The sequence below is a fragment of the Lottia gigantea genome (assembly GCF_000327385.1).
Source record: "Lottia gigantea unplaced genomic scaffold LOTGIsca_3, whole genome shotgun sequence".
In the NCBI taxonomy this organism is placed as follows: domain Eukaryota; kingdom Metazoa; phylum Mollusca; class Gastropoda; family Lottiidae; genus Lottia; species Lottia gigantea.
This window is the reverse complement of record NW_008708986.1, coordinates 5,017,013-5,089,101: the sequence shown is the minus strand read 5'-3', so window position 1 is coordinate 5,089,101 and position 72,089 is coordinate 5,017,013. Positions and strand designations below refer to the sequence as shown.

Genomic DNA, 72,089 nt, shown 5'->3' with positions numbered 1-72,089 from the left:
TTGCTGAAACGATATAGAATACATGAACTCTATTGTTAAATGTAGACACGCTGAGATGGACATAGGGATGTTCGGTGTTTAATTCCGACAGTGGCTTGGTCGACAAAGTTTTCCTTTTCAATGGTACATTTCTGGAAAGTTGACATAATATATCTCTTTCATAGTGTTTTATTTCTTCATTAGTCAAACCAGAGAAAAAAAAACATATCACTCCATCCATTTACTAAATCTACACTATCAATTACACTATTTTCGCGACTGAATTACATATTCTTTCTTGTCCAATTGGGACTTAAAAGGATTAAATTTGGATTCTTTAACAATACCTTGTTTTTTTAAAAAAAAATTATTTACTTACTCGTTGAAATCAGTCCGAAGAGTGCAACTAGGAATACAAAAGACAAGTCCATGGTAACATATACTGCGATCAAAACTCCAACTAACAGCAATCATATCGACTGTCATTAAAAGCTTTATAGCAGGAGACATTTAAATTTCATTACTTCCGACAACAGACAAATATCTATTGTAGGAAGCAACAGCCTTATTACCTAAACCTTCAATTGAAATCCATAAAATATATTTAACTCTGCAGGAGAAAGTTTATAGATACATAACAAATTATAATAATGTCAGATAAGACGCGATGGCAGTGATCAATCTTTTATTTATCCAGTGTTAGAATATGTGCCAATTACTTGCTCAATACATATTATACAATATACAATATAATAATGCTTTGGCTATACTGATATGATAATGAATTAATTATGCTGATATGATAATGAATTAATTATGCTGATATGATAATGAATTAATTATGCTGATATGATAATGCATTGATAATACTGATACGATAATGCACCTAAAAACTGATATTATAACGTATTAACTATGCTGATAGAATAATGCGTTTCTGTTTTCAATTCGCACAATCTAGGATGTAAAATATTCATATATATATGACAGCTATATACACGTTTAAGAAAAGTTTGTTTTAATTCGTGGTGCTATCAGATCGAAATGACCGGGTGGTGAATTTTCTGAATCGATTACAACTTCTCTTCTCATCCTGATTCAGTATCTGTAAAATGCAGAAGAAGTCAAAGTCAAAGAAAATGGACAAAATTAAAAGAAATCATGCTGGACTTTCAGATTGTTGGTGTATAATTTTTTCGAAAAGCTTTTCGCCATTTTGTGGAAACTTCATCAATATTTATTGGTTGTTCACTGATGATATTCGGAAAAAACAAATAATAGAAGAAATAAATTCATAATAAAATAAATTCTTGTTCACAGGAGTTATGAAACTTTTTTTGTGTGACCTGCTCGAGTATCAACCTACCAGTGTATTCTGACCGCTTCATCCACCTTCTTCTCTAATATTTCTATAAATGATAATGAGTTACTGGTACTGAGTCGGAAAGGTTTTGGTGAGATGATCTTTAAATGGATAAAATGAAGTGCCTTGTACAATAAGGGGGAAACGGCTCTAACTTCTGAAGGGTTTTGATAATGGCAGGATCTGTAAAAGAATGAATTGTAAGAAATATTAATTTGATTGCACTTTAACTACAGCTGATGTTGAGGTTTGGGTTTTCTTGTACAGAGAGTGCAGTTTTAACTTTTCATAAGCTGAATCAGGTGGTTATTCTGCTTCCCACTCCAATATATAAAATAAAATTCATTTAAATGTTTCATTCATTCATTTGTTTCCATTGTTCCTAAAGAATGATAATATTCAAAATACCAAAAATATATCTGATTACTCTCAAATAAAACACAGTATAATTATAAACTATGATATTAAATGAATTGAAATTATAACTTGAGTCCCTTGCTTGGAAGTATTGATCAGAGGTAGAGAGTAAACAAGAGGATAAATATGAGAATTGGATGATGATGATGATGATGGTAATCACTAACTCCACGACAAGTAGGAGGTGGGCGAATGATGCTGAGAGTGGTTACGGTAGATGATGAATGATGATGATTATTCGGATGGTGATTACTGAAAGTATCAAAATAGATTACATACCTGTGCTGAGTTCATCACTGGTGATGTTGGTGATAACTCTGAACGGGCTGTTCAGGTCATCACCCGCTTCCTCCAAGTGGTTATATATTGAGATAAGATATGAAAATGATGAGTTAGAATCCAGGTGAAATGATGGATCGAAAAAGGAGGATGAAATTAAATAGTGGGCCTTTTCCAACATGGAAGAAGCTATCCTGACTTTCTGTAAAGCTCGAACAATGGCGATATCTGAAATAATATATTTCCCTGTTATAAGCAAATAAACAGAATAAAAAGACACTGCTTGGACTCTGCCGATTTTGCTCATTGGAAAACAATTTCGAATCTACGCTTTTATCTCGATCGGCGTTTGAAAGTACTGTGACCTAGAAAACCTCGTCTTCACTCATAATCTCATTGGACCAAGCTGTAAATGATGATACTGGAAAGATCGGTGCAAAGAGTTTGGCTAAGAACCAGCTGGTAGTAAGGATAAAGTAGTTATCCTTGTAACATATAGTTGTTTCTTCCTTGTTTTTTGTTTTCCTACATTTTGAGACTAAATTATTGGATCGTTTAGCGAACTATTCTGGGCAGTCAAATAAAAACCTTGGCTAAACCTTACCAAGTGACAAAGAAACAGGTAGTAAATTTCCCGCGTCTCTTGTCGCCAGTAAATTTTCTCAGTTTTTTGTCGCCATTTTACCTGAAATAAATATTAAAATAGGATCTTGAATACGTCGATTTATTCTGCTTTATAAAATGTATATAATAAAAATGCAAGTAAATAACAATTCCATTGATATCGCCACAGCATATAATTTTAATTTTGTAAATTGATGTTTTTCACGTTACGTTGCAATAAACTTATTTTAACGTACATGTATGATAACCTACTGGAGAAACCTAACAAGTATACCATTAAACTGGTCGGTTAGTCATTAAAATTTGGTTTTTTTTTAACTTATGATATGAAATGTTGATTTTAGGTTCATGTGATCAGCTTATAATTTATATTATTTTACTTACTTAAGAACAGAATCAAGCTTGAATTTTTCTTCACAAATACAGAGATTTATCTTTTACGTTTTATTTTCTTGTATCCAAACAAGAAATGATCACAGGAGGTGACAATCGACATGACATCATTTCAACAATAACATTGGTTTAGTCAATAATCGAATGGTACCAACCCCACTGTGGTAGAATTAGTATTGACAAATCAGAATGGAAAAAGCATCTAGGCGTGTGAAAGCTACGCGCTACCTAAAGATACCTCGACAGTTGGAAATCCATATAAAATTAGGCTGATAAAACTGTCCTTGCAAAATCTCGTGCTTTACACACTGCAATGCGTTTCATGTCTTATTTAGCCCAAAAAGGTGTCGAAAAGTTAGACGTAAAACGCTATTCATTTCTTCTGATTTAAAAGCTAGTAAAAGTTGAAGGTTCAATAGTAATAAGCCTAAAGAAAAGCAACAGCCAATGCAGCTGTTGTGGTGAAAATGGCAGTTGGGAAGGCCCTCAGTATTACAGCTTGTAGCAATTGAAGGGCCAGCAATAAAAAAAACTAAAGCCAATGTTGTATCTTACAGCAATTGAAAGGTCGTGGCTAATTTTGAATACCTTATAATGTGCAATAAAATTTATTTTCACTGTTAAAATAATGCTCAATTTTCCATTCCCATTTTCAGTTGGACAACTAGAACTTGTTCTCATGTCTGCATTTCGGGATAAGTTCGCAACGGTTGTTTAAAGAAGTTTTCTTTAGGGCATAAATGATGGAAAGCTAATCGGCTTGGTTTTATTTGTGTAAGCTTTAACTCTGCTATTAATAGACCAAGATATTTTGTTATTATTATTGTTAGTGGTGTAGAATTTTTATGAGATTTTATTATAGTTACAACTAGGCATATAACTATAACTTACCTTTACTGTAGTTTTGAATTTTTATGTATTTTGATAGAAGGTTTAAGATTTTATGTTGTTCCAGGTTATAACCAAATGACATGCCGGTTTATTTTCATTAACACACAAACCCACTCCAGCATCGTTCTATCAGTAATTAAATTTCTGACATATTACATGACATGTTTTGATATTAAACGACTGCATATGATTGTAAAAACTTTGCTTACCCGTGTGTTAAGTTAGTCCCAGATATAGACAATAATTTGTTTTTTAGAGCGACAGTTTCGAGTTACGACGATAATTAAAATGTCATGCGAGTAGGTCAATTTAAATATAAAAATGTCATGGAAGTAGGTCATCTCTAGAGAGAAAAACAAAATATTCATATTCATATAACGATTCTCTCTCCTTATATTCGAGTTTCCTGACAATACAGAATAGACTTAAGGTTGAATTATTTGCATTGAGGGGGTGGTAGTGGGGGAGGGGGGGGGGCAGTATAGTATCATCACTGCTACTAAACACCATTGCCCCTCCGGATATATAACATAACCCCCACCATCCGAACAATCAAGTCAGGCTACGGGCCTGCATTCATAACGAAAGTGAAATGTATGGATATTGCAAACTTTCAATATACACCGGGAATATGTTCATTTCCTTGTACCAGTCCAGAGAAATTGTCATTCAAAAATCCCAATATTGTTGAGAAAAAAAACTGAAGAATTATTTTGAAAATTATTTCATTTATTCATAAAACTATAGAATCCATTTAATCATTCGTTTTATTGGCAGAGCATTCTAGTACAGGCTACTGCAGTCTTGTCACCTTGTCCGGAACACCAACAAGTATTACAGTCTTCAGCATCTTTAAATGTATCACCGATATCATAAAATTTACCATTAAACCAACATTTACCAGGTAGATATGGGACGGATGCTGAAATATTATTAGGTAATGAAATATGAAATTTTTAATGACGATCAAAACATTAAAAACAAACGACATACGAGCTACGAGGAAAAGTGAGAATGAATGCAGTCTTTGGGTCGAGTTACGAGTAGGCAGGTTACAGCTGTTCGTTATAAGTTGTAATATAAATTTCAAGAGACTTTGTACTGTTAATTGAATTTTTTACACAAAAACACACAGGCTTCATACTATATTGAGGGGTAAACTGTTACGCAGAATGGTAAGTCCAAGCTCCTAGCTAAAAATATTTTCACTTACTTCTTTTGGCTAATGGAGAACATGCCATCCTAGTACAACCAACGATACCATCACTACAAAAACATCCGTTACAATCATCCATGAAAGTGTCACCATCTTCATACGTGTTGCCATTATATTCACAACCTTCTGAAATTTTCGAATGACCGTATATAAGGAAAAATCTTGCATGTTTCTAATAGCTAAATTGAAAGTTAAATGCTTCAAATTGTTAGAATTTTAACATGACACATAGATAAATGTACTAATTGTTTTACTTGGTTTCGGTGGACAAGCCTTTCTGGTACAACCAGCTTCGCCATCTCGACAAACACAATTGTTACAATTATCCATAAAGCTTTCACCATCTTCATACGTCTGGCCTTTATATTCACATGTTCCTGACAGAAAATGAAAAACAAATATTAATTAATAATAATGATACAATAATAAAATATTTTCACTGTTAAAATAGTGCTCAATACATTAATTGTAGAAATGAAATGAAATGAATGGAGTTTAACGTCCTACTATTCTGCACCATGTGGGCTAATGAAGACGGGCAACGACATGCAGGGTGCAATAAAAGAAATTTTGCCAGGCCAGCGACGTTAGTCCACTCTTTTTCGATTTCCAACTGTCGAGGGATCTTTAACGTGCACAGCCTGTAGCACACGGGGCCTCGGTTTACTGTCCCATCCGAACGACTAGACGCTTTATCCATGTCAGCCCCTCTTACCTACATCAATGACAGGGGGAAACCGGGTTGAAAAATTCGAAGGTATCGCATCGACCTATGCCGGGATTGAACCCTGGACCTTCAGGTTCACGAGCAAGTGTCTAATTCACTGAGGCTCCAATTAATTGTAGAGTGATATAGAAAAGACTCAGTAATATATCGAGAATGGGGGGAAGAAGCAGGACACGGTACACCACGAAAGTACACTGCTAAAATCTTGTTGAAAACGCCTAATAAATGATTAGGAGTGGACATATTATTAACTGAAATCAAAGTATTAGTCAGTTTTAATACATGGTGTAAATGAAAGGGCAAGAAAGTCATAACTGTTATTATGTATCATATTATGTACGACATGGATTGATATTAGTTATAAATTGTTACACTTACTTGGAAGACAGGCCATCAGAGTACATGCACTTAGGCCATTTTCTCCACAAACACATGAATTGCAATCGTCCGTAAACTGTTCTCCTGGTTGATACATTGCCCCATTAATATAACATCCTTGAAGTTGAATTGGCGGGGAAGCTGAAATAGATACATATCTTGAAATAACTTTTTTGATTATATAAAATTGATGCTGGAACTATACTAAAGCACGCAAACTGTCAAATATTTAGGGCTAAGTAATCTCAAAGTCTTCTGCAATAATCACCTACATGGTTAGCGCATACGGTTGGGAATACATGATTCTATGATTTGCTAAACATGGTTGAAAAGTCATACAAATATTTTAACCTGTGGTTTGGGAGTGGGAAGGGACACGTGAGCGACGTTATTGTCCGAGTGTTATTTCAGAAACACAAGATAAAATTTAGATGCTTCTTTGTGACACGACAAAAGAGAAATGGCATTTGTAACATTGCCCAGTTCAAGGGAAGTAACTTTGTTTGAATTTCTAACGTGTTTATTTAAAAGTAGATTAAGAAAGTTAATATGAAAAAGTAACTGAATCGGTCACTGAGTTCATCTGAAATGATGGAAGACGTAGATTTTTTTCATCGTGAAGTCGTCCATATAGTTTTCAATAAAATAAATACGATACATCCTATATTATTTGACGTGGATGTAAATTTCAGCTACCAGATAGGTGAACACAAACAAAAAATAACTTACTTGTCGAAACAATTCCACACAAAGCAGCCACGAACATTACCATAAACGAAATCATTTTGTTACTGTAATGTTCCATATATCGTTTGAGGTAGTTTATATACTTTAAATGGCGATTTTAATCATCTTAATTTCTTCCGGACAACACAAATAAAACACAGCTGGAACCGGGTATATTGAAATATAATTGAAGAGTAGGTGTGTTTGGGCAATACTGGGATTATTTGATAAGTTATCTGATGTACCTATTCTCCGGAAGATGTGTAGCAAATTTTCGACCCTTATAATTTCTAGTGATTCAAATATGAATGTCCAAATTTCTAACAAATCAATTCTGTACATCGGATATTGAGACTAAGAAAATAGGGTTGGTGGATATGTGTTGGGTTATTTGTAATATAATCACTGAATAAAGAGGGGAGGGGGTAGGTGGGTGAGTTTACGATACGTTAACTGCCTCCCTCAAATACACTAGTAGGTCAAAACTCAAATGGGACGATCAGGTAGTACTGTGTAAATAATAAACGCGATGAAAGTTTGATAAGTTTGGAATTTAGGCCTAGATTACAGTTTGTTCAAAAGACTTTGAGTTGGTACTCGTGTATTTATATAATCTAATGTAATTGGCTTTAAGAAATCTAATGATAAACAATCATGAAGGTTAAAATGAATTAATTTTATTTCTTCTGAAGAAGTTATACATTTTTATTACATTCTGTAGTCATTCTGAAAAGATTTTATGTGATGCTAAAGTTTCAATGTTGAAATATAGTTCACTGTTGTATGAATGGACATATTAAGTAATCTGAGCTGTTGTAGATGCTCAATCTTGCAAAAGAATAGCTGTTTGCATTGAATATATGTCGGAGGAAATATAATTTTTGTGGAATAATTAGAATTTAAATATCGGAAGGTTAGAGAGAGATCCACATGGAGAATGCGAACGGTTGTGTTTAAAGTTTCGAAATCCATATTGCATTCAATTAGAGGGCGTAGAATTATTAAGGTGTCGACTGATGATCAAGGAGTTCAAAGAGGTAATATGAAGACACACATTATGTCAATTACATTATAATATAGTAAATCATTGAAAATAGAATGATTCCAAGACTTTAAAATGGTAGAGCAATTTTTTTAGCTCATAAAATATATCATTATGCTCGGAAATTATTCCAAAGTGTTTTTGACAATTTTGATCGCACGTGGAGTTCACATTATATGATTGTTTGGCTTCTACATTATTATACCATTTTTCTAGAATTGATGTCTTTATAGAAGATTGGTCTAAATTTGGATTTGGATGGATTCTACCACAGTTTAAATTGATTAAGAGATATGTAGACTAAACTAAGCTCTGTCCTGTTAAGAATGTTATATTTTATTTAAAATTTGCAGAAATTATTAATGATAAGTCCATTGAATTATTGCGCGAAATATTAATTTATTTGGGCTTCATGATCAGCGTGCAGTGGTTGGGGTATACCTGGTCGACTTATTGCAGTGAGCCGTTTAAAGATGCTTCAAAAACGTCATTTTTTCATCGTTCTTTGTGTTTCATATGGTAGATAGTAGTTTGCTGTAATACCAGTAATGTGTTTTGATAATTGTGGATATGGCTAATGTTTCCCTGGATAATGTGTTTATGCAGAAGAATTTTATTTATTCATGTTGATCATTTAATGTATATTTTTGTTTATTTTTGGTGTTATAGAAAGAAAATAGCTCAATGTACGACAGTGTATTCAATCAGCGAATGCGACTGTGTTTTTTCTTAAAACCCAGAATAACCAATTTAAATAAGTTTGCGATCTTTTTTTTAAGGAACAGATCAATCAGCTCATCAGCATTCATCACCATTAAGCTCAAACAATTTAGTCGATTCTCACACATCACGCTGCTAGTAGGACACTTCATTAGTTTAATCTTGAAAAAGATCGCTCTGCAGATGCATTCAACACCATTATGCTCAAATATATCCTCAGAGTTACCTCTACATTAGGATACTCAGCTTGTAATTTTTATGCTTTTATTAGCTGCTTCTTTCAGTTTCTAGGGCTCAGACCGTTTTTAAGAACTTTCTCCCATCCGTCCTTCTGTTTTTGAGCCATGATTACTTTACGCTGTTAAGTATAATTATTTTTGTGTATATTATTTATCAGTTACAGAGTAGGCCCTATAAATCAATTGCATATAATTTGTTAAAAATGTGTAGCTGTAGGCCTCACAAAAAGTTGATAGCGTAAATATGACAATTAAGTTAACAATAAAAACTTCCGAAGCCGAAAGTCGGGACAGTTTAAATTTATTTATTACGCCATTACGGACAGTTACTCAATAAAATGTGTGTGACTGGACTAAGCATACGGCCGCGGGTCGGTAGGCCCTATCTGCGAAGCGAAGTTTAATATAAAGCAAAGACAAATATCGTCCTCTGGTAACGAAGCTTGTGTCTTGACGACTACTGACACAAAAGGCAACAGAGTAGCATCGTCTGTTATTAATCTAGTAGGGAATATGAATATCGAACGGTATTTCAATAAAAAGTCAACTAGTAAACAAGACAAAATAAATTACACGATGATGTGCAAGCGGTAGGTTGGTAGGTAAAAAGTCGATACGATAAGAGTAAAGGTAGCTACGTTTCGGGATTAATTCCTTTATTAAGCAAAACAAAACAAAAATGGGTGGGAAAGGTTCTCTACGAAGAACAGCAACTGACAAGAAATGACACATCCATCGAGGTAAGGTGAAGAAATAAATTTTTTCAAGGGAGATAATAAACTAAATAATTATATAGGTCACAGAAACATTAAAGAATGGCAAAGAAATGGCTGAAAGAGGAAGAATAGACAAATTTAAATATGAGAACTGTTTGTTCATCCCTGCAGGTGCTCAGGTTGCGAGATCTTAAAATAATGTAAACAAGGAAGGTTAGTATGTTTTAGGTGAAGAAATTTCTCATCGACTGGGCCGAATTTTCGATGGGCCTGCGGAAATTTAGGAACTGTTCAATAATTTTGACTGTTTGTTTGTAATTTGCCATGGGCCGAATTTTCCATGGGCCGAAAGACAGCTGCCTAGTTATAGGTTAATCCGCGCTACCGCGTTGTATAAAATTTTACCTGTAGGTTTACAAGCACAAAATCTTGGAGAACTTCTAGTTTGTGGACGATTCGAAAAAAAGAATAGGAGTTTCAACCCTTGATACACTGAAATTTAAAGTTAAATATGGCACGTGATGTAGATAGACGTCACAGTTTTTATACTATTTTTATAAAATTTGATGTGTAGGTTTTTACATCTTGGAAAAGTTCTAATTTGGGGACGATTCGGCAAAGAAAATAGAAGTTTCAGCCCTGATACACTGAAATTGTGTTAACTGTGGCTTGTGAACGCGAAAGAATTTCGAACTGTATTTTAATGAAAAGTCGACTAGTTAAGAAGGAAAAATTACACGATAACGTGCAAACGGTAGGTAAAAAGTCGATACAATAAGAGTAAAGGTAGCTACGTTTCGGGACTGATCCCTTCACTGAGCGAAACAAAGGTAAAATAGGTGAGAAAGGTTCTATCTCTACGAAGAACAGCACTAATCTGACAACAAAAATGACACCTTCATCGAGGTGATCTGAACAAATAAATTTTTTCAAGGGAGATAATAAACTAAATAATTATATAGGTCACAGAAACATTAAAGAATGGCAAATAAATGGCTGAAAGAGGAAGAGAAGACAAATTTAAATATGAGAACTGTTTGTTCATTCCTTCAGGTGCTCAGGTTGTGAGAACTTTATAATAATGTCAATAAGGAAGTTTAGTAGGCCTATGTTTTAGGTGAGAAATTTTTTCGTTTTCTTAACTTTTAAGTAGCCTACGAGGAGAGCTGTCTATTTTTGGCCATTTTATTTTCTGATCATAATGTTATCTCCATCATCTATTAGCTACCTTGCTGGAGGTTTTAAAGCCGATTGAAAAAATGATCACCGTGAAACAGCATTTCAGCCAGGAAGCTCTTACCACTAAAATAACAAAAACTCATTTCATATCGTTTATTACTAAAATGAGTCGTCCTCATAATAAATACATTATTGATTTACATCATTTAACTCAACGCATGCCATCAATGTACAGGAAACACCATATTCGCCATTCTCGAAAACTGAACATCCACAATCATTACAGTCGTCGCTATCTTTGAAAGTTGCACCATTGTCATAAAATTGACCATTGTAATAACACTTTCCCTCAATATAAGGTTCCGATGCTGTAAAAAGAAAATAGAAAAGAAATACATCAGCAGAGGATTAGACTTAGTTCTGTGGATCACTGAACATAGTTTATTTTGACACAAATTACCAATATCAAGAGGGAACGGAAGGACTGGTAATTTGAACAGACGTCAAAGATACACCTGAAGTCGAGAATTTGAAACTCTGGTTATTTGATCATGTACTCAGCATTCATATAGTCTAACTGTTGATTGAGTGAATGGTACAAAAAGATATACAAATTAAGCTTACTTCTTCTTTCTCTTTTTAAGCAACCCATTTTAGTACAGCCTGCGTGTCCATCTTCACCACATACGCATCTGTTACATTCCTTCATAAAACTTTCACCAACCTTGTAATATTTGCCATTGCTGTAACATGCCGTTAGACCTGGAAAATCAAGTCTTACCGTATGTGATAGTCCGAACAATATATTGCTCCAAATTTAAATTCATACGACACTAGCAACTAATCTATGACAAATTCAAAATAAAAAATTCTACATGATGATTTGTAATATTGGTTATATGAGAGCACATGATTTTGAAGTGAGTCTTGAATATAATTATGTAAATAGTTTGCAGAAGTACAAGAAATATACGAAAATCGCATAATTCCTTCAAAAATATCTCAAACTAGGAATTTCTTTTTCTGGCAGTGTCTCAAGATAAGACGACTCGTCTTTTAAAACTTTTAAACGCGGATAATTCTGGACACACATAGATTTGAAGGCTCAAATATTTCGACGGTGAGCTGTGAACACTATAACTGATTGGCTTAGCTAAAAAAAAATCCGTTTCTGAGACTAAGGTACGATTGGTAAAAAAATGGCGCATCTACCCCTTCAAGACTCCAAGCTCGTGAAACACTGAAGAAATGCACATTAAATGCTTTGATTGTAATAGCTATAATCTGTTCTTTGATATTTTTAAGTAACAATGAACAGAATTGACTAACCATTTAAACGAAAAATATAAATCTTTGAACTACTTACTAGAGTAGACAGATCCACAAAGAACAGCGACCAAAATAACAGATAAGCAATGCATATTGTTTCGTTAAACTTCAATCCTTAGCTAATGCTGGTTAAATTTAAATCAAGGGTCCTATTTATACCCTTTATCAATCCTATCCACGTAGCAATCTATATTTTTCAATATATAATATAACTGAATTGAATTTTATTGGTTCCGATACTTACAATCATGTAACAGTCTAGATGATATTTAATGGCAATTAAAACACTATCTGATTTGAAACTTGAACTTGTAATTCCGGCCTATAAAGCTTTATTGTTCCGGGGCCGTTTACAAACCAATATTTTGTTTGACGCCAGAATCATTAAATTATAAATTATTTTTTGTTTTAAATAGGATAATGATCGTATGCACCAAATAAAATAACACGAATTAAATTCTATTATGCCCTAATAACATTTACCTCTACATTCGATTTTATATTTGGGTTTGATTGCGGAATGATGAACCAACCAATTCTATTCGTGAACCATTGTAGAAAACTCCCTTTGTCGGTTTCGGATCTTTCCACATAAACGATTATTTAAACGAATAATATATGCATTTGGCGCCTTTAACTATTTAATCCCTTTTAAGAGACATGACAAAAATAGCCTAGACCCCTTAGCATAGACTTTGGAGGAGGAATACAAATCGAGGTTTAAAATTGAATGGGCAATCGTTTTTATACTACAGTGAAACCAGTAAGTCAATGCTTGTTAATGGACGATTTAACTATTCTCAGTCTGTAGTTATCACCATTTCACTCATTTATATATTGCTATAATATTTATTATATAAATAACAATTGTAATTGTATACTTTGGTATATTTTTTTGGGGGGGGGGGGGCCTTGGGATGGGTTCCTACGATAGTTGAGCCACTACCACCAGGCTAAAATTTCAGATCGTTAGCTAATTAGCCTCTCTAAAATGACATTCAATCACTGATTATTTATCGGAAATCTGTTGATAATTGTCGTTACTGATTATTCATAATCCATTAAAACAATTTAGCTTGAATTTTTTTGAATTAAATAAGCAATCGGTTTGGAACCAAAACACGGCGGTTGCTCAACTAGATGAGTGGAGGCCCGTGGACTAAAGTGGGTTTTGGCCTCTTTCCCTTGAAATTTGTTTTTAACATATGCTCTGCATTCTTAGATAACCCCTCCTACACCTGGGATTCAATTTACTGCTTAAGACTTGAAGATTTTATGGTTAAATTGGGATGTCATGCTGGTAAATGGGTTCATGTGTTAAAAGGGAGTGTGTCCTGATTAAAAATAAGACCACAATCATGTATCTCAATAAACACAATCATGGGGAATTAGTTTTGCTTAACTTGCACTTTTGTCTTTTCAGTTTCACACCGGAAGTTTGTCATGGACACGGAAATGGTCATCACATCTTTAATGCCAGGGTTGAACATCTGGAAGGCATTTGGCAATGAATCCATTCTAACATATATCTTAGTGTTTTCCGTCTTTGCTACCATAGATCCTAACCGCCAAGAGCTCGGGAGTAAACCGATGGCTATCGGTCTGGCAGCCGCTTTGTGCCATTTTGCATGGGTAAATCTTGGATTTGCTGATACTTTTGATCCTTTGGGATCCAATTCATCTGCATGAGTAGGAACGTTAGCGAGTGGTTAAAGGGTCCCGAGTAAGTCTCCTCTCCATGGTCATCATTACAAACTCATGATCCAGATGTGATCTACTTTGATTTGCACTGGTAGGCTAGTAGACAAACAAAGGCCACGGGTAAAAATGTATTATTTTCCGCCTTTACTTGGTTATTATTACAGATGGTGGTCCTCGTAGTCCTCTTTCCCCATAAGATTGAAATAGAACTACATAATACAATAAACATCTTTATCTACAAACATATTTACATACAGACCGTATTTACTAAAAAAAAAAGGATATTTATAATCATAGACTTTAAATATTAAAACTACCGTTGTTTTTAAATATTAAAGCTACCATGAAGTTTAAAGAGGAAGGGGGAGAAGGGATGGAAGTTAATATCGTAGCTTTTAAAACTACCATTCCCTCTCCCTCTTCCTTGCACTTCATGGAAGCTTTGAAAACTACTATCTTCTATCCATCTTTCCCTTTCTTGCACTTCATGGAAGCTTCCAGTCTGAGTAAGAAAGAGGAAGAAGAATACGGGGTGGTAGTTATTAAAGCGGTCATGACGTGTAAGAAAGAGGGAAAGGGATGGTCGTTATAAAGCTATCATGAAGTGAGAGAAAGAGAAATATGTGATTGTAGCTATTAAAGCTATCATTAAGTGTTAAAAAGGGGCAGAAGGAGAAGGAAAGGAGAAGGTAGTTATAAGAGCTAATATAAAGTATAAGAAAGAGGAAAAGGTGATAGTAGCTATAAAAACTACCATATAGTGTAAAAAAAAGAGGAAGAGGGGATGGTAGTTATTTTGTCTACAATAAAGTGTAAGGAAGAGGTAGAGAAGAGGAGATGGTTGTTATAAAAGCTACCACGAAGTATAAAAAAAGAGGAAGAGGAAGTGGTTATTATTTTATCTACCATGTAGTGTAAGAAAGAGGAAGAGGCGGAGAGGAGATGGTAGTTATTAAAGCTACAATGAAGTGTAATAAGGAGGAAGAGGGGGAGAGGAGGCGGTAGTTATTAAAGCTACAATGAAGTGTAAGAAAGAGGAGGAGGAGAGGAGATGGTAGTTATTAAAGCTACAATGTAGTGTAAGAAAGAGGAAGAGGGGATGGTTGTTATTTTATCTACCATGTAGTGTAAGAAAGAGGAAGAGGAAGAGAGGAGATGGTAGATATTAAAGCAACAATGAAGTGTAAGAAAGATGATGAGGAAGAGGAGAGGAAATGGTAGTTATAAGAGCTACCATGAAGTTGAAGAAAGAAGAAGAGGAATGTATTTTTAGGGGTTAGACTTCCAATCAGGTTCAATGAATCAGTTGTGTTGAATCCAGTAAAGTTATTTTAGTTCATCAATCCGAATATACAAAGGAACAATTTTGTGCATTACACGTATAAAACGGATATAACTTTCAAAATTATGGTCGAACCTTGTACTACTTTCAGGTATTAAAAGCAACCACTAATAATGAAAATTTTATTAAGTCACAAATATATGTCATATTTTTAATTTAAACGAATTTTCCTTTAGTACCATCTGAAATACTTACTTCATCAGGTTCTGCAATGAGTTCCCGGTACACTAAATCCATTTCTTCATCTTGGGTTCGGCAGCATCCAATCCAGCTTGTAGTGCAGCTGCAGCCAAACCAGCTTGAGGTGCATCAGCAGATCCAGCTTGTGGTGCAGCAGGCTGAGCAGGGACTTTGGGCTCGGAAGGCTGTGAAGTGCTAGCTTCGGGAACTGGAGACTGTGCTGATGCCAGTAATATTTGGAGTTGTGGGGACGCCCTGACAGAAGAGTCAATAGTGAGTATTTTACCATTGTTAAGCATATTCACGAGATTATAAGTCTCTGGAGACTACATCATTTGATCAAACATTTGTTGATGCTCCGATTCTTCTGGCTTTTTATCTTCTGCTGAATCATTCCGGGGTCTTGATGGCCCTTGCTCCTAAGGACGAAAAGTATGGAACTAGATTTTCAATGGATCAATCAATAAGTATAAGCTCTAACTTTCTGAAGACGATACTGATTTGATGTTTTCAGTCACCAAAATAATCTAATGTTCTCCATAACGTTATCATATATTCCCCTTTAATATTGCATATAGCAGGGGAAACAGTGCCTTAAAATTTAAGATTGGATACTTACCGGATCTCAAGGCACATTCCCTTATCACAGCTCGGTTAATTCTGTCACCATTTCTTGAGGATCCTTGATCCTGCAAAAGAAAGAGATAACAATAATAACACCTCATAATAGAATCCCGAGTCATTGAAGAAAAGAAGAATACCCAAAGATCAAATACCTTATCGGCGTCACAAATGAGTTGTCTGTATAAAAGATAAATCGGGAAAAAAAACATTGATACGTTGCTATAAAGAGTAAAAATGCAACTACAGTGTGGTTTCTTATACTTCATGGTAGCTTTAATAACTACTATCCGCCTTCCTCTCCCCTCATCCTCTTTCTTGCTCTAAAGTGGTACATGTAATTATTGTTCACAGTCGTCTGCATTAAAAGCGATCCATTTGTGCATAAGAAAATACCAGATGCCATAAGTGTTCTCAAATGCACATTATAAGTTAAGAAATACGTATAGATTCTTATATAGTTCATTTGAACCTAACCCTTTTTTCAGATTTTTAAATTTCTTTTTCAAACTTTTTTTTTCGTCGGCTTCTGTGGGTTCTTCTCCCTCCGCATTGTCTTTGACCCCTTCACCATTTTTTTCAAAAGTCTTAGAGACGACACTTTCTATACAGTGACATAGGTCTGTGCGAATTGGCGAGAGAGTGACACCTCTGCGAGGTGGCGAGTTATAGACATATTTTTTCAGTCCTAGTTCTTCTGTTGACTTCTTATCCTTTTTTCTTCCCCTTTCTTGGTTTTCTTCATCCTCGGCAACATTAACATCTTCGCTACCTCGGCCGGATCTCGTCCTGGAGTTAAACCTTTCCTTCAAATTATTACATCTCTCCTTGAGGCCTTTCTTTTTCTTTTTTCCCTTGACAACTTGTGACGATCCTCTTTCAACCTATTCTGTCTCACCCTCTCCTTTTGATGACTTTTCCGATTTAGTTTTGTTTGAGTTGTCTTTTTTGTGAGAGGTTTTCATTTTCGTGCCGAGATCGGCTTCCACATCGAACGGCTCCTTCCTCTCTTTCCCTTTTCGGCTTCTATGTGATAATCCTTTGACTTTTCTTTTTTCTTACTTTTCTTTCCACCTTTATCGGCGTCCCCTTTCGACATCGTCAACATCAGTGTTTGATGTAGCTTCGATGTATCTGAAGGTTGCTTCTCGATTTCCACCTTCTGAGATTCATCATCTCTTTTCTGCGTCCTCGTCCCGGGGCTACCATATCTTCCTCTATATCTTTTTTTGAGGCTTAATCTCTTATTTTTAGATTTAGTTGGCACCTCATCTTCACCAACGTTTGTGGAGCTCCCTTCCGCCTTTTCGGCAACCTTAGATACCGCTTCTTCTGGTTCCTTATCTTTTTTCTTTTTTGTATCTTCCCCGCTGCTTATCTGTTCTTCGCCACTGCATATGTTGCTCTCTGTTCCGGGAGATCTGGAATTATCTTCCTTTGTTGCCTTGGTATGATCGGAGTTCTCCGATTTCGCCAAATCATCTTTTTTTCGCCCTCGGCTCCATTTTGTTTCATAAGCTTGGACATCTTCGCCGCCTCTACTTTCCTGGTACTGTGGACCATCTTTTTGTGTTTCCTCTTTTGAATCTTCTGAATCACTGGAATAATCGTTTTGGCTCTCACAATCTTCATGCTTTCGTTTTTGAAGCCTCCTCTTTGATATAACTGAAAGCATTGTTTCTTGAGCTTTGGCAGACTGTCCTCGATGTTTCTTTCTTCATCTTTCAAATGTTTTATCTTCGCAACAGATTGACTTGAAAATTTGATATTAGCTCTTCCACTTTCTTGTAAAATCTTGATCTCTTTTTTTAACTTGTCCGAGGTGTGTGTTCTTTCTAATGTCACTTGAAGTTTTTATGGCGGACAGTTTTATTGCATTTCGTTTTTCGGACTCAATCTCGCTCGCACCCAACTTCTTTGCCAAGCGTTCTTTAGTCACCAGGTTATCCTTTACTTCCGAGTGTGTCATGTTCTCACGTCGAAGGCTCTTCTTTTGTGTCTGGTCATGGGCTTTCAAAAAATTCGTTCTCACTCTTATCTTTGCGGTTCAGACTTTTTGTTGTCGGCATATTCTAAAGCTTCTTTGCTTTGCACTGTCCCACTCTTCCTTTGTGTTGGACAGACGGCTTTTCCTTTCGGATCCTTGCTGACAATTTCATTCTCACTCTCGCTCTCTTCTCCTTGCGGTTTAAGCTTTTTTTTTTGGCAGCGGATTTTTCAAAGGCTTCTTTGCTTTGCACTGTCCCATTCTTCCATTGTGTCGGACCGACGGCTTTCCCTTTCGATTTCTTGCTGAAAATTGCATTCTCACTCTCGCTCTCTGCTCCTTGCTGAAAGGCCTTGTCCCACTCCTCTTTTGACTTTGACCAGTGGTCTTCATGGCAGCTCTTACCCGATCAAGATCAATTCCTCCATAGCTTTCTTCAATTTCACTTTCCGTAGCGCTTACTCCAGCTTGTGCTTTCTCCTTGCCCATGGCATCCACAGGGGTCTTGGAAAATCTTTGACATGCTCAATCCAGCTTCTACTTTAAATCGAGCTTTCAGCTAACTCTGCAACTTTCCTTTCCTTTCAATGCAGCTCTTCCTGTTTTCCATTGCACGAGGATTTTCTTTTTTCTCGTTGGCGTTGATTTTAGCGTTCATTCTAGATCTTATCCTATGAAGTTCAGTTCCCCAAAGCTTCCTTCAATTTCACTTTCGCTTTCGCTTTCTTGGGGCTCAATTCTACTTCTTCTTTCAAATGAGCTTTCACCAAGATCTACCATGCTCCTTTCTGCTCGACTTTTAATTTTGCTCTGTCATTGTTTATGTTCAGGAGGCTTCGTCACTCATAGCGAGGGTAGCTGCTATTCTTGCTCTAATCCGAGTTGGAGTTTCTCTAAAGCTTCTTTCAATTTCACTTTCGCGTTCGCTTTCTTTTGGCTGTGCTTTCTCCTTTCCCATGGAATCTCCAACTGGGGCTTTTTCTGGCAACTTCTTTCACTGGCTCAATCTAGCTTCTGCTTTCAAATGAACTTTCACTTAGATCTACCACGCTCCTTTCTGCTCGTCTTTCAATTCTACTCTGCCTTTGTTCGTCAAGGGCTCTGAGTTTAGCGCTTATTTTAGCTCTCTTCAAGTTAAGTTTTTCCTAAACATTCACCAACTCCACTTTCGCTTTCGCTTTTTTCGGCTTAAAACTCCGACTCCCTGTGTAATTCCTTGTTTTCACAGACTGGATCTCGCTAAAGCCATGGCTATCGTCTTCACTCGGGCTCAATCTTTTTGTTGTTGATGCGTCATCGTATCAAGAATACGGGTTTGACATGGTTTTATTAACCCGTATTAAACTAAGCCAACTTGACTTCGTTTTCTGGGCGTGGAAATGAGACCAATCAGATTGGTAGAAGGGAAATGAGGTCATGTAAACAAAACACTACATCGCTTTGCTGCCGCCCATGTGAAGGGATAAGAACACATTCTTTCCAAGTAAATATACCAAGTACGGTTTGATTTTCTCTCCTCTTCAATTCTTTACCGAAAACCATGCTCAATTCTGTACCATACATATTAATCAAAATACATATTAGCAGGCTGCTTATGTTTTGTTCGCAAACAGAGCGTCATAACGAATGATTTGAGTGCCTGGAATTTTGCTACCAATACAGTAGGGCCAATTTTGATTGGACAATATTTAGCTATGAATATGTAGTGTTTCCCACTTGTATTACAACGGTCTCAAGGAAGTATGCAAATAATCGCAAATTAACTGAACACCATATGAACACTTCCCAGAAGTAGCATGTGAAAAGGACTATATTTAGGACTCTCATCTACTGAAAGACCGTCTTAGATTCTAGTTCTATTTTGAACTCAATTCATATCAAACAAAAGGCAAGGGAAAGTTTCGAGAAAAGTATGCCCGTTACTCATAATATTTCCTTAAGCCAAAAGTGGTACCACCTTCAGAAAACATAAACAGGAAATGAAGCATATATTTTATATGCCCACAGATATATTATATTATTATCACCCTGGCAAACCGTCGGTCCGTTCGCATTTGGCTCGTGCTCACTCTACAGGTTACAATTCTTTACAGATTCTTATTCTTATTTAGTTGGTCAATTTCATTATGAAGATCATCCCTATCGATTTTTGTGATAATCTGATAATTTTTCACTGAAATATTGTGTATGACTTAGTGTTTTCAATCTATTATATTGTGCATCTCGTGCTCACTTTACAGGCTACAATTCTTTACAGATTCTTATGCTTTTTATTTTGTGGGTCAATGTCATTATGAGGATGATCTCTATCGATTTACATGATAATCTGATAATTTTTCACCAAAATGTGTTTTCATCTTAGTGTGCACTCTACAGTCAACAATTCTTTATAGATTCTTTTGATTTTAATATACCCACACATAGTATGGATTTAAATCTGTTAAACTACAGACTACATTTCTGGATGTATTCTTTTGTTTTTTTGTTTGTAAATATATCAAATTTCGTCATAAGATTGATATTTGGGTAAAGAATTGATTTAATGTTTTGCAGTGTGTCCGGTATTCACGATTCTTTATCTTTTAGATGCATATATCTTTTACACAATCTACTGTCTATTTTCAAGAATCAAGACATGCGTAAAAAACTAGCTATAGTGCAATACAATAAAGTTAAAATTATCTATAGACTTAACATGAATCTTGTCAGATTGCAAAGATTATTAAAATTTCTCCTAAATCATTTTTCTTGATTTTATTATTTTGAAAAGACATATTAACTCAACTTTCTTCGACATAGTAAGTATCTCGTTTTGATACAAATGCAATTTTAATTTACAGTCAGAGCACAAGATCCTGAGATTGTGGATGAAATCTGGCCTGAAGTGAAACCTATTGGACGAACTGGTAGATTGAACTGTACTGTAGCTAACAAAGAACCTCATGTTGTAAGTGTACCAAAGATTTTTAAGGATGGGGAGAACCCTGATTAATTAGATTTGATTTAAACAGTCTTAGTGAAATGCAAAAGGATTAAATTAAGTATACTATATGCATAGACTATTTAAAAAAACTAGGTCATTCTCTTTGAGTTTATGATCACCTAGATAAAAAAAAATTATCTAACTATATATAGAATTAGTATACTCTCGCTTTTGTTGGTATTTGCATATTTATGATGATTTCATTAATGTGTGAATGAGAAGCCTGTAATTAATTGTATATAAATGTATTATTTATATTGTAAGGTATTTAGTCAGGGCCCCAATCTTGGCAATACCATTTTTCTGTTCTGGGCAATAAAATGGTTTATATAAAAATAAACTGAAAAAAAAAAAAACTATATATAGAATTATCAAACTAGTGCCATAACACATTTTATGACTGTATATATCAGATTTAATTGTTAAATTGTCAAAAATGAAGCTATTTTATAAGTATAACTTGTTTCTAGAGTCTCAATCTGTATCTAATTACAGCTGGAGTAACTGGAATAATGAATCAGGGAAATATAAGGTCTATATTAAGTATTGATTAATATATGATTATGATTATTCACCTATTCAAGGTTTTTGTATGTACTAAAGAATTTATTTGTTGCGTTTTTAAAGGTACAATGGACACTTCTTGGTCAGGAGGTTGAAGTCATCAGTCAAGATGAATCTATTTATATCATGAATCCTATTATGGGTGGGTTACGTAAATATGAAGTTCAAGTCAGGCAAGCTGAGAATCGTATGACCTATATGTTGATTATTCGACGATTAAGAGAACAGAATGCTGGAACCTATGAATGTTCAGTTCTTATAACTGGTGCTGATAATACTAAATGGCCTAAAAAGTTAGGTCTGCTGACAGTACAAGGTAAGGCTTGTGGCACATAATGAAAAAAAACCTAAATAGCATCAAAGAAGTATTAAGCTCAAACTCAGTAGAGCTTCTAACATTTTTAACATTAGCCCCACAGGAACATCAATTGCAAATTAGTAATGAAAAGAAATGTTAATCTCAATTTTAATATGGATTTTGCCCCAATAGAAAATTTTAAAGTGGGGAAAAAACACTATATTTGTAACAATTTTTTTTCAACTGAAAAATATTTTGAATCAGTTTTCACATTTAGCATGTGTGATGAAGAGAAAGTAACTAGACAGTTAGTTTGTCATATGTATGATGTGGTTATAGTGATTGCTACTGAAAATAAAAATGTTTGTCCCTTCTATTTATTACAAAAAGTAACCAAGACCAACTCCCAACTACTGTTGATTTGTTCTATTTAAGTTTCTCCCACAATTCGTCCTGGTGATACTGATACTATTGTTCAAGCTGATCCTGGATCAAATACTACCCTTACATGTGCAGCTACTGGTATTCCAGCACCAAATATCACATGGACTAGATCTGATGGTGGACAACTTCCTGATGGATCAGCTCAAAGAAGGGTATGTAGAACTTTCTTGGAATGCCACCAATATTAATATGTATACCACAACTTACTTTTTGTTTGTACATCTGCTGAGTAGTAAATTGTTATGTGAACTGAATATTGCCTTCTTGTGAGGACAAATTTTAGGCTTTAAGCATTTAAGGAATGCTTAGTTTAGATAAAGGCTGTGTATTTGCATCTTTGACAGGTTAACACAACCGATTTCAAATAGTCTTATCTATTCATGACCAGATCAATTAGGTTCCAATATCGTCATATGTAGAAGAAACACAAGACTCGTTTGGTTAATATAAGAATTTAGTATAAGTTTGATATGTTAGAAATATGTTTATTGTCCTATGGTGAATTATGAATTTTAGGGTGCTGTTCTTCCTCTGATCAATGTAACACCCAAGATGTCTGGTTTATACCGCTGTGTTGCTGATAATAACATCAAACCTCCAGCTGATCATTTGGCTGAAGTGTTGATTTTCAATTCACCCAGATCTAGAGTTGTACAGAACTCAGTTGGTCAAGCTCTGGGTGGAAGATATAATGCTAAACTGGAGTGTATTGTTGCAGGTAATTGCAGGAGTGCTTTGAACTGTCTAAATTTATATTTAATGACATGAAATTAGCTGAATAGCCTGTTGGGCATGATGTCTTGATAATTTTGCCATGTTTAAATAAAGCTATTATATAAACTTAACACAGCATTGAATCTTGTGGCCCCATATTCTTGTCATTTACAATTCATATAACTCCAATTGTTAGTTACAAATCTGGGGTATAATATATAATTGCTGACAGGCATTTTAAAATTCTTCACTTACAACTGGACCCAAAATGAGGCCTTTTGGTTATTTACTTACTGAATACATTCCATTTCATAAGTCAATAGGCATGTCAGAAATTTTTTAGAAGGAGAAAAAATCTTTGGTATACAATTTGACGAAATTATTCCTGTGAATTTCAGGATATCCAGAACCATCTGTAACCTTTGCCCGTTTGGTTGGTGGTGCTGTGGTTCAGATTAATGATAATGATGATTTTGTGATCAATAAACAAACCACTGATAACCAAAATTTATATGCACAAGAACAATGGTATACTTTACAAATTAAGAATGTCAAAGCTGGTCATTTTACTGATTATTATTGTATAGCTAAAAACCCTTATGGTGAATACACCTCTACTATATCTTTATTTGGTAAGTATTCAAAATAAGTTTGGTGGAAAAATGGATTTGCTGTTGTTTTGTTTCCATCTTTTCAAAAATTGTGTGAGATGTATTTTAGGGTGGCAAATTCCTAATCTCTGTGTTGCAAATTCCTTTTAGGGGGGATATTTCTAAAGCCTAATGTTTGTGTCTTAGTTTATTTGATCATTGGTCATGTATAATATTATGAATTGTAGGAAGATTTTTCAATTACTATTAATCACTATTAAATCAAATCCTTACTAATTTGAAATGCAACTTTTTGCATAATAACAATCTTATCGCAGTTGACCTTTCAAAATGCTTTGTTTTTTGTCAACTTTTCCTGGATTTGGAGAACATTTTCAATTTTGCTTTGATCATTACTAATAGTAAAATAAAAAACACTCTGCTTATTTTTCAGAAACAACTGAGTGTCAAGGACCAAATTGTCCATCCTTCCCTTCTGGTGGAGCAGATTTCATCAAGATTTCTACATTTGCCATTTTACTTCCCATAGTATCTTCATTTTTATTCTTACATAATTGATCAGTTACAGACAGTGTAGATTTAATGGTGCAAGTTTATAAATATTTTGAAGGGGGGGGGGATCGTATTAATTTTAATTATAGAATCTATGAATTATTTTAATTATAATTACTGAATTTGGAGATGCACATAGCTCTGGAGGATGTGCAAATTTAAGTCAAAGCATCTGTAAACTGAATGTTTTTTATAGCTACTTAATTCTGTGGAAGAATTTTTATTGAAATTAAAGGTTGTTTTTTTAGTAGTCAATATGATTATTCTAAAATTATCTTGATTTTGATTATCAAATTTGTTAATTAAAACGCAAAATTTAAAGAAAGGAATAGTATATTCATACTAGCGCTTTTAAGCAAATAGATGGATTAAAAGTTTATTCCAAATCTATGTTTAAGGAAAAATAAAATTTCATGTTCTATTTTCTTAGTTCTAATATATTATTATTATAGTGCTTTACATAGATCCAAAACAAATTCAGTCTTATCAATTTCATAATTCACATAAAAAAATACTTCTTTTGTTGTTAATGTTTCTTTCTTTACTGTTACTAACAGTTTATATTAAATTATGAATATTTTAAAAAATCATCTTGTAACAATAATACCTATTTTTATATATAAATATAAGAAATGGCTAAGCCTTCTCAGTGAATCCATTTGGAAATGAAATTTCCTTTTTGGTTGTTATTCAAGCAAAAAGCTAAGCATTTGAACAAGGTCGTAAAAGCTGTTTTTCACTTTGAAATTATTGAAATACAACTGCATGTATATAAATTGAATAATGTTTAGCATATCTGTAATTTTCATGAAAAATAAAACATTCCAATCTTTTCATAATAATTGTATATATTACGTAGATGTAGATTTTTTGTATACTGTCATATCATGTTTTTTTTTAATTTCATACATTTTGAAAAGGAATGGGTACATGTGTGCTAAACATAAGCATGAGTGTTAAAAATGAACTTGCATGGAAAGAATGGCCAAGTTGCTCTTTGTAATTTTGACATGGACATTCCTTTAAATATGCACTATCAACTACCACAATTTGTTAATGCCTTGTAAAAATTTTATTCATATCATTTTTATATAAACATATTTTCTTTAGATGTTGTTTCTTTTTGTATACTCCCATCTAATGGTGCCATGATGCTAATGATTCTTACATAATCATATCAGTTTTACTGAAAATATGTAGGCTAAAAGAATAATTTTGATTGAAAATGCCTGAAACAACCAATTGATGATAAATACCCTTAGATACCCCATTGTCTTCGAGCACTGTAATTCTGCTCTAGCGAAACAGTATTTGTGGTCTTATATACACGCAATTACTTGGTTATTTCCCTTCCACCATTAAACACTATAATGTTCCACAGTCTGTTAAAAATCTGACTATGAACCTAGTCTGAACCAATGTCCTGGGATAAAACGGGTAAAACAGACTTTTATTTGTCCAAATCTGTAAAGCGGATGTTCAAGAGACAGAGGAGATAAGCCTAAACCGTCCAAAAGTCGCTAAATCATCATCTTTTTTCAGCAAATACCGTGTGCTTGACATCAGGGTTCATATAAGTCAGGAATTTGGGATGATATGGAGACCAAATAACAGAGTCGAGTTCTCAATAGCCATATCTGCACTTCAAAACAACTGCTAAAAAGGTTGGTTAGTACTTAAGGCAGAAAAGTGAATTGATTTCAAATCCTCTTTATCGTCTCCTATTTTCTGACTTTCTTTGCTTGAACTTTTTTCTATCCATAGAGAATAAAGACGAATGTTTTCTTGCTGGTCTTTAATTATTTCAATATTGAAGTCTTTCTAACCATGTAATTGTTAAACTGAAATCCTTGGACATTTTGTTAAAACACTTCATTTCCTGCAAACAAAAACCAATTTCATTTAAAATCTGTATTCGTTTGAGAGACGTTTTTCTCGAGTTTGGTCAATGGATAAAAACAAGTGCAACGGATTTCTTTCGTTATTAAATTTCTCTTACAATCTTAAATTAGTTTCACACGTTTTCATTTCGTCTCGGGTTTCCTTCATCGCTAACTTTTTTTTTATACTTGAAGAAATTAAAGATTAATTTGAACAGAAATCAAATATTGGATTGTCGACTATTGGTTGGTTTATTTGGACAGAGTGGAGAAGAGTTAATACAGTCAGCACTTTAAAATATGAGAGTGAAGCTGAAAGTTTTGAAGATGGGAAAAATTTGTTAAGCTTACTGCAGACGTCGAGATATCAAGATGTTCTAAAGGATAATATTCGAGAACAGTCTACTAGAGTTTTCAGTATTGAACGCTGAAAATACATCCAAGGACACGTGACAATACAAACTTTCTTGATATTATATTATAAAAGCCAACCAATTCCCAGTCAGGTTCAGAAACGAAGGACGTTAAACTCGATTATTTTATTTCTTGCCATTCGTAATTCTTTTTAAAGAATGTAGTTGCGAATACGACCATGAACTAAGCGAGCAATTATTGTCTAACGCGTTTTCCAAAATCAGCATGACTATTTCAAGAAAGCTTATCAAGACTAAAAAATTTGGTAATTTGTCACCAAACTGTTCAAAGCTATAACAAGATTATTTGGAATTTGTGAATGAAAGTCTCGGTAGGCTGATAACCAAATAAACATTAATAATTCTTTGTGGTATTTGATCAGTAGTGCAGTAAAAATAATTGAGACAGTCAGACGGGAGATACACTGAGTGCATTGAAAATAATTCCAGTCAACTTAGTAATCACTGGGGAATATTGTCACTTCTTTGTTTATTTTGTTAATTTTAACACGAAAAGACCGCTAATTAGTCACATAATCTAACGATGGTTTTTCTAAATGCAGTTCCGAAACGTATTTTATTTGAGCATGATGATAGCATTAATGGGATATGTGACTTTTTAAAATCGAAATCATGAAGTCATTATTTCAGAATGCTGCTTTATATCCAACTGTTAAACCCTTATTGTTGGTGTTAGTAACATCCCACTACTAGTTTGGACTGAGGTCTCTATATCTTGAATTACTTGGATTACTGATAATTCCCTTATACCATTATTTCACTAAAAAAAATATTTTCCCAAACTACTCGTTTTTCTCGCGCGAAGAACGACAGAAATCGAAGATTTTCCGTTTTTCGTCCATCTTAACCCACCACCCGCCATGGTCCATTAAAAACCTAGACTAGATCTGGCAGATTTGAAAAAGTAATCTGTCACTTTTTCCAAACCGGACCCTCGGAGGCGATCGCACCAGACCTTCTCCCGCTGGTAAAATGAAGTGATTATGGTGCTCACAGGTTCCTGCCTTTTTCGTAAAAATTTGCCGTTTGATCGGATACTATTTGGACCAAAATGATACTTGGTATTTGGGGTATAATGAAGGCTTGATTGTACAAATTGAAATGGCCTTAATGATCTATCGTTCAATGTAAAATGTTGCTACAAAAAGATAACAGGAAATTTATTTCATGGTCAAGGCCACGCTTGTCCCAGATTGCCCATTATGTGCTATCAGAATTTACACGAAAAGTACAACGCCATTTACTAATTAAAGTAATCGCGGTAAAAGAATGGTTAACAATAGATCAAAACCAATCTCTTCCTCATGATACCATTTCGTTTTGTAATACAGTGATTTCGTTCTTGTAGAAGTGTAAAAATTTAATTTCCGTTCTGACAATTTTAGCCTTTTAGCCAATTATTAGACAAATTATCAGACTGAATCAACGTCTTCCTTATTTTAATTAGGTCACATAATCACTTCCTGTTATTGTTTCTAGGTGACTTTAACAATTTTATTTTATTATCACGAGACAAAGGGTTTTCAATCCATTTCTTTCTATGACACCTTTCAGGATCCGTCATAAATTGCATCACTCCCTTTCCTCTATAAACCCATATTTTTACCCCTCTCCCCACTATAAATCTTTACTATTTCGTGAATTTCTCTAAGGTTTTTCCTGCAACCTTTTACATATCACGAAATATAGGCTGACTGAACAGAACGACTAAAATTATAATTGTCCAATAATTACAAAGCGCCTCGTTAGCCCCCCAAAATTTCAAAATTGCTCTCTTGGGGAATTTATTAAAATGTCTATAAGATTACATATGCGTGGCAAGAAATATCATAAGTAAAATTGATTGTAATGTTTTTAAGAAACCAATCTCTAACGTAAAAAAAATTGTCAACGACTTACGTGCATATTAATCGTTGTGATTACATTCGCTTATAAACCTACAGGTTTGTTTTTAGTACTACACTGACAGTTTACAAACATTTCAAGCATCTTGTGAGTTTTGTAGCTCCCTACCGACCCTATTCTTATCAAATTGGCATTGATTTTTGCGTTACACTTTTGGAGCATCACCGTTTTTTCGAGTAGTAGCTATATTTAAGGTCTATGGTTATTGAAACAGTAGCTTAATAAGAAAACGATTCGATTTGAATATGATTATACATCAGACGGCGTTTTGTGAACTTTAGAAATTACGTTGATCTTTTGGTATTTGCTTATCTCTTGGTAAATTATTTGAGAACCCTTTATTCGTCTATTACCTATTGTTGATTTACATATGAAGGCTCTGCCGATTGTTGTAATTTACATTTGAGATGTTGCTTTTATGCTTAAAAACATATTTGGTATCCATGCAAATCGCAATTTAAAGTAACAAATGAACTGAATTTTTGAAAATTTGGTAATCATTTTGTTGCTTAAAAATCAACATATTAATTACCTGCGGGTTTGTGGAGCTTTGATGTGATTAGATGATATAATTATGTATATGGTGGTGAAGATAATATTATGCCATTAGTCTTCATTATCCTTGAGAATAAGCCGATAGACATTAAAGAAAAAAACAACAACAGCAAAAGACCAACAAGTTTATTTCAGTGAAGAAGATTGAAAAAGCGAAGTTTTCTTTCTCACAAGTGCGCTGCGCATGTCATGATTCAATTCTATACTCCGAAGAGTAAAACCACTATAATAACATTATGCAACGATTCTATACGAATTTTTCTCCCTTCCTTTTTGTGATCATGCATGCCTATTTTTGACTGAATTTGTTATGTAAAAATGTATTTTCTTTCAAATTTTGTGAGATGGTGAGGTTTACAAGCAGAAGAATAATCATAAAAATATAGTGTTGTCTGCAGTAACAGTCAAGTGGATATTGATAAAATGTGGTGGTCTACTTTCAGTTTAAGATTGTTCATGGTCGTGATGTATTGAATTTTTGTTCAGAAACTAAGCATTGGCCTGGCTTTCATGTAACATATTGGAAAGTTTTCAGCGATATTTCTGGAAAGAGTTATAGACCGTTGAATTTCGTGATTTAACATGGGAACCGATCGGAAATGATTTGGTGTTTTGACCCTCTATGAGATAAAACAACTTTTCGATGTATGTACTACAATAACTGTTGACACTTAAGATTGTTGACCATCGCGATGAGGAGAATTTCCTAAAGAATTCTTGACTCTTTGAAGTGGAAAGAGATTAAACGATATAGAGGGGAAATGGCTTATTATTATTTACAATATCATAACCCGAAATAATGTTTATTTATTTGTATAATCTAAAGATATAAGGACATTCACAGCGTACTTATATTAGCCTAAACAGGTAAATTTCTCGCCCAATAATCTGGAATTTGTTACTGATGATGATACTCGAGATACCTTTTTAACTGAATTACGTTAACAATTTCCTTTTTGATACTTCCAAAAGACTTTTATGTATCTCTTAAAATGTGACGAAAATAAACTCCTTGAGTCGAGGTAGTAAAATACAGACTTTTGGTAATGCATTAAAGAATAATAGTATTAACAGTGGTTCAACGACCACAGGGAATGGTTGAACCAAGACCACGGGCCCTATCTCCAGAAAAAAATAAAGCAGAGCATAAAAAAAACATTTCTCATGGAGGGATCCCAACCCACTTAAGTTCAGTGGCGGCGCCAGCCTTCCGAGACTGGGAATACAAATAGGGGGCACACTGACTACCAACAACTACCTAGTTTGCGATATCAGCATCCGCTGGAAGCGAACGTTAACTTGTCATCTACCTACCTACTCAATGGGTGGGATAACTGCTAAGGCTGAATTCAAATTTTGGCTTCTCTGTGGTGGTGTCATAGTCGCAAGCCTCTTATAGAGCGTCTTAAAAAGTTCTCTCAAGAAAATTTTAGAAAAAAATGAATTGATTTTGTGCATTCTGACACATATTTTTGAGAAAAAAGGTAAACATTTAGATTTGTTGAAAATAAATGTAAATGCCACTGCATCCACGGGCACCCACTCATCTATTCGAGCCACTGAGTATGGACGAGTGAATGGCAATACTTCATTAAAAAAGATATTGAAATGGAACTTTTACGTGCATTTTGAACATTTTGACAATTGTCCTAAGTTTGTTCCTGAATATCTTATAGATTAAGCATGATTTCTTTGCCATGATTTTATCTGTAGAAATGTGTCAACGACAGCCCTTAAAATAGATAGCAATTTTCGTGAAATTGTCCTTTTAACCAAATCACCTGATATGACTATCAGTTGACTGTTGCTATTCTAAATAATCTCTAACATTCATCTGTAAAGGTCACTATGTTGTTTTGAAAATAATACTTATTCCAAATGATGGATGAGGCGAACCATAAAACGTAGGACTAACGTCGGTATTGTGAGGTTAATAAGAGGAATTATCACAGCGATACAATCCCCGGCTGGTCATTGTGATCATATTAACTTAGTTTTCAATCCAAATCACAGCAAGTAAGGAATATAATGTCTCTACTGTATCAAGGATAATTGATTGATTGGTAATTTCCAGGTCGTGTCAATAGGTCGATCAATAATTTGCTTTTGTTCAGATTGATATACAATATAATTCACTGTTTACAGTTGAGTCAAGGTTTGTCTAGAAATTCCCGTGCAGACTAAAGAGAGTATGCTAGCATATGCTACAGGAACTTAAGATCGTTCAGTTATGCAGATAGAAGTGAAAAAAGCGTTTTCTTGTCGATGGGACAACAAGTCCCGGTCTGCTACAGGCGGCGAAAGTTAAAAATGCTCCGAAAGTTTGAAATCGAAGTAAGGTAACTGATGTCCTGGAAATATTCCCCTCGTCGAGACAAATACATATTAAACGTTCAGGATTGCCTATCTCCACTGTGATCTGCCGATTTATAGTAAATATTTAGTCATAAACGTCGTATTGCATGTTGAACGTTAATGTTAATTGCTAACCTTGTCAATATAGCCTGCTATTTAAATCGACTTATGAAGGGTATATCAAAATATACTTTACACATTTACGCTTTGATAAGTATATTCAAGAAATTTCGATCAACCAACCATATCTTTTATATTTTTATTTAACTTTGATATTGGAATGTTATTGACGGGAACATAGGCCAATATTTCGACATGTTTTGGTTAGATAATTACGATATTAAGAGCATATTTCATTCTAATGAAGCAACAATTTGCATGTGCATTGTTTCTGGAGTGATTACAGTTACAGCGGTGTATGGTTTCTACAGAAGATTCATCGTAAAAAGGTATTTTGATAAAGTTTAAATAGGTATGTCCATAACATTAGGACACTTCTTGATTTCTAAATAACTGATTCTTTCCAAGTGTTTGTTTAATATTTATTTTTGTACCGATGATAAGGAAATACTCAAGTAGAAGCAAAACATATACATATGTATACACAACCGTCAACATAACCCACCAGCTGGCAAAAGTGCAGCAGTAGATCTCTTGCCAGAAATTAACCAGACCAGGACATCTCGGACCAAAGATAAATCGGACCAACTTTCAAAGACAACTCTCACCACTTTTTTAAGACTCGGCCCTATTTTCAAAAACAACCCGGACCACTCTTTTAAGATTCGGCCCAACTTTCAAAGACAACTCGGACCACTTTTTTTTTAAAAGACTTCAACCACATTTTCAAACTTCTGCCCACTGTCAAAGACAACTTGGATCACTCGAAGACCAAATGATTGTAATTACTGCAAAAGTTTTTTGATCATAACAGTAAATAAACATGTAAATATGTAACTGTTCATTATCTTCTACACAAGTATTACATTATTATAACTAAATTATTTGTGTCTCTATTCATTTTAGAAGAAAAACCCTCCCTAAAGACTTAGCAATGGTTCATGGAGTCGGTAGAGGACCTCATATACCGAGCTTGTCGCCGTTTGTTCTGAAAATGGAGACATATTTTAGAATGAATGATATACCCTATTTGGTAATTTGTAGTTTTTCTTAACTAAAGATTTGATCGGAGAGATATTCTGGCCAACTTATTGAGCAAACAGAGTGTCATTGAAATTAATTTCACTGGTTTTTCGCCAGTGTCCGCACTGTAACAGTCTTGGTCGGCGATTTTGGTCGTCCACTCGAATCTTGAGTAAAATCTTGCGTGTGCCCGCCGATTATTTCGATTATTGTCGTCGATTATTTTATCGTCTGCAAAACAGAGCGTTATCATCCAATCAGATTCATTTTCCTCTCAATTGCATGATTCGCACGTGATTATCGACATAGTGGAAACCATCGAGTGGAGATTTTTGTTTCCTCGTGCGCCCGCATCCTGTCGGTGAAACTCTTGACAAGACTCTAGTTGGCGACCGAGACTCGTGTGCCCGCATTCCCGCACCATTAGACGAATGGGGCAATTAATTGAAGCCCTGTCTATTGCAAGTCTTTGCTCGAGATAGCAATCAAAATAGTATAATGACACTTTTCTGCAAACTTTTCTTCATTGCATACTGCATGGCGTAGCCCATCTTCTATTTTTCCAACTTGGTTAAACATTTTTAAATGTATTCAATTCTGTAATTCTCACATTTAGGAATTAATATGTATATTATGTCAGTTTTAATGAATTCCATGTATGGCTTAATGTACCTCCTCCTTCCTCATCCGACACTCGTGGATCACTCAGACAAAACAATATAATTTCAGTCAGACAAAGATATTGTCATGTCATCCAAAGGTAAGATTCCGTGGGTTGAGTATAATGGTGAGGTCATCGAAGATTCTACTTTCATCATAGAATTTTTCAAAAAGAAATTGTCTATTGATATGAATAAAGATTTATCTCTGAAAGAAAAGGGTCTGTCACGAGCTATCCAAAAGATGATAGAAGAAAACTTCTTTTGGTATGTGGTGGTAGATTTTTATGTTTAAATGATGCTGTATTATGTGGCGGATGCTTCTGCGAATAAAATTAATAGTTCCCATAATTATCATTATAATTGTAAGTTGGCATCCAACTTGGTTATGAAACAAAAGCGATAAACTTCTTGATTAGATGTTGTTGTTTCTTATAATTCACATGGTCATACTCGGTAGCACATTATTATTCTTTCTTTTTGTGAAGGGGTTTCCATCGTTTAAGTGCAAGAAAGTCTAGAATGTTGCTCGAACAATGAAAGGTATATTTAAACGATGCTAAATTTTTGAAGGTGCTTGGCTCTTTGTCGATGGATGTATGACGAAACAGATAAACAATGGATGGGTCTTGGATGGTTGGTACCAAAATTTATCAAACGGACAGTGAAAAAGAGTACATGGGCAGCTGGAATTAGTCGACATACCCAGAAAGAAGTTTTAGAGATTATGGAATCGGATATAAAAGCAATATCAGATATATTAGGTAATATAAGATTTAGTTTGCACTTTTTGATGGATCAACAAATGCCCAAAAGTCGCTCGATTCTCTGAGTTAAGGCGATCATTTAGCCTTTTCGGTTGCTGAGAGGCAGCATAAAGTTTTGTTTAAAGTGGATGTTGGTATTGTGTTTTCAAAGCAAACAATTAGATTTATTGTTGTTTTGGTCATGCAAGAAGTCAAGAAGACCCACACTTGAACTATTTCTGAAGTCAAATAAACGCCGAAAATATCAGGGTGGTTCATTGTGTATTATTATTATAAATTTCTAGCATTTTTCCAAATGTTCTGCAGGAAGCCAAAAATATATCATGGGAAATGAACCAACTGAGGTGGATTGTTGTGTGTTTGGTTTTTTGGCTCAGATCTTCTACGCTTGTCATGAAAAGTCACTGATAAGTTTGGTTGGAGGTTAGCTCACATTGTTTACTTGAATAACACTTTTAGAAACATTTTAATTTTTTTCGACAATTATCTGTTATTAGTTTGTTTTGGGCGAATCTGCGTAGACTTGTGGCATGGTATTTGCATTCAATGATTGTCAACAATAGTATTTCAAATAGTAATAATGTTGAAAAATGATTCACGAATAGTCTCGGTGAGTAATACCTTTGCTCGCTAACTTGAGGGTTCAATCTCGGCACAGTTCGAGAGGATACCTTCGGATATTTCAACCCGGTTTCCCTCTTGTCAGTGATGCAGGGGCTGATATGGAAAAGAGTCTAATACTTCGGACTGGAAAAAAGCCAAGGCGATAGGCTGTGCTATCTACAATTAGAAATATGATAAGTATAGGCTAATACCGCTGTCTGGCAAACATTTCCTTTATTGTACATAACATGGTATTGTCCGTCTTCATTAGCCCTTAAGGTGAAGAAGAGTAGGACGTAAAACTCCATTTATTTCCTACCATTTAAAATTTAAATAATAAATCTGTCTTTTTAGAGAAGTATCCAAACCTTAAAGATTATTGTTTGAGAATGAAGAATCGTTACTGGGCAGACTGGGATGATTGTATTACACATGATGGTACACGAACACCAATTCGGTAACAGAGAAACGGAAATGGATTGCAATGCAGTCCCTTTTTAACGGACTTTTTTTTATCTTATAAGAATGTATTCTTTGAAAAAACATAAGGGCGGGAATGACGACGGTCTAAGTATCAGACCCGTAGCAATACTTAAATGTAACTAAATGTTTAGTTCAGTAATGGAATTGGTCGGATGTCAGAATTTTTCCGGCGGATGGGGTTGGGAGGTAATATATTTTTTGTCCCCAGTAGGTAAGAGCTGCTATGTATTTTTGCGTGCATTTATCTTTTACTGCATGGGACTTTGTGCTGCTATAAAAAAAAAAAAAAAAAACACGATGTTAATACAATCAGTAATACCTGCTCTAATATGAATAACACTTATACCGTCGTCACTTCCATCCGTAACTTTTTCATAAATCAGAGACGACCCTTGTTTCAAAGGGCAAAAAGTTTTAAATATTTGTGAGAATATCTTTATAAATCTTTGGTAAGAAATCCGTTTGATATTAAGAATTGACTCTTAACTTTATATAAGTTGATCAGTTTTTGGAGTTTTTCGACGAAAATATTTGTCGGCATTTAAAGAGGTACAGAGATTTAAAGCAAAGATAGTATTCAATATCAATTTGTCCTAAAGTTAAATTGTATACGAACCAACGGTCAAAAATGAGAAAATACACTTTCTCACGTACGTGTTATGAGAAACTTTCAAACAGAATAATTAAATTCTTTTCGAAAATTTTCGCATATCATTTTTCAAATCTTTAATCAAGCAAAAATGAATAGCGGTGATGTTGCTATTAGAGTTTGCTATCAAATGGATCGTGTCTATAAATCACTTTTATCTGTAAATGATGTTCACTTTATAGGCGGTGACTACAATGAACCTCGGTGTTCAGTTTGATCATTAATTTAATAGCTACACCTTTCGTTAAATGGACAATCGTTTTATAATGACCATTCGTTTTAAAGGGGTGATGCCATGTGTACACGATGACTTATACCACGGTGCAGCTAAGTTTTCAGTTTCCTTTAAACAAAGGCATAGAACAACTGTAAACAAATTCATTGAAACTATTCGTTCTTTTGTTTTATTATGATTTTGAACATATCGAGGTGAAACCATTTTTTTTTAATAACGTTGTAAATTAAAGCCCTTTAATCTGCAGTTAGCTCAAGCCCCATAAGGTACAAATATCTAGGCATTGATATTTTGAAATCGGTAGTCACCTTTTAATATTCGAAATTTAAACAATCAAGAGGTCATTTTGTTCAGTTTTTAGACTAGAGAGTATAAAGAGGGCATTATGCTTGTTTTGTTAATGTACATACGAGATATTAAATAAAATAGACACCTCATTATTTTAATGTGATTTATAGATTCATTATAGTCTGTTAATAATTTCTACTGGTTCTCCAATTCTCGACGATCTCAAGGTTGTGTATGCTATGAAGATATATTGGAAAAATATTCTGATTACCAACGCTTGTGAAAAGTCCTTGTAGGTACAATTTGTTTTAATGAAATGTGCGTCCATGTGTATATTTTGAAAATTATTTTGCCAAATGCTTTGAGAAAACACATAGGCAAGATAACCTGGACTGAGATTTGTATTTCTCTATTATCTTCTTAAATGGTTATTTGAACACTTTTGTCCACTCATTATTGTAGACATAATACTGTATTATTAGCAAATCATTATTGTAAACAATATACATGTGTATTTGCAAATCTTTATTGTAAATATTATATTTGCAAATAATTATTGTAAAAATTATATTAGCAAATCATTATTGTTAACATTATATTAATAAATCATTATTATAGAAGACATTATATTAGTAAATCAATATTGTAGGCATTATATTTGCAAATCATTATTGTAAACATTATATTTGCAAATCATTATTGTAAACATTATATTTGCAAATCATTATTGTAAACATTATATTTGCAAGTCATTATTGTCGAAATTATTGTAGAAATTGTAGATTCACTGCTAACGGACATAACATAATATGTTTGTTTGCACTTTTTAGGTCGCAAATATATGTTAAAATTTACCTCTGGTCAGGGCAATATCAAAATATTTGGTAACGCATAATACTGCTTAAAATATGTGATCACGGCAAGGTCACATCCATATATTTGTGTGTGAAGTCATATCGATTATAAGGCGTCACATATTTAGAATTAAGCTTGCTTTAACATAAGAGTTCATATCTTTGTCGCAACAGAATAAAGAAAAATTGAAAATTATTGACTCAATCATTTCTAGAGCTTTGGTCCAGATCTATTTTACTCCAAGATATTTAAGCAATCAATAAATCAAATATAATATTTCAAGATTCTTTTAATTTTTTATGAGAATGAAATGTTAAGAGAAATATTATGATGAATTACTTTGGTTTGTTAAGTTTAATTTGGATATTCTCTGAGCTAATAAATTATTCACATTAATTTCATTGGCCTGATTCTAGAATCTGATTGATCACACCTAGTATCTTATATTTAGGTTAGGAAATTGTGTTTCTATCCTTTTTACACTCTCAGAAATCGGTCGATGTAAGTTCCAATGATAGATTACGCTGACATATATTCGAGATTACGACAACAATGGGCATTACGATCTTGGTTTAATATTTCGGCATCATTAGGTATGATATGATATGATTGTACAATAGCAATTGCAACCAACAGAAGCACTTGATAAATACCCCTGTAAACAAGTTCAATCTTTCTGTCGTGGACTCTGATTGGCTGTGTGTTGATACAAGATAAAGTGCTTAATGATGTCCATGTATTAACCCCAAGTTCGTAATATCTTGACATTGTGAAGGTGGTATTGGGGATACTTAAAGATACATCTGAAACGCATACTTGTAAATATACAGTTACATACAGACACATAAAGGGATACTTAGTTCGGTTGTCTGGTATACAGAAGCCATGAAAAATATCCATCTGAAGCCTGTTGGTATTGTAATTCCTCGAAGTTTCCATGAAATAAAACGGTGTTTAAAAATTCTATTTTGAATCCTTAAATTGTTTTGCACATCGCTGTTGATATAGGCTTGATATATAAGTTCATACAAGTTCGATTATTTAATTCCTTTAAAACACTTTAACAAATTAAAATAGAAATCAGGTGATAAAGAATGGCGAAGATCGTTGTCCACGGGTCAAGAAAACACCACTTTTGTCAACGTATCAAAGTACTATGTTTATTTACTGAAGGTGATTTTTTAAGTAACTAAAACAAACGTACACCAAATAAAAATATGCAAGTTAATTAAAACTCAAACGGAACACATCAAGAAACGTAAAGTAGAAAATTGTGTTTAAATACGAAGCCAATATAGATGGTCAATTGACCAAATAAACTGACCAACGTTAATCTGTATATGTGTGGTCAAGTGAAATGAGGTGTGTAATAAATGGACACAGTGGTCACTGTCACTCTATAATTGGTCGGAATATTAATGTGAGCATATTTCTTTAAGGTTCATTTCAACTGTAATATATGCATACTTATTGTAATGAACCATGTAAAGGACCTTTTAATGGTTTCGAGGGTTTGTTTATAAATATCATATTTGAAGTTTAAAATGGTTTCAGATGATTTATGTACAGATTTTGAGTTTAAAGCAATGGTTAAAACATCTGTCCTACCCACGAAAGGTAACATTCTATCAAAATAAGGGTTTCATAATCACATTAATGAAGGAATCATAAATACAACAAACAATCCGCTCATTCCTTAAGTTCATCACACAATACAATGGCTCTCGCAATATATAAGTCTTATACTAATTTGAACTGGAAAAGACCCTACCATTCGACTTTGGGGATATATTGTTTGTTATCCTGCTAAACTCAGTGGATGGTGTTGAAAATTTATGCAATTCTTTCGTCAGGGAGTTCAAAGAAAACTCTGATTTACAAGTTGATGCCGTACTGGGCCACAGTGGCACCTTTCAAACCGATATTTTTTGTAAATTGAATTAATGCAGTGTATTTTAACACTGAAAAATAATTTCAGGTGACGATGATTGAAAAAGATTTAACCACTGGAGACATAAATACGGCAAAAATAATTATAAATTTTAATTCTTCTAAAAATGTAATTTGTTAACAATATGAGGCGTCAGGTAAAATGATTTTCAATCCCATGAGAAGGAAAATCTTCTTTATCTTAACCTAGGTGATATATTATATCTAAGACAAATACTTCAGCCTGTTAAAATACTATTACGAAATAAAGTTGGAGTATTGACAAAAGCTATAGGAATGTTGTTTCAATCTATGAACTGAAATCATTTGTAAGGTTAGATTGTATATGATACTCGCAATTTGTCATAATCAGTCAGACGCTAATCGCTCTTAAGAAAATCTTCTTCAGTTAAAGAGGCAATATTGCCTTCATATACAGACTATTATGACCAAACTAACATGATATTGAATGGAGATTAGAACACAATAGATATGTATCTTACGGTACCTATCAATAGATTTTCAAATTCAGCTTCTAAGAGTCATTGTGTGAAGTACAATGGGTTGCGAAAATCAAAGATACCTTGATATAGACTTTAGAATCCGAAATATATCTACTACCTTAGAAATACCCATTGTCAATCATTTTTATCAAGTTTGATATTTTGGACATTTGATTTTACAGAGTACATTCAGAATGTTGAACATTTCCATAATATGCAATAGTTTCAATGTATTACTTATTACCAAAATTATATTTCAATGAACCTAAAGACATTATAAGACAAATAGGAAACATTGCTTTTGAACGTGTCTGATATGATATAACATATAAAAAATATTTAGAAAACAGTTTAAAGAACAAAATATTGTCAAGGAAAGTTGTATTTACAAGCACTCCTCGGTGACGCTAGATTGGAGAGTTTAGAACAGTCTGTTTCAATTCTACTCCCAATCGAACGGTTTCACATTCAAAATCTTCTCATCTACTTTATTATCTGCCACTTTGAATTCTGTTTGCACCTACTATTTTTTAGAACTCGTTCTGAACTCTGTTCCAACTTGTTTTATTGAACGTTCTATTCATTCCATAAATTCCGAACTTGCAGAACTCAGCAATCGAACGGCCCCCTCTATTATCAGCTGCAACAGATGTTTGCCTGATCTATTTCCATAATAACCCTGCCCTCTTCCGCTGTTTGTGTTATTAATAACAACCAATAATTACAAATCATTCTGTTACACAATTCGTGTTATCACATACCAGTCGGTGTTCTTTCATCTTGCCATTGGATGCTAATTTTCATAATTTAACACCATTAAGGTTCAAGGTTTAGAGGGATTTAATAAGCCATATTAGGATTATTTTAATAATACGTGAATTTATCCAGATGAGATTTGATATAATCCAATAAGATGATGTAATACTAGTAACGACCAGCTATGAATACATTGATAATTTCATTTAATATCTATAGTAGTACAATTACAAGAAATAACCACATATACAAGCATTAAACCAATCATTACAAAAAAGCAAATGGCAAATAAATCCAATACATGAGTCCTTACTGTTGACAACAAATCAAAATTAAACTGGCAGATTAAATAAAAAATCGACAACAATAATCTAAATGGAAAGACACATTATCAAATTTTGATTTGTGATCAGTTTGTACTAGAAATAGTACTATTGAAAACTTATTTTTGAGTTCGCAGAAGACAATGTTTTTTAAATCACAAGCCATGTGCAACAAGTTTGTTTATTGAATTTTGAAGAATTTTAAAAAATTCAGGTTGTGGTTTGTGAATTTTGCTATTCACAAAAGAACGGTTTGATCAATTCGATTTCCTATACATCCTACATCAATACTTACTCAAGTTACAAAATGCTGACATATATGAAAATTGAATAACCAAGATATCGAGATCCCTTATTTCGTGTACAGACGAAAGAATTCAGAATTCGTGCGCAGTAACGCCTGTGCGAAAAGTATTTATAGGTGTATATTCTTATCTAACCGGCAGTTCAGCTAATCAATTTCGATCCTTTTGGTTTGAATAGTCCACAATGGGAAATCTCGGGGCTATATTGTCTCACACTCACTCTCGAAAAAAGTTTGAGCCCCCTATTTTAACCAAACTTTATACCCTAGCATTTCAAAACATGAAATTTATACCTTTTTTGCAAAATATGTTCATGTCAGAATGCAGCAAATCTATCTTTCGTTTTTCTGGGGGAGAACCATATGCGCTCATATCGCTTCCATTTCACTTCCGCATTTGGAATCGTCAGCCGGAAAGATGTCCCACCATTACTTAGTATGCCCCTTATTTGAACCCCTAGTTCAAGGAGACTGGTGCCGCCACTGCTGATATGTTGTTACAATACAACTTGAAAGAAGTATTTTTACGGATACAGATTAATTTTGTGATGTCTAATTTTATGATAATTAATGACATTTAGAAAGGTGAAATAATACGATCTTATGAGGTTACCAAAATAACTACATAATCTAGGAATTTTACAACTCAATAAATAACGTTTTAATAGTCTCCTTGGCATTATGTATCTCCCTTGAAACTTAATAATATGTCAACTTACACTCTTGTCTGCTATCCGATTCTAACCATTCATTGTAAAGTATAACTACCACAAATGTGCAGGCCCGTATCTACAGGAGAGTGGGCATGATGGGTGCAGTGCAAAAAAAAAATGAATATCACTTGCAATATCAGTTTAAATGAAATATTTTTTATAAAGGAGGAAATTGTGAGAAAAGCTGTTACTTTTTCTGAACCAGGACGTTGTAAAAACACCTTGCTGATTTCTGTACATGTAATTGTTAACGCTTTGCTTAATTATAAGCGTATTGAAAAACTTTTAGAGTAAGATACCTATTTGCGAAATATATACCTTAATTCAGCAAGATTACTTATGGGTAGGATAAATGAGCGCGTTGCTCCCTTTACTTGAAACAATACTGAAGCAACATGTGTTATTATCATTATGATATACACTTGTTATATGATCAGATGTAGGTATGAAGTAGGTTCCAGCTTATTAACTCAAGTATCACTTTGTAATCGAATCGTGTCACTGCTCAACCAATCTGTTCTTAATCTTCCGTAAAACTCTGAAACACGAGTCGAAGAAATATGCGAGCTTCTCAAATGCCACTCACGAGGAGACAAACAGCTTGTTGTTTTCTAATGTGGCATTTTAATTGTAGACGCAGGTGAATAATAGGCATATATACAATTTTATGCTGATCGATTTACGACGCAATGCACATTTGATTGAAACACAGAAACTGCAACATATTGTTGAAATTCTTCAGACTCGGAAATATCATTTATAATAGGCACCATGTGTTTGAGACATACCTTGCCAGGCATAGTCATCACCATTTAACAATTGTATAATATTAAGTTGACATCAAATCAACTTTCGAACATTATAATAATTATGTTCCGACCTAGACGTAGATGCGGATTTTTTCAACATAACTATATTTTATTGATTTACCAAAAGCAATGTCATGGAGTAGCCTGTAATGTCCCAGAATTGCCTATAAGTTCCCTCAATAAAATTACAAACAATCGTTAACTGTAAATCTTAGAGGCGAACGTTCGTTTATGCTTGAGGACACTGAAAAACGATGTAAGTTTCGAGTTTACAAAGCAAGTTTTCCACCAAGATCAAATGGTTGGGTTCAAGTAGGCGAATATGAAATATCGAACAAAATTTGCTTTCATAATAAAATACACAAAAGAGACACTTTATTAGTAAAAGGAAATCCAGAGGACATTGTGATATTTGTACTTTCAACACTCGAGTCTTTTGCTACAGGAAATGCAGTCACTTTGTTCATATCATGTCGTCGATTTGAGCCTTTTATATTTCCTGGGGAAAACTGCTTTGAAAAGTTTCAGCATTGTCCTATTCGATAAGCCCCGGGATATGCAAAGAAAGGGAGCTGTAGTCGCTATCATTTCTACAACCGCAGATGTCCACTTCGTATTATGGACAACTCGCGTCCAGCAAATAACCTGCATACGTTTATTCGTTTACACAATTTGGACAGAGAACACCCTATTCATCAACCTACAAGACCGAAACAATGGGAGCAATTAAGACCCTAAATGAAAAATTGATTCTCAGTGTTTTTGTGTATTGTTTTACAAAATGGTCTTGAAATTGAATTTGCCAAAGGTCTTCCAAAGATTAATTTCCTTGTTCGCTTGGCAATTTGTAGGATTTCTTGTACTGTTGGCTAATTAAATAGACTGATAAAATTAAGTATTTGAACCAGATTGGGTTAAAGGAAACCATCAAAGTCATACAGTGTGCAATCAAATAAATTTAGTTTTGAATGGTGGATTTTCAAGATACTAAGTAGTCTACTTATTACTAGTAAGTATAAAATTCGAATTTCTGAGTTAGGCTTACTTAGTCTTATTTTAGAGTTAATTCGAGTTACACAAGTCGAATTTCTGGATTCCGATTTGACAAACCTAGACGCAGTGTTATTAAGTGTTCCAGAACAATCCTCTGCTTCGATTTCTGTCTGTGATCTTAATCCATATCATAGTACTGAAGCAATAGTTTCAGAAATATAGTTACACTAACTTCTCGCTTCAGTAGTGCAGAAAAATGTCTGGTGAATATTGTTTAAGGTTGTTTTCAATCAATTATTTACATATTAACTCAAAGTTTACAAAAACAAAAACACGTTCGGCACCATTTAACTTGAGAGCCGACATCTTTAACATTTAATAGGAAAACAATACATTATACTACTGTCAACAATCCAAGTCACATATTAATCGTACTCCTCAGAGATTCGGTATCTCCGATATCTGTGGTTAGAGACGAGACAGCAACCAAAGGCAAAATGAGTTCACAATGTACACTGCGCTCACATGTTTTTCTTCTCCTGTACATAAGCTAACGAGACAGGGAAGACAGAGGTATGGGGTGGGGCAGCTCCCAATATTATCTTTTCGGGCAGCGAGGTTTTACTAATGTCTATTCCCATATATCAGTAATTTTAAGACATATATCTGACATTCTGACCTATTACCTTACCTTGTCACCTTATCCAGCATTAATCATTAACACCGTTATTTCTAATATATATTTATTCAAATAGAAACAATTGTCTTCTAAAATATATTCATGAATAGTTTAAAATATTGAATTAAAAAAGGAAAAGAGAAAATTTATTTGAATTTTGGCGTCATGAAACATTCGACATCAGAATTTAAATGGAATTCGTTGAATATAATATGAATTGCAGAACAAGAAGTTGTTAAAATAATAAAGCCCCTAAATAATGGTATAACCAGTCGATAGAATGTGATTTTAGTTTTCCACCGAAATAGTCAACATGGCGAAGTTCGACAATCATACTCGTTTTGTATATTTTCAAAATTGTTGAAATTGAACATACTTAAAGATCTGATGGCCTCTTGGAAAGGGATTTTGACACTCATGGTCGCAAGGACATTTACAAAATGGTTATAGGCAATGTCATGTCTCGCTAGACGACACTCGCTACATACTTTAATGCACTTGCGCTCAAAACTAAAAAATTTTAGAAAAATCTAGAAATAACGAAACCGTCGTTACTTCCTTTTCAATTCCTTTAAATTAAAAAAAAGGGAAAAAGTCTCATTTACAGACAGTGACGAATCGCCTTGGCACCTTTGAGATGCCATCCGTTACAATTCCATCACATATTTTAACAAAACATTATTAGGTATGCATAGTTGAGTACACAGAAGGACAATTCATGTGTGGCGTCTTTGTTAAATGTGTTTTCACAGAAGTTATTTCACAAGAAATGTAGACATTTGAAATTCCGATATTTCACACGCATGAATTCACTGGTTTTAAATGAATTATTCATTTTGAATTCTTTCTAGACTCCGTACTCTATAGTGTGTTGTTTTAATCCAGGCATCGAAGAGAAGAAATGGAACCAATTATCAATACATGAAATAATTTTAAAAGGAAATATTAATGGCACTTAAAGACTTTAAGGAATATGGAATGCTTTGGTATTTACAGTTCTTCGTTTCTTTAAAGGAAAATGGTTTCAAAATCTGAATTCAATGATAGCTTTCTCCCAGTGGATAACTTTCAATAATGGATGAAGTGAGTGTCCTTGTTTAGCCAGGTTTGTTCAGAAAATATGATGGAAAAGAAGATATTTTATGTCAGCCTGATAACGGGCTTAGCTAACAAAAGTGTAGCTTCCAGAATTATAATGAAACACTTTTCATAATATTTAATTAGGATAATAATTGATACATAGCAATATTTCATACTGCTATATGTAACAGAGGGTTCCATACTCTACGTGCCATCAATTATTATATGACACAAGATAATGAAAGACTGCCCCGACCTTGATCTATTCCAGTAAACACTTAGGCTGCACATCAGACCGTGGAATATCAAGAAAAACTAATATAAACATAAATAATTTTGTTGTTGATATCAATTCACTGTATCAGAAATACGATATGGAATTATTAATTAGTTTTACCAACATTATGTTTTATCTGATGCATGTCACCTTTCACCGAGTTCATTAAGTATAGCTGGGTGTAATTAAAATAAATTTTTGAACACTGATTAAGTGCAGGTTTCTATGACATGAACAGCAGAACATTTCGATATGTAATGTCAATGTATGAGGATCTGACATCGAAAATGTGTCCCTGATGCTCACTTGTGCTTCATACTTTGCACGTTAAAGATTTTGTCTAGGCTAATACCAAGACTAACTAATATATCCGAAAGTATTATCTTGACCCATTCCCAGAAACCCTAGATCTTCAGGTTAGCTGGCTTGCGTTTACTTCGGATCATCACCACGAATCTCAACCAAACAAGTCAAGACATACTCTGAGGGACTAAGTGGTCTTGTTGTGGCTTCAGTATCCTGTTGATAGAATATGATTTATTTCTGACGGTTTCAATGAATTTTTGGGAATTAAACTAATTTCCATTAAAAAAAATTTCCAAGTGATATGTCAATGTCCTGTTTAAATGAATGGATCGAATAAAAGACATCGCACTGTAATTGTTTTTACATACCCATAGAACGGCTAGACACCACCCTTTGAGCCATATATAGTATGGTACACAGTTTGTATTTGTAAATGTACATACAAACTAATCATACATAGTAACGTAAATATTAAAAATGTAATTGTTTGAGTAGGAATAATTAGCTTTGTTAAGCAGAGCAATAGAATTTCATTTATTTTCAATATTGGACAAGAAAAATATAGACAGTTTCATTGTTTTAAATAAGAACACAATATAAAACTTTTCAAACACAGTTTGATTTTTTTTTTTTGAAATCGAACAAAGAATTCGAGATAAAAGATAATAGTTCTAAGATGTGACTTGCTGCCCACTCGAATTTCGCAATGTAGACATAATTCAATGTATTGTTGGCGTAATGAGCTTTTCAAATATGCATCAATGCATCATTCCTCATGCATGTAATAATGCATATTGTTCATCAAGTGTCCATTCAGATAGTCTCGGCAAGTCATTATCGGCGACAAAAGCTTAGTTCGAAGAACATCAATTAAGGATGCTTTTTTAAAATGTTTTGTTAAAAATCAACTACTCTTAAATGTCGATCGCTAAATTGTCAATAAAGTTCATTTTGATTGCCATTACGTTTCCTCTTATTGTTATTTATAGTAGTCTTTGTGGTGGAGGTTGTATTCGCTTCAGTTGCTTTTCTTGTCAACTTGCATAATCCAATGATGATTGTCACATAAAAAAGACTTTAACCTACTTACGGATTCAGATGTTTTTGTTCAATTAGAACTTTTCAGTGATTTTGCAATTTTGGCGATAAGTTGATTGACGAATTTTTTGGTGACGTTTGCACGCAATATGCAATGAAATTAATGAATAGTTAGATTTCTGTCTTGAATTTGGAACTAGTGAATACTGATATTCAACATACATGAAACGCAGCCAAAGATTAGCATTAATGAAGTTCAATTTGTCCTTCAACCGTTCTCAACATCGTATGTTTCTACTTTTTATTATTTCACTGCAATGTAGTGATGGTGTTTGTACACAATTTAGGACAAGCAGGAATAGGTTAAAGAATTGAAAAATGCATTTTCAATTTACTTCTCATTGACATAGGATTCGATTTATCTGTCACTTCCGCTTCAGTTGTTTGTCCTGTAGTCTTGTGTAACGCAATGATGATAATGCGATAAAATGACCGTTAACTATAGATAGCGGGCAGGGTTATATCATTAAATCGTGTGCACAAGTCCTCATCTATACCCACCTTTATCAAAGTCAATATTATCTGGCGTAAATTGGCTCATCACACCTTTAACTAAAGATCAAACATTGGGCTAATTATAAGCCATATTGTCCTGTGTGAACTTTAAATTGACGAAACATGCTGTACCATTGTTTGACCACTTTTTAATCGGCAGATATAATTATCGATGTGGGCGGATTATCCTGTCGGATTTAGATACTAATCCCCCATTTATCACAGTCAGGGATGTATAATCAATGACTTATCACAGTGCAACAGTAGCGACTAATCTTTTTTTCGAATTCCCCTCTTTTAAATTTTGAGAGCAGCTGGAATTAAGAATCCATGGTAACCTACATATCTGGAAAATTTTAAAATTTAAGATTATCTCAATATTCGAATGTTTCAGATATATAACTCAGAGCGAGGATTCATTACTATCTATTGAATAGTCAATGTAAGTAGTATTTATTGTGAAATTCACTTTTTCGTTGCTTAAAAACATGGACAACTGTTGAACGTAGTAAACCTATTTTCAGCTTTCGTGTGAGGAATAACAACTGGATTGTGGAGTCCGTGGTGACCTTTACGTCTTCGAAATCGAATAAAATTCTTCTAAATTCTGCGTCAAAGATTCAGTTCTACCCCAAGGAAAAAGTGTAGGCATATATTAAGATAGGAATTCGAACTGCATTTTATATTCACCAAAAAACAATCTGACAAAAGGACTTAGCTGATGTGTTCAGATCGCCATTATTAATCAAAAGGCAGAAAATTTTGTCTGGTTGTGTTGCGAATACCAATGATAAAATATTGTAGGAGAAGTATTCGTGATGTGAATATATTTAACACTGGTATATGAATTGCTTCTATGTAATAATTGCTTACTCCAGACTTGTAAGATAAAGGTACTTATTAACTTTGATATATTTTCTGACAATTCGACAATAATTTCCACGTCTGAGCTTGACATATTCAATAACTTTTCTTTTTTTGTATTACAAAATTTTACAGTAGATAGAAAGCTGCCTCTTAAATCTATCTTAATTTTTTCCAGGTCATTTAATAATTCCACGGAATTGTAGTTCCACATCTGTAAATTTAGTTGAATACTAACTCGTATCAAGTTGGTTTTGTCGAAAGTCGAAAAGTCTACAGGTTACCAAGATTTCCGCGGTGCAGCCGTGTCATAATTTTGTAATCAAATGCGAATTTAATTTAGCTTTTAGTCAACGCAAATCAATTGTCTGAAACTTAGAGAATGTTTTGCTCAATTTCGAGACAAATCATGTAATATTTGACTCAATCTTTTGCAAACTCAATTATCGAAGCTCACGCACATAGTAGTCACCTACGAATCGTAGACGAACATCTAGGAAAACCTAACAAGATCAAATTACTACCACGACCAAATTAAGTCGGTCATCTTTTTGTGAATCAATATTTGAAAAACATCTTGTGCTTGTGATACGCTAAAGGTATCTTCTTTTACCTTGAATGATTTAGTGACGAACTCTCATAACAAACCTAATTTAATATTCATATATAAATAACACGAAAGATTTAGAGTTCCACCAGCTATCCGATACAACAAACCACTGTTGACAATAAGCCAGTGTGAATAGGCTAAGAGAACGTATTGTTCACCATCCTTACAAACAAGACCTATACAACATTTAGTTCTGAATTTCAAGTGGATTGTTTGTGAAAAGATGTTCAAAAACCTGTCATAGCTAAGAGTGAGTGGTTTCGGGTTAACACCTTAGGCATATAATACCCCTAAGGATCGGAGGTTATTTTTCCACATTTTTTATACTTATTAGAAAATAAGTTAAGTGTTTACTGGCGTTGATCAAGGGTACTACAGATTAGCCTTAGGCTGATACAGAAGTTGTACAGAAAAAGTGTGTGCTGTGCAAGGGATCTTATTACATTCAAAAGTAAGTACTTAATAAATTGCCATTTAATTAAGCATCTGGTAATGTAACCTCTATGGTGCTATAAGCGTTTACAACTTAAAGGTCACGCTTGTACTAGTAGCATGGATATATTAAGATATATTCATCGAAGGAGAGATAAACTGGAGTCAATAAGGCAGTCTATAACGTTTTTCGAGAGTTCACACCTGACTTTAGCGACATCCACAGTTCAAACCTCGTGGAATGATGCTTGGACTGACTTAGGATACAGTTTTGCTTACCAGCACGTCACGTGGTGTGATAACATACACCACACTAACTATTCTAAACCATTCGAACTGACACTTTAAAACATTGATACAGAACGTCTGATCTTACTTTTACCAAATAATTTTTGCAGTTTATCATTTTTCAATACATGTATGAGGTCAGCCTATGGATGTTACTACAATCGTTCAATGCTTGTTTCAAAAGAAAAATCCCAGTCATGAATCACTGTTATATACACTGTTACGGAGAACCCAGATGCGAAGTGTATCTCCACATTTCGTTTTTTGCTTCAGTTTTCCGTAACAGATTCTCGTTAACTCGCAAATCTTATTTATAGTCACAATGAATGAAATCTGCTTGATTGAATGCGATCGTTTTTTTAAACTACCACCACCGTCATTTTATTACCGATCGTATTATTAAATTTACACTTGCCACGTAAAATTACACACAAGTTCTGACCAAATTATTACTTCTACACGTGCCACTTAATGAAGCATCTGTTTAATGCTTGTACATTTCAAGTGAGTCATTCTGTTGAGAACCTTGTTGCAGCCTGGAGGTTTTAACCTTGTACGGCAATCAACGACGATGCTTGATTCGATTCATTATGCAATTGCGATTTTGGTGACGATATAAACCACACCCAATTAACTAGCATGCCATAGTTACTTGGAACCAAACGACTTAGGAAAGGCTACAAACATATACATAGGGGCTTGCAATTACCTTTAAAGTTGTGTGTTTCTGGTCAAACCCTGACAAAAGGTTTCCAGATTTCTTGTAAAAATTCGAAAATTTTGATGAAGTTCACAAAATCTCAAACATTACTAGGTTCGCCTCGTACACAGCTAACCTAATTTGATGATTCATTACCGTTGCTTCATTTACGCAATTTCTCACCCATGCTAATGTATGGACAGTTTAATAATTGCACTGCCTGAAAATTTGTCACCAAATTTGCCATTAATGGTCTAACGTGTTGAAATAACTTATAATTTCCGTTAAAAGTGGCATTTTTTCAAAATGCTTGTCTGAATTTCTTTAAACATCTGACAAAGTTTAGAATGAGTTTTGTTTGATTTTTAAAATCTGATTATCTTAAAATGAGTAAAGATTTTTCGACTGATTTTCTTCCAGAAAACTGTTGCATCTTCAAGACACTTGGTTAATACATCGTCTACTAATAAGTATGTTTATTCTTCTAAGGCGGCGATAAGTTGACCAAGTTGCTTGCTGGAACCAGGTGTTCTGTATGTAGAAGAATTAATGTAACCTCCTTGACTCAACTGGTTTCATCTGCTTTGAATAATTTGCAGAATTACCAAATAACAATAGTTACAAATGATAAGAATGGGTAGTTATAATTGTTAACTTATATAAGCCTATTGACAATGCTCTATTCCTAAATGTTTCGACTTTCTATTTAAATTATTCACAATTTCTTTGTTTTTAAAAGTTCATTTACTTTGTTGTATTAGGTGGTAATGTACATTGAATGAATAAGTGATATTCAATTTTTAAGCTACAAAAATTATTGTTGGTGGAGCCTTTTCCAGATTTAAAAACTTTTCTGTTGGTATATAATTATCATTTATGGTATTTATTATACTCTTTTAACTGTAACTGTAATCTAATTAGGATTGTTACATCTTTGCCAAATAAACCATTGACTAATGGTCGGACTAATGAGACGTCTTAATAATTAGGATGTCTGACTAATGGGACGTATTAACAATAAGGATGTCTGACTAATGGGACGTCTTAAATATTAGGATGTCTGACTAATTGGAGTTCTGACTAATGGGATATAACCCATGTAATAATAAATTTAAAAAAAATTTCTATCTAACGATGTCTTGAACTAAATGTCAATTTCTTCAGTATCCAACATACAAGCTTCCAATAAGTTATATATCTCAAAGTGTCTTTTATCAAGAACTACATATTATTGTACCTTCCAACGGACACAGAATTACAAAACAATTATACGTCATGTTTATCCAACTTGACATTTCAGTAGTAGTAAATTGGGTAAAATGTCTGTCAATTTATAATAACATTCACGATTTACCGGAAAGGACTAATTTTAAAATAAAAAATGAATATCGTCTAATATTGAATTCTTTGTCGGCTACACATAGGTTGCATAATATCTGGCCTCTTGATTATAAATGATGTAGGCCTTTCAGGAACTGACAAATGTCAGAGGACTTCTTTTAAGCAAGTTCTTTTACTATTGTGTATTGGGAACATTTTTCTTATATAATACACAAATGACTGAAAATGTCAAGCATAACATTTAAATATCATTATGCTATTGTCTTTTGTAATTGCGAGTTTGGTATTCACTCCACTACATTGTAAAGTAAACATCAGTTTCAAAACTCGCTGTCATGATGAAAAAAATAATATCCGAGACACTGTTCGGTGGAAAAGATGAGCCTTTGTCAATACCCGCTTTCAGTTCAATTTGCTCTCAAACTGAAGGTAATTCGTAGTATATTGATCTTAATGTACCAATAAAAAGGAAGCCAATAGCGAAATCAAAGTCATCTCCACCTCATAAATAATAAAATATTAATTTCAAATCGCAATAATTAGAGTAGATCGAGATGCATAAAAATAGGTGTGAAATGCCTCCTCTGAATTCCAAGTAGGTAAGATCTGATAGGCGAGCAAACGAATCCATCAAACCAAAATATCTTTTTTAATTAGTTGTCGATCAAAGAGCAAAGGTGCGTTATCCCAGGAGACTACTGAAAGATGTGATTTTCTATGACATGCTATTGTGACCTAACTATAATCGATTACATATCGGTGCATAATAGTAAACTCTTCACTGATCTTCAACGATCAAGTTCTTTACCTTTCAATAATTGATGTTGATTTTTGAAAAAACTTGTTGAGATTTTGTTATCTTATATTTTTGTAATTTCATTGAGCTCTGCTATAGACCATTGAGCTCTGCTATAGACCATTGAGCTCTACTATAGACTATTGAGCTCTGCTATAGACCATTGAGTAGAGCTCTGCTATAGACCATTAAGCTCTGCTTCATCCAAAATGGTGACATATTTGACTTTTATCCCTCACTTCATTGGATTTAAGCTTTATAACTGATGCTGAACTATTTGTGTTTTAAACTCTAAGCTCTTGCTTTGAATTCCTATTCAGTTTTCACTCTCAGTTACTCGACTTTAAATTCTCAATTTTTCAGTCTTTAACTCTATACATTTGTAATAGCCGACGACCTTTAACATATATTCGTTGCATTTAAACTTTTGCATCGATTAATGTACAATGTATTGAATTCGATCTTACTTTAGACTATAGTTTACATAACAACTAACATAAAGGATAAGTTTCCACATAGATTCCTTTTAGTCGTGTATTGTGAAGATCAAAGCACGGAAATGGCTTTCTTTGATTATTGAATATGTATAGAGGTTTGAAAATATGTAACAAAAAGAATAACAAGAGACAGATAATGACAATATACAACATAAAAGATATACTTGTTTTAGTAATATGTCTTTGATGCAATACAACTCTATCAGCTTTGCATTATTTGTAATATTATGAGTTGTTTTTTTTTATTTCAAAAACTTGTTATGTATCGAAGTAGATTATAGTTAATGCCTTTTCTACTGTCGCTATTTCCTTTGTCGTAACCTTTAAAATTCAATTTTATTTTTCATTTGCCCTGGGCTTGCGTTTTGTTAGACTATTGACAATTGTGAGGTAATTATTTTCCGTTTCTGGTTAGATAATGATGTATCTACTAAACTAAAGAAACTACACATTTACTCTACCATATTATGTATAATGTATAATGTGTAGAGGTCGATGCATTATCATCAATATTGTATTTTCTGCATATGGACATTGATTGAATTCGATATCCAAATTATGTAATCTTTATCCAAATGAAATGCATATACATAGGACATTTCAAAATGTCTTTGTGTCGAATTGTAGAACCTACACATAGATAGGATAGTGCTGTAAAACTACTGAGCCATACAAACAAAGAAATGAGAAATGTTCGAACCACAGGCGAATAATGAATGGGTCTCTATTCTTTATGTAACTTCTGAAATTGTTTTCATTGAAATCCACGTAAAATATTGTGTAACTGGAAGTCGAGCTTTTAATCTATAAAGTTTTTAAGAGTAATTTTTGAACAAGAGTCCCAATTTCCAATGACATTAACTTTTTCTATACAATTGATTACGTCACAACATTCAAATCATATTTGAAATTAGACATAACCGTCAATTTTATTGTTACAAGAAGCAGCTGTCTGGAAACGCTAGTTTTACACAATAAGTTCCAGATACCTCAATATCTAACAATGGAAGTGAAAAACTCTTTATAATTGATTTTTAATAATTAAGTAAAATTTCTTACAATTATTCTATAGCGTTGCGTCCTCTTATTATCCGATTCAAAAATTGATGACATAAAAAATCAAAGTACGACACAGGCCAAATATCGGCAAGAAATACGAAACAATAGACACAAAAGCAATATTATGAATATAAAGAGATGAACTACCATAGCGTTCCCTTCTTTCATTGTTGTATTTAATTCTCAACGGGTGTTTTTTTTTCCAAAGGTCTGATCAAGTTGATTATTCAAGGATACTTCAAACTCATTAAAGTCATTATAGAAAGTTATGTTTAGATCGATCGTTTAGACAGGTAACAAGCTTGGTTTGAATAGACCTTAAGTCAATGGACAGATGTCCGGTGAGGTTTTGCTTTCATTGATGTTATATGAATATGAATAAGGTTATAGATCTGTATTTGGACATGAGGTCTAATTTGTGTGTGTTTCAGATTTATATTGAATAGCACTAACGCTCTGCTATTGTGGTTTTGTATTTATTCATGTTCTTCCATTCAACCACAGGAAAGACTTTGTGTCGTGTCCGTATCAGCCGAATTGCAATAGCATGTGTGTATAATTTAGGGTAATCGCTGTTCAATTCGGTTTTAAACACCAGTTCAAATTGAATATTTGTACATTAGAAAGCCTTATTCCATTTCATGCACATAACATTGCGTTTTTCGTCTTAAAAATAGGCCTACCATTTTCAGTGAACGGTGGTTTGTGTCGCACCAGACGCATTGAGGCCACGCTATGATAATGATATTTTGATAAATTTTCTACATTTGTAGTATTTACTTTATAGAAACCTACAACCAGTTATGTTATTGAATGATACTAATTCTATCTATCACTTCAATTCAACATTCAATTCTGTTATTTTATCGCCAATTTGAGTCAATCTTTATCCACCCTTTATTGACATTTTGTGTACCATTCATTCATTTATGGCTATTCATTCATTCATGTGTACTGTGCAACTTACTTGTTCATTCATTCGTGAATAATATTATCCCCAACTCTCATCAAAGTGATATCATTATAGTCTTCAAACATAGAGATAATCTCGTTTTATTGATGTATTTTCGTAACGTCATGGGACAATTCACATTATGGAGGATTTTCTTTAAATTAATCTTCCAATCCAGCCCTTTACCTTTGTCGCAAAATATTCAAAAATTGTCCCTTTTCGTGTAGATTTACATTTCTCATCGATGGTAATCCCGACCCCTTCTAGCCTAGTCACGTTCCGTATAAGTTAAATCTCCGTGATATTTCGCACCTATGTCGGATCTGTCCAGAATGCATTGAATGTGACACTGACAGACAAGCGAATGTCACTGACTTTTATTGTCCAGACGGACTTGATCGGTAAGATAAAGACAAATCTACTCGCTGATCCGAATGATTGTGCACGACACCTGAAACAGATGCATTTGAACTCCCCTAGCTCTTTTCAAAGTTATTCTTCAATCGGCACTTGGCGTTCTCGTCACGTGAACACGCGTCACACGTCATTGAAGGCATGTGTATGAGTGAAGTATGAATGGCTATATTAAAATCGCTGGCTCAATACTCGAGTTGTCAAACTAACTACACAAGAGATACTCTGGTCGAGAAAAATATTAAATACTGGATAAAACGATTGCTACAGCTGACGACAAATCTTCACTATAAAGCGTTGGATTTATGGACAGTAAAAATGTAACTGACAATTTGTGAAACGTTTGACGCTATTGAACTTGTAAGTATTATATGTGACAATTGCTTGAAACTGCGGAAATATTCGAACCACTGGTCAAGTATAAGACATTTTATTGAAGGGAAATTGCAATTTAAAACGAAAAAGTGTATGGACATTTGGAATCAGAAAATCAGTGATTTCAAACAACTGTAGCAGTGAACTGAAACCAGAAATAACTACATGTTTTAAGGGATTATTGTGTTGATTCTAATTAATTATTGGTAAGCTTCTTTTATCTCATTAATTTCTAACTACCTGCCGATCCCAAGGTTAGATCTCTTGCTACTAATGGTATATTAAGTTTCACTGACTGAAAACACGGTATCATGTTAAAATCTTAAAGGTATCGGAGAATCTATCTATTAAAGACCAGGAATTTATGATCTTTTGTGTTAATGGTTAAAAATATCCAAAAGGAAGCATGGAAGTTTTCTATTATGGCTTATGAGAGCACACAGCACAATCTTGCAAGAAATTGCGGTTTCCGAGACGAATTTTAACTGTAAAACAATGTTGATCAGTTGTTATTGATGATTTTCGTTATGAAATGTTGAAATGCAGAGTTAGAAGGTTTTGTTTTCCCCCAGTTCAGTTAAGTATACAACCGAAGAATACTTCTTACAAATTCTGATACATACCTAAATGGAAGGATTTGCTCTATTGATCATGGGATACTATGGGATAAAAATCTTTCCCTGTGGAAAGGCTGTAGTATCGCAGGTTTTGCTGGAATTTTGACAGCGTTTTTATGAATTTGACAGTGTTCTTGTTGTCTCCAATTCTGTGTTCAACGAAACCCCTTTGTAGCACAAAGCAACTGTCTACATTCAACATGCTAGCATAGCTCATTGTATATTGATTCTTGTTTCTTTTTCTGCAAAGTTTATATTGACTGCAAAAATTAAACACTGTTGCGCATCAACATACAAATGAGAACAGTTTCATTGTGTTAAATCAAACATTTTTACATAGAACTGGCAAACACAATGCATAAATTTGACTTGTCGAGAAGTATTCGCATCTGTTAAGTGTGTGTATATGCCAATGGTGAACATAAAAAGGAGAAAAGTTTAAAAGGTATCTCCGTGTTAATACGACCCAAGTAGATACTCAGTTTTAAGGATAAGCTTGTTGTAGTTGCTGTTACGCTATAGATTCGATACAAAATTGGAACTGAATCATTCTCTATGAAATTGATTATATTATCAATAATAAAATCGCAGCTGTTCTGGGACAACTGGTGTATTTCATTACGCAAACGGGCTATTTCTAATAAATTATCAGCTTATGACGAACTATATGATGGCAGTCCCATCATGTAAATGGCATAGGAATACGGTTACCCAGTTATGTGTTATTTGAATAACAACTGATTCGAATAATTCGTAAGCATTCGAATAGTCTTCAAAGTATGAAAAGACAGAGATTCAAAGATCTTTGAAGCGGAAACATGCCTCAGAGTTTAAAGATGCCTTTCCCAGTGGTTGCCTAGTAGTAAGAAGTAAAGAGCTTACTTAGTGATAATCACGTAAGCAGAGCACATTTCACGCAACGCTTAACCGTATATGTCATACCCTTTATCTACTTCACCACTCTCGCGGTTCGACGTAATACTGTAGGTTAAGATTTTGAATTTATACTGTCTTGTTGAAAATTAAGCATGTATGTACTTAGAATGATTCCAAACAATTCATTCATACACCTAAGCATATTCTTAACAGTTTCACTAATATCAATGAAACCTGAAAACTGTTCAGAATTCAAGTCTGCAAATAAAAATGACTCTCGAGAACGCCTACAAATTTAAGACATTTTAATAAAAATGAGATCGTGTCAAATTTAAACGAAAAGATGATTTTAAAACCAATTGATTTCCCCACTCTTTTAAAACAATTTGATTTTCTCGAGAGGTTAAAAAGAACAGATGTTTAAACAAATAAGATGAAGTTGACAAAAAGAAAGATTGTCAAACAAGTAAACACTCTTAAACTTGACAGATCAACCGTCTTCAAACACAGAGAAGAATTTCTCAATTTCATAATAAAACGTGTTTAATAAGAGAGTCAATAACGAAATCGTTACATCATATAATCGTTACATCATATACGAGCGTTACGTTTGATTTGTTTTAAATTTCTCACAACCTTCGTAGCAATCGAGTTATCAGGTCCGCTCCGTCAAACAAATATATCTTCAATTCTTTTGATACTGGCTTTGAAACCTGTTTTTGTAACCTTATCAATGCGATCTCTAACAGTTAGGTTATCTAATGTTTGACAAGTGTAAAATTGAAGGTTTCCAAGTCACAAGAAATATTTATTAAAGATGATTATCTATAAAAATGTTATTATAGACGGATTGATTTTCTCTTTATTTTCTATGATAATAAAGCTGTTTGATATTTGGTAATATGTTTATGACATCTTCATCAGGCCGAGTAGTGTATATTTTAGTCACATCTACCGTTGAAAATGCAAATTGATTGAATGAAGTTGAATTTATATTGAAAGAATCTCGTCAATAGTTGGTGTTTGCAAGTGACGACTTTACACCAACCGTCTAGTTTAGCTAAGATGAAATATCTACATTTTTTTCCAGACCATTAAAAATAACTGAACCGACCTGAAACTCGTCTAGATATTGGCCTGAAAGGCTGAACAAACATGTATGTTTTTATATCTGTATATATGGAGTACAGTGCAGAGTTATGAACGACTACGAAATTTACGAAGATTGGTTCACTCATGGAATCCCACCCGAATTCAGCACCCTTTCTTTTGCGATTTTATTCATTTTACAGTATATCAAAATTTTATTATTGTTGTAACGTATTTCTGGTTTCTCTCAGTAGTTCGGATCGTTAGTACTTGGTTTATTTATTTAACCTGAAACTCAATTCATTTTGCAATTGGAATAGAGAACGTTTCCTTCAATATTTACAATCTAAAGAGGTACAGAGATGACAGCAAAAAATGAGATAACTGCATCTGTATGCATTAGATATTCCACATTAAATCATGTCCAATAACGAACTAAACGATTTTAGATTGAGCATTGACATAGCGAAAATTTCTGGCAATGTTTAACTTACAGGTCATAATGTGTGAACCGTTTCTTAACTTAAACTGTGAAACATGACATACACACAGATAGGTCAACATCGATTGTTTGTTCATCATCCTATAAACATACACAATCGTTTTCTGATGGGAAACACGATAGCAGCGACCTTTTTCACATTTCATCATTTTACAGACATCAAATAATTGTTCTGAGGATTAAGTCAACCAGAAATAATGTTTATTTTGAAGAAATGAAAACATAATCGCTCAGTCTAAATAAACATAGCTTGAAAACTGATATATGATGAGCACAAATGATGATACAAAAGATTGATCACTATTATAAAAGTTCTTAATGATTTTACAAGATTCTTTTATCTCTGAAGATTCATCTCCTGCTGATATTTGTTGATCTAGCTGTAACAGTAATATGATTAAATTAAGCCAATTTATTCTGATAAGTTTGTAAAATGACTTGTTAGGATTTATCCTAGTTTAAGATAATTGAATAAAATAAATGCAATTTCTCTTTATTTAGTTTTTGCGTAATTGTTCAAGTATAGAAAAATATATAATATGAAGTCATGAAACAGTGAACTAAAAATCTAAAGGTGAATGACCAATTTAGTTAGGTGCCGAACACAAAATATGGTTTTCCTTCACCTCATTTGACGGCACTTGATCGCCCTGTTGGTCATGTTAATTCATGCACGAGGATGGTTCGGTTACACATTACTTTTGTCAATGTGAGCTCCTTCTTGCCGGACAGAGACAGGATACTACAGAGAATACTGGAGAGAACACCCTTTTGTTACAGCTGATGCCTAAATGCGATGACCTAGTTGGACAGTTCGGTACTACTGAAATGATGGTAGCGGTTTAATATTTAATTTTAATTTTTTTGTTCTTTAAAATCTCCTGGCTGGCTACCTAAGTACATGTATATGCCTATCTAAACCTGCATTTTCTAGAAACATACTGGTTGCTTCTGACTTTCGAATCAAATTATGAGGTACGGCTTATATAATAACAGCATTTAACTCGTTTGATAAATACAGATAATTGTTGGATCCTGTATTTCTTATCCACGTGAATCATCAACCGATGTTTTTTCTAGATAATTTTTTAATGTAATAGTGAAAGCTCCAACAAATTTGATGACAAGTTGATCAGAGATTGTCTAATATCCCAGTTTTTGATGATTACATTAAGTTCTATTAAGATAACTATCATCCAAAGTGACTTTTTATAGCTCAAATTATTTTGCTTCTTTTACGATTTAATTCATCAAGGCTAGGAACATCAGAGGCGTTTTATTTGATATTAGCGAGGAGTGAAATATGATGAATTGGTTTTTCAGTGTTAGACAAGTCCAAATTTATCATTTCTTTCATTTTCTCTTTAGTTAAACAATCCAAGTGGAATGTCTTTAATTTTCATCTTTCCTTGTTAAATAGAATTGGGTTCCATTACTAAGGATGTCGATCTACAGTCACATTTTCAAATTAAATGAAATGGAGTTCTAAGTCCTATGTTCCTGTACTTGTTTTGGGCTAAAACGCAATGCGTTCCGATTTCCAAATATCGAGGGAATTTCAACGTGCACATTCTATCTGTAGCAGTCGAGGTATTGTCCATACGACTAGACGCATACTATTTCAGCCCCTCTCACTTACAACACGGACATGGGGAAATTCGGATGGAGTCGCATTTTTAGGTTGGTCGCAATACTTTAATGAGCCGTAATTCCAAAAGAATGAATACATCTTTCCTTGACGATCCCCAAAGCAATTCGTATGCTATAAGTAACAATTACATTTGACCTATTATCTGTCCACCATCATGTATGGTGTGTGGAAAGTACGGTATGTAACGATATATACTTTTAGCGAAGTAATGAATTATTTGGATGATAAAAGATGATTTAATTTGGAACGATGTGGTTTTGTATGATTTAAGAATTCCTACTTGTGATACATTGTTCATGGTTACAATTCTTTCTACTATACATTGTTGATAGTTACAATTCTAGTAATTATTGAGTACTTGCCTCGGAAAATCTTGACAATCCATCAATATTTTTCCCTGTCACTGCATTTCCTGAGATTTGCATTTTATGATCATTTCACAAATCGTAAATGTTAGCTGATCGACGTTAAGATGTTGACACTCAATAATGTGCCATTTCATGACATAGGTCCTCACACTTTTCAAAATCATTGTTCGGTTTTGTCACATAGTTATAGAGATTGTATAAATATAAGAAGAAGAGTTGAGAAAATACAACAGCGAACATGCAAGATCGGTGGTGGGACATGTGAATTTTGTATCCGTTGAGTTATACCTAACTTACCGAAACACAAAATTCATTGTATACTACTTTTGGGTTTTTATTGTACACATCGTTTCAACAATTTACATTGTTACTTCCAAATGTCATTTATGGATAAGTATTGAGTTATCCCAGAAGCTGTTCTTAAAAAAATTAAAAATATCATTGGAAAATGTTTTGGTAATTCTTGGCTGCATTTTAATAGGTATATTTAATTTGTTGGCCAATTTACCACAGTTAATTTTGTTGTTGCAGATTACCCTTATGTACTCATCAACTATTCCCTTATACCCGAGTATTGTAAATATGTAATCTTTGTGGATTTTAATGTTGTTAAAAGGTCTTGTGATGATATTTTAAACCGGTTCAATTGTTAATGTTTTGTTCTAGAGCGGTAGCTATGGAGAAACCACATCACTTCAGATAAAAGGCTTTCTAGACAGATCTCTTGGCCTGAAGATGAGAACATTTTCTACAACACTGAACAGTTCTATTATTGGTTTGTTCTTCAGTCGTTATATCATCATTACGGATCTTTATGGAGTCTTGCTTTACTAGATTAATATTTAATATTAGCGTTAATGAGGAAACGCTTTGTAGCTTGGGACACCAGTCATCTTTTTTGCTACGTTATTCCTTGCATAACTTAATTCCTTTAATGTTATTCCGATTTTGCAGTTATTAGGCTGCTAATATTGCATTTTGCTATATAGTATGTCAATATCGCCTTCTGTTATCTGCTCATATTGTCTTTAGTAATCTGTTGATATGGCCTTCAATCATCTGCAGATATTTCTTGCAGTCAGCTACAAATATTGCTTCCAGTCATCAGCTGCCGAAATTTCCTGCAGTAAGCTGCTAATACTGCCTTTAATTATCTGTCGATTTTCCTGAAGTTAGCTGCTAATATTGCCTCCAATCATCTGTTGATAGCATCTCTGTTATTATTGCCCTAGTTATTATTAAATTTAGTTATCTGCCAAAATTGCTTTCAGTCATCTGTTCACATCGCCTCCAGTTATCTCCTAATATTGCCGCGTTAGCTGTTACTAGCGCCATCCATTTGAAACTATTGTGAACGAAACTACTTTCTAAATGTGTTTTTAGAGATTTCTAAAAGGTCGTATTTTTTCTACATTTAGTTATGTCTGATGTTCTGAAAACTATCACAATCGTATTTATTTTAGAACGTACTCGATAATGTTACAATCGTCATCTCAATTTCTATCAAATCGAGTGTGATCTTGTGTACATTTGATCAAGAGTCCTGTACTTCAATGATTTATCTAAGCTAAACTGACTAACTATTTCACCTGATATGGTACAATACGAGACAGCCGTAGTTTGTTCTGTTTTGTTCTATTCAATCTATATATCGGATTCTATTACAATGATGAAGACTGAAGCCTTCAGTTTACTGTGTCAGTATCAATTTTAAAGTTTTCTTATTAAGACTGGAGCTAAAGTTTTGCGGGATATACAATCGTTTGGACAAGGTATTCCTGATGCTATCGGAGTATATTAACGTTTTGATATTATAAAGGATAATATGTTCCTTTTTTTCTTAAGGCCAAATCTCCCAAGACAATAAGCTACGTATTGTGTGATACATGTTCAATTAAAGCCGAAGACATTTTAAAGAATAAGCGAATCGACTGAAATCTTCGGATATCTGGTGTATTGTGCATGTAAGGCACAGTGATTGAAATAACAGTGACATTACGAGGATGTTTTAGCATTTTACAAGCGAAAATTTGCGTATGTATGTTTTTCCGTTTGATATCTACGACGCAACAAATCGAAGAACTTGTACATACTTGGGCATTAACGAGTGGAAAATAGTAGACTTAGATAAAGCATTAAATCTTTTAGAAGCTAAGACTGTCTGATGGTATTCCAAGACAAAAAGACAAAGTAATCTGCCTTCGTCTTACAGAGGATACTGGCATCATTAACGTTCTTACAGTGGTATTATGCGATAAACTACGCGAGAAACGAAATGACTTGGCAGAAAAATTAAAGGTACGAAGTGAATATATATATATATTGTTGCATCGGACAATAGTCCATCACGTTTAGCATATACTGTAAATCACTTTGACATCTCTGGTAAGATTTGGTGTGGAAAGTGCACCATGTCCATAAAGTTAACTGAAAATTGACATTGATATTAGTGAGGAAACGAATTTGATATACCAACAGTGTTGACTAGAATCGCATTCCAGTTAACAAATCAGTGTAGAGTTGCTTGCTCTGTTTTTAAAACTGTGCAAGTTGACATCGCGGAATAGCATGGACACTGACGGTAAGTTGAGCCTTCAATCGCCTAGCTGTAGAAAATAAGTTGCTGCTAACAGCGTTATTAAAGTGCATTTTTAAAGCCGCGACAATACAACTGCGTTTACATCAGACAAATACATGCTAAACAAGTAACTTTGTGACAATACAATCATAGAGTGGCATCAGAAAGTTCCCTGCTAACAAATGATTTTGTAACCGATAGAAATACAACAGACAGTTCAATAGATGTATAATAGGTGCTAACTATTAAGAATAATGGTTATCGTAATAGTTTATTTACAATTTTGATTGAAATGTAAGTAATTTTGTCAGAATCGATTTTTCTGAAAGTGTTATTTAGATATCATTACAGTCTTTATTGCAGAGAGATTAAGTTTTAATTCTAAATGTCTCTTTGAACTTTGTATTCAAGCCTTCCCTGTTTTTGTTTGGATTACATATTGGAAACTTGTTATCAAGCAAAGTATTGGAAATAGACACTCTGGTTCCGTTAAAAGGTTCTCTGATGTTCAGCCAGCTTTTCAAGTGAATGCTTAAAACGCAAAAAGGCCGATATATCCGTCCCAATCAATAATTTAAGAAAGTAATTGACGACACAGACAAATTTTGTAATAATAATAGCAAAGGTGGGAACGAGAGTTTTTTTTATAAACGATGTAATTCATTTGGGTCTAATGTATTAGCTGGGGTCAAAATGACCTTAATGTCCTCCTGGCTGGATATAATTTGGTCATTTACCAGTACCAAAGGCGCGGAGAAGGAAACAAAGGTCACAAGGATAATTAGGTTCTCGATGATCCTTTCGATGGTATTTCTTGGCATTGGTTTTTCCACATGTCACAATTATGGGTAAGTCAACTAGACATGATTTGGAAAGCTAGTTTAGGCTATGGATGTGCTTCCTGTATTTCTTACGGTCTTGACCGAATGCAGCAAGGAAGAAGGGATTAATTCTTGCATGTCCAACTCTCATCATGTGATAGCGACCCAATCAGTTTGTATTCTTCAGTAGCATCTCATGCTAGTAGGCAATAACTTGTAAGAAGATTTCGATAATGATAATATACAACTCCCATTCCTCTAAATGACAACTTTAATTATTCATCTTTATGGCTTCAATTTATAGGAAGTCAATTTAAATAGTGTTTGAAATGTTAAGGTAACCTATTCCGTGTTTATTTCGGGCGTATATATTCACACTTTTGATATATGAAGGTTTCTTAAATGTTATATGAGACCTTTTAATCCTCTGTGACTAGTGTGACTAGAGAAAGTATAATTCTATAATATAATTTCAATTTCAATAGGTTTTTAATTTTAAAAAATAAAATTTGATTCTTCTGCGTTCATATGTATTGATTATCCTTCAATTCAGACAATAGGGTATCCCTGCAAGGGTTATTAACAAATCAAGTCAGTTCTACCATTTAATTCTGTTATATTTATCTGCAAATTACCATGAAGATTATAAAGAATAAATATTACGTATGGTGAATTCCGGTGCATTTTGAAACAACGTTAACCTGGTTAGTAGCTCTCAGCGCATTCTGGTATCGCAAACTTGATATTGGGTAGAGATGGATTGTTTCAAATTGAATGATTCTGTGTTGTTGTTTTGGTTGTTGATAATTCGCAAGATCTGATCGGGTCGAATGACATGGTGGTGATAAACGACCTTAACCAACGTTTATCAACTGATATGCCGGATTCTTGCCCTTTTCTCTCCTTGTATGATAATTCCGTAATATCATTTTCGCATAGTGTGACTACAATATAAAATGTAAAATCAGTAGTTAACCAGTAATTTAGAATTGTCTCAGGCGAACGAATTGGAATAATTTGGTATTGAAAAACGCTTAAATCTGTTCAAATAAATAGTTTCCCGGAAAAAAAGATAGACTTAAAACGACAGGGAATAATTAAGAACGTATTAAAGCGAAAGAAATCCCAGACAGGATTTTAAAAAATGCAAAAACACATTTATTGTCATTTGGTAATGCTTTACTTGAGTCAAAGAACTGTGGATTTCAGATTCAGTCTTGATGTCGACCATATCACCACTAAAATAAACCTAGGAAAGTTTTGTTAAAGAAATAGAGTAAATGTTCACTCCTGGTACAACTGATACTAAATTGTGACCCTGCTTGTAACTCAATTTTCAAACTCAATACATGAATGTTATACTGCAAATTCCATTGTAGGATTCGGAATTTGTAGTTTTGTAACTTCAAGTTTTGTTCTTGTTGCTTATGAATGCAAGGTGTTCTGTTTAGATCAAATCGGGAATATGCAACTGATAATGCGTCACTCGAGATCTATTTTATACGCTCTCGATTCATTACATTTTACGACACGCCCTGCTAGAGTAAGAAAGTAATGTGGCAGCGAGTAAGCTAATCAGTTGTTTGAAGCATCAACTTTGAAATTTCTAACTCATTGAACAATGTTTTATTTACAAAGGCATAAAAGTACATGTATATTTGTATCTAGTAGAGATTCATTAGTTATATCTTAAGACTAGAATAGTGATGGAAGTTACACAATTAGCAAGTCCATAGGGAGAAGATGAAATGATAACAATTGACGACAATGACGGGAAATTGATAAGTAAACACAATATGTAGACATTGACAATCCCTTGTGATTACACAACAAACACGTCTTATTTGTCCTTTGAAATTAGCCCATCTCAAGACTTGTCTTAAGTCATTGTATCAAAGAATCCTAAATTTATTGTGAAATGGCATTTAAATTAGGCCCTAGAGAATTGGATTTTTTCTCGTCTATTTAGAGGTGTAATTAACTATTAGGGTGTGTGATCTAAACTTAAACAAGTCTATTGGGTAATGTAGGCATACGTTCATTCTGAATACAATACTTGCTATTCTATTTGCGTTCTTACCTAGTTTACTTACATGGGTAACGTCCACAAACGTCGTATCGTAAAAGAAGCAGTTACAGGTGTCTTCCAATTCGTAAATGGGTAAAAGAGGGTCTTTAACAACTATCTTGGGATTTCACCTTACCGTCTCATAAGGAATATTCTGTTGATTCTATCTTTGTGCGCAATCAATTGGATACATTTTTGAATAAAACCAGTGTCGCCCATGGTTGAGTAGCAGCCTTGATGTAGTGATAGGGTGACAAGAGTTGAGAAATAATTGATAAGCAAGCGAATTCTCTTGAAGGTTTGTGATAGATCAAACCAAACATATCGTTAAGCATCGGCGAATCGTCTTCAGTTAAGCATTTCAGAGGGTCTGGTAGCTACAAACTATTGGTAAGTAACATGCATTCGGTTTAAGAGATTAGCGAGAACCGACACTTAGAATGTCTTTCTTTTGATATAGCATACAGCGTTTGTGTTCTCAAATACCTTTTTATTTCCTTAATTCCATGCTAATTTTGAGGGCGTATCAGGTGTTATACAAGTGAAGGAAAACCTAAGACTGTACGTTTTTAGAATACAATCAATGAGCCATCAGATGGTATATATCCTAGTTTTCTATAGACTTACAATAAATATGATAAATGTGTAGCTAGCCTGTTCCAAGCTCTAGAAAAATCGTTACTACTAATCATATCAAGCCTCAAAATAGACCACATTGGATTTAGATGGAGCTTTTTGGTGTCAGGTATCGAAAGGGCATTCTGATGATTTGCTTTTTGTTTGTCAGTTAGATCTTCTGTATCTTCAATAAGTGTGCTGGACAGTTTGAACGTTGGGTTAAAAAGTTCAAAGATATACTTCTGTGATTTATTTTGGATGCTTGGATGTTCTTAGGTAGGGCTAAAAATGGCAAGTTTCGCTTGATTCAAAAGTCTTCATTCTCTTTTAGTCTTATTTATGTAAGTAGATAGTTTTTGGTTTATTTGTGGGTGTTTTGATCATATCTCATCAGTTCATAATGTAAAATTCTAATTACTTTACGTTTCAAGAATGTTGGAAATATCTAAAACCCTTCAAAGTAAGAGTACTATTGTTATTTTATAAGCAGCTTTTATTATACAACATAATTTTCTTTCAGTTTTTATTTTCATTAACTAAATGAGGATTAGTTTTCCTAAATTGGATGACATCAGATTGGAAATTCTTTGTTGTTAATGTTACTCTAATAACTGCTTAGCATCTTACCAGACTACTTAAACTGTTACACAGTGGCCTCTTGAGCAACGTGCTGTGCAGGTATATGGTCCCCCAACAGTTGAAAATTGAAACAGTGGCTGAGCCCACCCCCCTCACAGGAAGTATTTCGGGCAAAAACTCATAACCAGGTTAGAATTTCGGGAAATCTCTGTTATACATTGCGTTTCTTTAATACAGTTAAATAGGGAGCAGAATATATGACTTTCATTTCATTTCCTCTACCACTATGTATATCGGAATTTTGTGGTGTTGTCTAAGAGTTATACTAATAGTTATTAATATCAAAAACCGACATCTTTTTCTATTGACTTTCTAAATGTACTATTTAAATCGTGTTTAGGTGTTAACCTAACCAATGACCTAACAAGGTGGAAGCTATAAATTACCAATGAAATATTGAGCTAGGCGTTATCAGTCTTCCACTAACCTTGTTAAAAATGGCATTTCTCATTCTTGCTTCTCGATAATTCTTTAATTTGTAATGAAATATTTTTTGTCTTTTCAGATTTTTTTGTCTCTGAAATGGATTGGATTGAATAAAGTGTGATTGATTTTAGACGGCGTGAAGAAACACAAGTGTAAAGTAACAGGAACTAATTTTCAAAATGGAGAGACATTCAACATTATTAAAGATTCTTTTGTCAACATTAACTTTCTCTGGTTTGGTGATGGCCGAACAAATGGAAGCTTCATTTCATCTTGTCGAGTCTGAGCCTCCGGAAACTATCGTGGGCAATATTGCCAGTAAAATTAACATCGCCAGAGGCCTTTCAAAATCAGAATTTAACAGTCTTCGATATAGTTTTCTGAATCCTAATGACGATAGTATTGCTTCACTTTTCAATATCAACCCAGAAAATAGTGACGTGTCCACTGTTGAGAAGATTGATAGAGAAAAAGTCTGCGAATTTACATCGGAATGTGTCATTACTTTCGACATAAAAATCAGTTCGTTAGTGACGTCATTTTTTGAGATCGTTACTGTGAAAATTATCATCGATGATTTAAACGATAACCCTCCTAAATTCCCAGAATTAGAAATCACCGTTTTTATCCCAGAAAATGTGAATCCCGGATCGACATATCGAATAAACGGAGCCACAGATTTAGACAGGGGTCAGAACAATTCTGTTCAATTATATGAAATGGTTTCAAGTGCTAATTTATTTGATTTGAAAGTTGACAAGAAATTGGATGGAACTTCTGATCTGAGAATCGTGGTAAAAAATGTCATTGATCGCGAGAAGAAACATTATTATCGGTTTTTTATCGTGGCCAAAGATGGCGGTCGACCTCCCTTATCTGGAAATGTGACTGTCAATGTTAATATTACTGATGAAAATGATAACTCGCCAGAATTTACAGAAGAAATCTATGACGTATCAGTGACAGAGAACACCCCAATTTATTCAGTAATTGCTAAAATACACGCCATCGACCGCGATAGTGACAGTAATGGTAAAGTATCATATCGGTTTAGCACCCTTAAAAACCCTGATATTGAAAAGCTCTTTGCACTTAATCCTTTAAGCGGTGATATCACCGTGAAAAATGAACTTCAATATCAATCAGGCAAACAATTTGAGACGATTGTGGAAGCTTTTGACCAAGGTACTCCGCCACAAGTTGGTCAAGCAAAGCTGATTTTGAGGATTATAGACGTGGGAAATAATCCACCCATCATAACTGTCAATCCGGTATCAGACGTGGTAGGTGACATGATATTACTGCCGGAAGGTGCACGGATAGGTACTGTTGTAGCCCATGTAAATATTGACGATAAAGACCAGGGTCCTAATGGAGATGTTCTGTGTTCCTGCTTGCATGAGTATTTTTCTGTTCATAAGCTAGAAGGCCGTGGGTATATCGTTCAAGTGAAAAAGCCTTTAGATCGAGAACTCGTTGATGAACTTAAAGTTACCGTTGTGTGTCGTGATTCCGGAACCCCAAGACTCTCGGCAAGAACCAAATTTCGAATTAAACTTACGGACGAGAATGACAACCCTCCGATTTTCACAAAGAGAGTCTATGAAACAACCCTTGAAGAAAATAATGTTATAGACCGACCTCTAATCCGCGTTTCTGCTGTTGATGACGATCTTGGTAGGAATGCAATTGTTCACTATCGCCTCAAACTGGATGATCAGGGCATGTTCAAAATCAACACGAATACAGGAGAGATTGTTGCTAATGACGTGTTTAATAGGGAAACTATATCTGAAATGAGTTTCACAGTTTTAGCCATTGACGAGGGTACTCCACCTATGACAGGAACTGCGGAAGTACTCGTGAGAATTATAGACCAAAATGACAATAGCCCCAAATTTAGTCCAGCCGCTTTGATATTTTCAGTTCGCGAAGACACAAGAGCTGGCGGTGAGGTTGGCATGCTGCATGCAACGGATGCAGATTTTAATTTTAATGCAGACATTGAATATACGATGATTGTCAGTGGCGATAGTCTACCATTTGTTGTTTTCTCTAATGGGGTCATTCGAACTGATCGAGAACTAGATTTTGAATCCCAAAAGCGCTTTACATTTAAGATCATTGCTAAGGATAAAGGATCACCACCTCGGAATACGACTGCCACTGTGACGGTGTATGTCAGTGATTCCAATGACCATAGTCCGGTAATCGTATTTCCTACGGATAATAACAATACTGTGACAATACGATCTGATATTGAGCCTGGTACTGTGATATCTCGAGTAGTGGCATCAGATAGTGATGCTGGAGAAAATGCTGTATTATCCTTCTATATCAATTCAGGAAACGAGCAGAACATGTTCCATATAGGAACAAAAACTGGCGAAATAGTTCTTGCAAAGAGGATTCGGATTTATGAATCAACAGAGTATTATCTCAGCATTTCAGTTCAAGATCAAGGTACAACACAACAGGCGTCCGAAGCACACCTTACAGTTCTCGTAGACTTTGTAAACTCAACAGCATTAGAAATGGCAAGAGAAAGAGACTTGCAATATATTATCATTGCCGGAGTCGTAACTGGAGTAACAATCATCCTTTCTATTATAATTGTGGCCGTGATCATCTACGTCCGACGATCCGACTTACAACGTAGACGTGGACAAACCATATGTGTTCAAGAGCATGGTGAAAACAAAAACGTGGAGAAGCAGTTGTGGCATAGTGTACCAAAAGATGAAATGGTTGCACCATCGGATAAAACTACCTTAGACGAATTTTTCAAGGAAAAGAATTGTGAGAAACCTGATGGTGATGATTCATACTTCAAAAATAAATCCATGGATCATTTTTCTGGTCAGCAGTTTTTCACATTTAGAAAGGTAAGTCACTTTGAATTTTACTCATCGTATGTATTGTACTGCAGTACATGTGTATTTATATCAGGTAGGTTGGTCATTAGTGCTGTACTATCTAATTGATCCCTAAACTAAATTCCCACCACTACACCTTGTGTTGTAGCCGACCATTCGTCTTCTTAAATCTTCCATAGTTTCCAGACACGTCTACAATCTAATACCGCAAGGTAATTCATTATCCATTTGATCATAGTCCATATTATTTGTATCCGAAGCCACGTCTAGCAATTATATCTAGCTAATAAAATTACCTATATTTCCATAGCTTTCATCTCAATCTTTTGACAAGGGCCACAATACAAAACAAATCTGGTAAATTTCCTATAGAAACTCTCGTTGAAATGGAATATGTGTTAGAGACCAAGGGATAACTAAAAGATCTTTCAATAAATCAATACCCATTCGTCTGTATTCATCTGCTCTTTATTACATTAACGGAAATTTGGGATTTACTAAATGTTTGGCTGCAGTGAGACGTACAAGTAGAATTATATAATACGTTATTTACACTAACTTTAGTCATGAAGTAGCAATCGACCACTACTCTGTGAGGCTTTACTAATGGTCCTTGAGTTAATGGGTGCAATATTATATTATTCTTAAAGAGTTATTAAATGATTAGATAAAGGGACAGATGTGCCATTTTTTGAACAATCATACCTTAGTCTCAGAAACGGGATTTTTTTTTAGCTTAGCCAATCAATATAGTGTCCACAGCTCACCGTAGAAATTTGAGTCTTTAAATCCACGTGTATCAAGAATTATCCACGTTTAGAAGTTAAACAGACGAGTCAGCTATTTTTGAGACACATATAAAGAAAAGACATCTATTGAAATAGGAAAAGAAATTCCTAGTTTGAGATATTTTTGAAAGAATTATGTGATTTTCGTACATTTCTTGTACTTTGAAGACTATATATATATATTCAAGACTCAAATCAACCCCCAAGAATCGTGTACCTGTCCCTTCCGCAAAATCATGTGCTCTCATCATTAAAACTATTTACATATATTCAAACCGTCTCTTTAAAATTTCCAATCTGCGTTTCTAAATGTAACAAATATATTGCATCTGTTTCCAAAAATACTTGGGTACATAGGAATCGAAGTCGTTATGCCTACGCCTTTTCGTGTCATTTGGGTGATTATGTTATGTATTTATTTGCTCTTTCGGTGTTTATGTTCATCTTTTCTTGCTATTTCGGTGTTAATATTACGTCTTTTCTTGCTATGTTGATGAAAATTCGTGATTTAAACAATGTTGAAAAGACAAAAAACTTAAATTCACTTCATTTT

General features: G+C 34.0%; 8 protein-coding genes across 8 annotated transcripts in view; 3 read left to right on the top strand and 5 right to left on the bottom strand.

The window, feature by feature from the left end:
* Nucleotides 1-426, bottom strand: part of LOTGIDRAFT_228661 (hypothetical protein) — a 2,027-nt gene extending 1,601 nt beyond the window's left edge. Inside the window, exons 1-2 of the mRNA XM_009057342.1 lie at nt 359-426; nt 1-3 (exon numbers count right to left, since the gene is read on the bottom strand). The exon at nt 1-3 is cut by the window's left edge and continues 99 nt beyond it. Coding sequence (XP_009055590.1) covers nt 1-3; nt 359-410 — 55 coding nt within the window. The 5' untranslated portion in view covers nt 411-426. The remainder of the gene's footprint in view (nt 4-358) is intronic.
* Nucleotides 427-1,341: 915 nt separating this feature from the next.
* Nucleotides 1,342-4,028, bottom strand: LOTGIDRAFT_153456 (hypothetical protein; the record flags this gene model as incomplete). Its single annotated transcript, XM_009057341.1, has 3 exons — nt 1,342-1,388; nt 2,039-2,266; nt 3,947-4,028. 3 exons carry the CDS (start codon nt 4,026-4,028, stop codon nt 1,342-1,344), a joined length of 357 nt encoding a protein of 118 aa, XP_009055589.1.
* Nucleotides 4,029-4,654: 626 nt separating this feature from the next.
* On the bottom strand, nt 4,655-7,051 carry LOTGIDRAFT_228660 (hypothetical protein; the record flags this gene model as incomplete). The annotated part of the gene is made up of 5 exons (XM_009057340.1): nt 4,655-4,868; nt 5,160-5,288; nt 5,417-5,539; nt 6,268-6,408; nt 6,997-7,051. The coding sequence occupies 5 exons, from the start codon at nt 7,049-7,051 to the stop codon at nt 4,714-4,716; spliced, it is 603 nt and encodes a 200-aa protein (XP_009055588.1). The 3' UTR covers nt 4,655-4,713.
* Nucleotides 7,052-15,488: 8,437 nt separating this feature from the next.
* Nucleotides 15,489-16,331, bottom strand: LOTGIDRAFT_153454 (hypothetical protein; the record flags this gene model as incomplete). Its single annotated transcript, XM_009057339.1, has 3 exons — nt 15,489-15,760; nt 16,061-16,130; nt 16,218-16,331. 3 exons carry the CDS (start codon nt 16,329-16,331, stop codon nt 15,489-15,491), a joined length of 456 nt encoding a protein of 151 aa, XP_009055587.1.
* A 692-nt stretch (nt 16,332-17,023) lies between these two features.
* Nucleotides 17,024-17,737, bottom strand: LOTGIDRAFT_153453 (hypothetical protein; the record flags this gene model as incomplete). Its single annotated transcript, XM_009057338.1, has 1 exon — nt 17,024-17,737. One exon carries the CDS (start codon nt 17,735-17,737, stop codon nt 17,024-17,026), a length of 714 nt encoding a protein of 237 aa, XP_009055586.1.
* A 1,720-nt stretch (nt 17,738-19,457) lies between these two features.
* LOTGIDRAFT_228659 (hypothetical protein) lies at nt 19,458-25,324 on the top strand (the record flags this gene model as incomplete). The annotated part of the gene is made up of 7 exons (XM_009057337.1): nt 19,458-19,467; nt 20,890-20,996; nt 21,660-21,912; nt 22,330-22,490; nt 22,855-23,056; nt 23,451-23,684; nt 24,097-25,324. The coding sequence occupies 7 exons, from the start codon at nt 19,458-19,460 to the stop codon at nt 24,219-24,221; spliced, it is 1,092 nt and encodes a 363-aa protein (XP_009055585.1). The 3' UTR covers nt 24,222-25,324.
* Nucleotides 25,325-33,234: 7,910 nt separating this feature from the next.
* LOTGIDRAFT_153451 (hypothetical protein) lies at nt 33,235-34,977 on the top strand (the record flags this gene model as incomplete). The annotated part of the gene is made up of 4 exons (XM_009057336.1): nt 33,235-33,413; nt 33,720-33,910; nt 34,220-34,336; nt 34,871-34,977. The coding sequence occupies 4 exons, from the start codon at nt 33,235-33,237 to the stop codon at nt 34,975-34,977; spliced, it is 594 nt and encodes a 197-aa protein (XP_009055584.1).
* A 33,149-nt stretch (nt 34,978-68,126) lies between these two features.
* LOTGIDRAFT_105112 (hypothetical protein) lies at nt 68,127-70,856 on the top strand (the record flags this gene model as incomplete). The annotated part of the gene is made up of 1 exon (XM_009057335.1): nt 68,127-70,856. One exon carries the CDS (start codon nt 68,127-68,129, stop codon nt 70,854-70,856), a length of 2,730 nt encoding a protein of 909 aa, XP_009055583.1.
* Nucleotides 70,857-72,089: the final 1,233 nt, after the last annotated feature.